General features: G+C 44.6%; 2 protein-coding genes and 1 pseudogene across 2 annotated transcripts; all 3 read left to right on the top strand.

The window, feature by feature from the left end:
- The first annotated feature begins 3874 nt into the window (after positions 1-3874).
- Positions 3875-12786, top strand: LOC109763153 (wall-associated receptor kinase 3). The gene is made up of 5 exons (XM_020322011.4): positions 3875-4990; positions 7280-7426; positions 10323-11195; positions 11308-11331; positions 11419-12786. Exons 1-5 carry the CDS (start codon positions 3955-3957, stop codon positions 12588-12590), a joined length of 3252 nt encoding a protein of 1083 aa, XP_020177600.2. The 5' UTR covers positions 3875-3954; the 3' UTR covers positions 12591-12786.
- A 26873-nt stretch (positions 12787-39659) lies between these two features.
- LOC141020592 (wall-associated receptor kinase 5-like) lies at positions 39660-44563 on the top strand. The gene is made up of 3 exons (XM_073498144.1): positions 39660-40640; positions 40732-40872; positions 43147-44563. Exons 1-3 carry the CDS (start codon positions 39707-39709, stop codon positions 44358-44360), a joined length of 2289 nt encoding a protein of 762 aa, XP_073354245.1. The 5' UTR covers positions 39660-39706; the 3' UTR covers positions 44361-44563.
- Positions 44564-46793: 2230 nt separating this feature from the next.
- LOC109763234 (wall-associated receptor kinase 3-like) lies at positions 46794-50173 on the top strand (annotated as a pseudogene).
- The last annotated feature ends 21916 nt before the right edge of the window (positions 50174-72089 follow it).

Below are 72089 nucleotides of genomic sequence, written 5' to 3'. Positions count from 1 at the left end.
ATCTAATGATATTGATTTGGTACTGAGAATATTGATATATTTTTCTATGAACTTGGTCGAACTTAAGAAACATTGGCTTAAGACGAACCTAATATGCCAAGTAAAAAAGGACTGGGGGAGCAAGTCTTTGGTTGGTTTGTGAACATGATGGACAAACGCGTGCAATTAATGCAGTTATACTTCCTCAAGAATGGGTATGGCTCCCTCGGGCCTAAGCTTGGATCCAAAGTGGGCTGCAATGTTTTATTTAAATTGTGCCCGATGGATCTTAAGCTTAACACTTCTTTCCTCTAATATATGTGTTAGTTCACCAAAAAGCTCTAATTGGTGGCCCCGCAAAGCCAAAAAATTGTAACTGATGCGTACATTGCACTGGAACATAAGTGGTAAGTAATGTGAAACGAATTGGATAACTTGGAGTTAGAGATCTTTCTGATCTCCCTAGATCTAGGTTATACAAGCTACAGTTGAGCGTCATCCTTGCGGTCAGGAAGCGGGCGCACACTATGTGTAACCAGTACTAGGACAATGATTCCCTGCTGAAAAGGTTGGAGTATGTGACTACGGTTGGCTAGCTGTGCATCATTGGGGAGACGTGGATTTTGGATGGTCTCCCCGTGAGTTTGGCTCCGGACTTGAGCAGCACTGAGGAAATCATGAGTATATATGATCAAAGCCTCAATCATATGTAGATAAAAGTCTTGATCGATGACGAGAACACGGAGATGGACAGAAGGCATTGCAAACACTTGAGCGTTAAAAGACCAATGATGTAGAGCTCTGAGATGACAAGACGCAGAAACTTGGCTGGAGTAGGTCTGTACGTGTGTGTCCTAGTGGGAACCTCGAGGCCCGCCTTGTCTGTTCGGAAGGACGCCCGGCCGGAGTCGCAGTTTGGCAGCCATGCATCACGCGCTCTCTAACCGTAGAGGTCGATAGTTCGTAGTACGTGTCGTTTCAGCAGGGAATCATTTTTATTTTTATTTTGTGAGTAGGGAATCGTTTCAGCAGGGAATCATTGTCCTAGTACTGGTTGCACATTATCTTGAGCCACCCAGCGCTTTCCAGTTTCTGCGAAAGTAAGAAACAGCTTCATGCATGCACCGTACCACACATGTGGATCCTGCCGCGCGCGTGGTCCCTGATGGATGTGCAAGACCGTCCAGTGATCCAGTCGCCGTGCCCACCGAGTCGGCCTGCACTCGGCTTGAAGCAAGTGTAGCGGTGGTCAGACGGGGGAGCTGAGCGAGCTATGGCTTCATGGTGTGAATGAGTCAGGCGGGTACCATGGGGCGTGCTCACCCACAAGAGCCGCGTCTGTAGCTTCGGCGTGCTTCATGAGTGGTTTCCCTGTGGACTCGGGGACTTGGGCGTCTTCTTCTAGCTGACAGCTTCGCTGAACTTGCCATGAGGACCGAGCACAGGTCTTTTGCTCCATGATGATGTCAGGAAATGACTAAGTTCTTCTGCGGGTCGCTGAATGAATTAGTAGAAATTGCTAGTGAGCCCTATACACCGACCGGACCGGAGGGAGTAAGTTCTGAGAAGGGTCATTTAGTACTACAAAAAACTCAGGATTGCAGTTTGGAAGTCGTGCGTCACGCGCTAACCGTGGAGGTCAATGTGTGTGTACTTCCTCGTGACATAATATAAGAGCGTTTTTGACACCGGAAAGGAGGAGGTAGTTGTGTAATGGTAGACTCGTTTCAGCTGGGAATCAAGTAGTCAATACGTGTGGATCCTGCCCCTGATAATCAGGTGTGCTAGCTCGGTCGCTCGTCGTGTCGTACATAAGTAAGCAGGGAAAGCATTTATACGGCTTGGACGAAGTTTAGGTGGTGCACGGGGACGAAGTGTATAGTGGTGCCCGGGGAGAATTGATAAACTTTTTTCAAATATATGATTTTTTGAATTCATGATTTTTTTCCAAATCCGTGAACCTTTTTTCGAATCCATCAACACTTTCATGTTTCTTTTCAAATTTGTCAAGTTTTTTTAAATTCACAAACTTTTTAAAAAATTGTGACTTTTCAAATTCTTTTTTTTTTTGAGATGACTCCCTTTTTGCTCAGTCCCCAAGCCCCGACCGAGCAGAGACTCGCGGTTAAAAAAAATACAATGTCTACATGTATTTAGATAAAGGCTCAACATGTATTAAAAAAATACAATGTCTATCTAATTTTTTATTTGTATAAAAATGTTCAACATGTGTTACTTAAAGTCAACAATTTGAAAAATGAAAAAGAAAATAAAAAGGAAAAACAATTTGAAAAATGAAAAAGAAAATAAAAAAGGATAAATAAAATAAAACGTATCAAAAAATAGAAATCAATAATAAAAACTGAAAAAAGCACCAATGGACAGTGATAGAAAAAAAAACTCAGAAAAAGATTAAACAGCATGGAACCTTCCCAAAACTCGCCAAATCGGGCAGAAGCCCACGCGGAACGGTCCATATAAGCTTACCAATACCACTCGGTACTAGTTATTGGGTCGGCCCACTTTCAACAATCTTTGTAGGCAAGCGCGAGTTCCATCTCATAGTAAGTGATATATAGCGTCCGTGGAAAAGGGAAGTGCATGGATGAACCCGGACACATATGAACCCATTTTGAAAAACACATTTCTAAAAGCTAAAAAAAAATCTGAAAAAGGTTGCACGGGTACGTCTCCATGTTCTATGTGCGTGCATAAAGTTTCAAGGAAAAATAACTTTTTTGTGGCTTGTGCAAAAAAGATAAAAAAAATTGTGTCGTGAAACACTATTTAGAAGCACTAAAATTTGTCTTTTTTGTGGAGGCAAACCAAAAAGACATTTTTTCACAAAACTTTGTGCCGCCCACACACATTTGGCAACATGCATGCATGAAATTTTCTTTTATATTTTTTGACATGTTAAAACATGCTTAAAATGCATTTTTTTTCAAAAGTGGGTGCAGATGCCCCTGCGTTCACGACGTGCCCACTCCGGTGGAAAAGTCCATACCTACACATAAAATTGATGTGTCACGGCGAAATACAATGGTGATTGCCTTGGTACAGCTGGGAGGGGCGATGTCAGGCTGACCCTAAGGACGCGATGAGGAGAGCTCCTGGAGCATCCTTGGCTCCTGTCGCCACGTCCCCAACAACTACTCCCTCCGTTCCTAAATATTTGTCTTTCTAGAGATTTCAAATGGTCACCACATACGGATGTATATAGACATATTTTAGAGTGTAGATTCACTCATTTTACTCCGTATGTAGTCACCATTTAAAACCTCTAGAAAGACAAATATTTAGGAACGGAGGGAGTACATACGAGCGCCAGGGCTCGCTGAATGCAGGAATGTTGACAAGTGGGGAGAGTTACTTACCATTCAAAGTGTACACTAGATAATGTTTGCAATCAGACAAGTTGAAAAATCTTCTACTCTTGTATAATCGAGAATTTCATGAGGAGTACATGATTTACTCAACATTGATGCATGTATCCGGCCAAGCATTAGAAAAGAGAGGTTGGAATCACGGTCCACTTCTTCTCACTCGTCAAAACTCCGTGTTGATCCCAAAGAGACCTGCCAAGTCCAAGTCTTCCTCATAATTAGGAGTGAGAATTTGTATTTGTGAGGCGCAAAAGGCCATACCAATAGGATGTCTTTTTCGCTGCGCTACTCTTCGTGAGAACAACGACGCTCGACTAGGAAGTATTTGTAGTCCGTTCAATTTACTTCTCACCTTTTTTTCTTTTTTGCGGGTGTACTACTTCTCACCTTTACTTCTCACATTTTCGAGAAGTATAAAACGTACTCCCAAAATATCTTGACTTGGTCTCATTTCCATCCATTTCAATAATTTGGATAGCTCTGCCTCCAGTGAAGTGGAGTAGTTTTTGTTTTAAAAAATTTAAATATCTGGACTCGTTCCCATTAACAGCCAATCAAATAATTTGGATATATAGCTCTGCATCTATTTATGTGTGCAGGTCTGCAAAAGCCGTCTACACCACTCAAACAGACGCTAGCTGGCTTTCAACCGATGGCACACCACACGACATTCATATTCTCGGCGGCAGCGGCGCTGCTCCTGATCCTGCCGCCGCTGTCTGCCGGAGCAGCAGCTGCACCGGCGCCGGTGATAGGGATGCCGGGCTGCGAGACCAGGTGCGGAGACATGATCGTGCCGTATCCGTTCGGCATGGGCTCGTCTTACTGCTACCTGCCGGGCTTCAACCTCACTTGCGACTGGTTAAGTGACCCACCGCGGCTCCTCCTCGGCGACGGCACGCTCCAGGTCGCCGAAGACATCGGTTACCCGAGCGATGCCACGCTAGCCGTCGTCTACGCCGGCAACATCCAGACCGACGGCAACGGACATGGCAGGCTCGGCGGTGGCCTCGGCGATGGTGGGCCCTACGCTCTGCCGCCGGCCGGGAACCAGCTCGTCCTCGTGGGCTGCAACGTGCGGGCCACGTTGAGGAGCGGCAATCTTACCCTGAGCAGCTGCTCCTCCTTCTGCCACGACGGGCGCACGTCCTACATGAAGTCTGGTAAGAGCAGCCTGCTCTGCTCCGGCATGGGCTGCTGCCAGGCGCCCATCGTCGTCAACCGCGAGGTGGGCGCCGGAGGAAAGCTCGTCCCCATCACGTCCTACGACGTGGAGCTCGAGTCCTTTGGGCGGAACCGCAGCGACGGCCGGCGGTGGCCAGCACGCGTCTTCGTCGCCAAGAAAGGCTGGTTCACGACATGGAGCGCCTCTAAACAACTGTCGTCGGACCTGCGAGCCGCCGTGGACATGGAAGTTCCCTTTTGGCTCAACTGGGAGGTCGTCGATGGCGACGCGACGGGCGACACGGATCAGCTGCAGAGGTCGAAGGAGTGTCCTAGAGACGCGGCAGGCGGAATCTGCAAGAGCAACCACACGCGCTGCACTAGAGGTGACAGAGGCGGCTACTTGTGCTTCTGCAAGCAAGGTTACCAGGGCAATGCCTACATCACCAACGGATGCCAAGGTTAATTCGATCCTTCCTTTATTTCCGGCTAACGTATACTAGTACTACTATACTAATAGGATAATCCTATACACACGGATGAATACGGGCATCTCAACGCTAAATAATCTCCATCCCTGATTTTCATGAGGTGGGCCCCGCCTCACTCCTAATCTTCAATTAAAAACTGCCACCTAATTACATTTTGTTGAATCCGTAACCCCAAGTCCCTGCGTGTAGCATTATCTTAGATTTCTCTCGATACGGACGTACCTAACACTAAACACGTATATATCTAAACAAATTTAACTAATTCGGGATGAAGGTACAATACTACAGATTGTTGGTTTAGAAAATGTGTCCATGTCATGTGCTACATTCCAACCACACGGGCATCTAGCCGGAAACACACACTGATGCATGCACACACACATACACACGTATGCATAAAAAAGCGCGCACACACAAAAACCCGCATGCACAACAGACGCATGTATACGAATACACACCAACAAAGATAAAATATATTGTTCGGCATAAATGGTGGGTTGTCTAAAAAACAAAGAAAAAACGACTAGGAAATGAAAAACAAAAACAAATAAGCAAACAAGACACTAAAAAGATAAAAAAAAAAAGGTTGATTTAAAAGACAAAATGCATCGCCTGAATAATAGCAAAAGTGAGGAATATACTCTCTCCGATCCATATTACTTGTCACTCAAATGGATGTATCAAGGATCGAAATACGTCTAGATATATCCGTATCTGATTTTTGTAGCTAGAACTTGCAACTTTTCTATTGGTTGCAATTGCGTTTACATAGCATTACATCTCGTCCAACTCAACATGAACTCGTGTCCAACACGATGCTACCCGGACTTGGTACAAACACCTAGTATACTAGTTTACTAGACTCTCTCTTATTTTGGGGCGAAATTTGACCATTGATTAAACTAATAAAATATAAATTATATGTCATAAAAATTATACCATATGGAACTTCCTTTGAATGCAAATACAGCAACATATTTTTGTAGAATATATTTTATATGTATTAGTTATATTAATGGTCAGGGCTTGACCCAAAATACGAGGGGGCCAGTAAACCCAGACAAAAGGAGTACTCCTTTAGGGATTCAATCTACCGCGATTAATCTGACTCGACTAGAATTTACATATCACAGTTCGGTGGCACATGGTGCAGCTCATAAGACCAATTATTATTTTGTCAGCTGTTTGGCGTAATCACATCTGGACAATGAGAGTTTATGTCGTTACATTGTCAATTTATGTTTGTATATAATTAGTTACATTCATGTTGAACATAATGTCCCCGGAAAAATAATAATGGAAAACCGCCATAAGAAACACAGGATATAACAATGTAAACAAAAAAACTACATCAATTAGATATTTTTGGTTGTGTTTTACTTTTAGGGTCCCATATTATGTTAAGAATTTTTTTTACATCTGGTTTACATTTTCCTTGCACTCTTTCTTAAAATTTACGTGACATATAAAATTGGATGCACTAAAGTACAAATAGGGAAAATACATCCCACTACCAAGTGCAATAAGTTGCACGTCTTATATACTATCATGTGGCGAGATATACTACACTATAACATTAAATATATCCATATACTGTTCAAATAAAATTCACATCAAACTACATTTAAAAATTATGAGTGAGTTGATAGTTTCAAGTAGAATTTAAAATAGATTCATATTTATACATATACAAATCACTCGACCAAGTAAGAACGTCCATGCTCAATGCAGGACACTATGATTGCCTGTAATGAACATGAAGATATGCATATGCTCACTGTTGGACGCACAGACGATATATTTTCCTTGGGGGGGGGGGGGGGGGGGAGGGGGGGGGAGGGGGGGTTATTCCTTTGTTCCTATAATTTATATACATGTATTTGTTTTCTGATTTTCTGGTGTGTACAATTTCCCTCCAGTTATAATAAAGTTTGGTGCTTGCATGCTTCTTCCCACCGTAATAGTCCTGGTTAAAAAATTGTGCATGTGAACGAATGCCCAAAAATATGGTACATACTACCTAAAAATTATTAAATGTATTATCCAACTATTTTCATATACCATATACTATTCATACTTACTTTCTGGTAAGTTAAGTACTATCAATATAATTCTAAAGTAAATAAGATTTGCAGGGACATTTGTGTGCTTATTATTATTAAAAAAATACTCAAATAAATGTCAGGTACTTATGTACGTGAATCTAGATTTTGGACATGGGCTTCACACTAACTAGCTTAATATATGTACACTGTGTAGACATCGACGAGTGCAAGCATGCAGAATTCCAAATCAATAGGTGCTATGGTCAATGTACCAACACGGATGGTGCATTTCAGTGTCGGTGTCCACAAGGAACCCATGGTGACCCCTACATGCCCGGTGGTTGCTTTAGTCTCCTCACAGGTAAGCACCTTTTCTTTCTTCCACATTTACCTTTTGAGATGACAACTCAAGTAGTATATTAGAGATCTCAGATCCTTGGTCAACTATAAATGAAATTAGTTATAATATATGTTGCACACGATCAATTGTAAAACTGCATAAGTTGCACATTAGAGACATAAATAATACTTAAATTTAGAAACGAATGTGCCACTACCAAGTAGTCGTTAAATCAACATACAAAGCTAAAGTAGATTTAATAAAATGTCAACCAACTTCGCCAAGGTAGAGCTTTTGGACTAATAAACCCATATCAATAACTATAATGTGCTTGGCAATGACTTTGTAATCTCCCATCAATCAAATTCACATGTAGTTGGTAAGTATGAAAATATAATTCTAAATATACCTAAACAGAAGAAAAAAACAAATCAAGATAAAAAAAACTAGCTCTGCTTAACCAAGATAAAACAATCTTACTATGATTGCAAATATATTATGGTAATAAAGTGGTATAATTTTAGTATATGAAACAATGATACATAAATTATATAGCTCGTAAGTGTACGTTTATAATCTTATTCTTGTTTTGTAAAGAAAAATAATTATAAGGGCAATAAATAATACAAATTCTAAAGATATGTAGATTCTTAATGATAAGTTTTAGGAAATGTGCAAACTCAAAATTACAAGCTATATAAATAAAACGTTTAGCATGCTGGATGGGTACAAAAACAAAATAATTAATAAAACAATAGTACGTATCACTTTAGTTGCAAAAGATTTAGATACACAAAGTTATATATATGATATGTAGTTGGAAGGATCTAGAATTGTAAACTTATAACCTCATTTTTAGCATAGCATGGAAACCACTCAAAAACAAAATAAGAGAAAATCAAAGCATCTATGATTGTTTGCTAAACTTAGTGTGCATATAGAATTAAAAAGGATCAATGAAACCATTCAGGATAAACTAAAAAACATTGACAAGAATAATTCCTAAAAAAGTCGCGGATTTTGGATTGGACCATCTAAGCTACTGGACTAGAATATATCGATTTTTTAGCTGGCCAAGCAATTTCAAATATATTTATCAATTGATCATGGCATAATTTATATTGAACATATTTACACTATGATACACCCGCATCACAAATGTGAGTCATTTAGGATACCGAGACATGTAGTCTCCACTATCCATGGTTAGAATTTTACAGCCAAGTTCTATTGGAATATATGTCGACAAAAAATCAGTAATGCAATACAAAAGTATATATGCACTGGTAAAGAACACACCAATAGTACAGAGAAAAAAAACACGTCACCACTCATGAAAAGCCAACTTCAACACTATACAAAATTAATTTTTGAAAAATAAATAAAATTTGGCCATTTAAAGGTTTTTTTGGGGGGCTTCCGGGCTAGATTTGGGCAGAAAAGTCGAGCCTGAGCCTAGCTCGGATGCCAGGCTGCCCGTGATCAGGTTTAGGTCAAAAGCCCATAACATTGTCGGTGGAGACCCGTCAATAAGTTTTTGTCAATGGTGACTAATGGGTCAGGAGTCTTGTCTGTGCGATGGTATTAGCACTGGCAGGTCATGCATCAGTAATGACACTTGTAAGGCAGTTGATGTAATTACCACTATTGACATGTTGTCGTGATGTGTTACCCATCGGTGGTGACTCGTGTCCTAGTTCCATAGTCCATAATTTTACGCCCCAACCCCTATGTACAACGTGCTCTGCCTCCAGATTGATATGGACAAATTACCCCAATGTGATAGTATGTTCCATTTGATGTGTGACCTAGTTGTCAAACTTGTGTTACAATTTCTCGTTCCCCTTGTCCTTACATCTGATCCCTTGTACAGAAGTTGAAGTATACATCAACTAAAGCATGTTTTTTATCATTGTAGTGTCGTATAGTATCTGATATTTTGGAATAAAAATGGTAACTGATATTTGGGAATCCAAAAAATATGTAGACGTATCACTCAAAATGACCCTAATGAGTATCCATGGTTGATGTGCAAATGAGATCAAAAAAGTGAGCACACATAGCTAGTTCCATTAAGAAATGCAAAACTGGTATACTACTAAGTAGAGAAGGAATTACATGGGAATGTAGGGCATATGTATGTAGTCCTTGTCCTTATAATGTTTAAAGAATTTCACGATATAGCTTTTTAAGCTCTCGCTATCGCCATGTTGGTCTCGGGCAGTCACCTGATTCAAGAAATAATTGTCCATGTTGTGTGAATGTTACTAAAATTATCAAGCTTCAGGATGAGACAACTTGCATCCAACAATAAAGAGGGACTATATAAATAAAATAGAAGTTCAGTCGGCAAACAATAATCACTGTTGGCCCATCATGTTGTATATATCTCCGGTTTTCTTTCTCTTCGTTATGGTATTGATCTACATGTGTGCATGCATTATTCTTCCTATAAAATAATTTGTATAGATATACGTGCCCACTACATAAAAGGAAAATATTGATCTGATTTAAGTATAGGATGTACTTTTATTTAATATCTGTACCTTTGTTTTCTTATTGTTTTTGGTAGCTAGAGTACATGCATATAGTCTGATTAATTGAGATGCTTGCATGCTACTTATATATGTTAGATCAAATTAATAACTATGGTTAATTAATGTTTGCATAGAAATTTAGGGATGAAATTGTGATGTAGAGTGAAGAGAAAATCCCACCTCGGAGTTCAATCATGGGCTGAAGCCTTTATTTAATTTGTTTTCTTTCCACATGGGATTAATGCTTTTGTATTAGCCTTGTCCTTAATTTTTTCCACTCTGTACATGTAGAATACTTTTGAAATTTTAAAATACATAGAGTAGGGAAACATATTGTCATTCCTCAAAAACTAATGCAGGCAAAGCATATGCACCTGCAGATAGCTGTAGCAGGTTATGTGGCAACGTGAGTGTGCCATACCCATTCGGCATTGGCTCGCACAAGTGCTATCTGCCAGGGTTCAACCTCACCTGTGACACAAGCTACAACGCCGCACGGCTGATGCTCGGCACTCTTCAAGTTGTTGACATCTCCCTCCACAACAGTACCGTGCGAGTCATCAACAACAACCGAGTGCATGGCATCTATGGTGGGGTAGCCAGTGTTAATGTTATCGATTTTGGGATTAGCCATGCAGACAGTGTGCCCTACTCGTTATCAACTCGCAATGAGCTTATCGTCATTGGTTGCGGGGTGCAGGCAGGGTTGTCCAGTGCTGGCAATAACCGGGCCATCCTTAGTAGTTGCTCCTCCTTCTGCTCCTCAAACAAGAGTAGAGCCTATGATGCAAGGTCATCTCCCAATATCGATGACAACGGTGAGTACTGCTACGGCAATGGATGCTGCCAGGCCCGGATCACCATGTCTAGGGACGGCATGCCTAGTGAATTCTGGATTGATTGGATGGACTCCAATAGTGTATGGGATGAGGCATTGCCACATTCATACGCACTCATTGCAGAGGGAGGGTGGTTCAACAAGCATTGGGTATACTCCCAGCTGTCACGGTCACTGTCAACAAAATATCTCGCTCCTAGGTTGGAGGTTCAAATTGTTCTAGACTGGGAAATATTGCAGTTGCAACCTATTAACTCACATGCGCCAGCCAATGTGAGTTGGCATCACCAGTATGCCATGTGTCCCGGCATCTGTAGGAGCAAGAATAGCCTATGCAAACCAAGGATCAGAGGTTATTCATGCCATTGTAGTGACGGTTACGACGGCAACCCTTACACCGTGGATGGATGCAAAGGTTAGCATGGAAGCATCTCGCGCACATACGCGAGCTTAATTTGCATTATTGCTTATCTCTACGATTATATATTCTAATTTTATACTCCCTCCCTTTTTCTTGTCTCCTCTAGGCAGCCGCCGCAAACAGTTTAAAGGTGAGCAACACCGCAACAACGTTTCTGCTATATGTACTACGGTCAATGTAGAACAATAACATGTAACTATATTGTGTATACTTTCAGGTACGAGCGCCGTTGTAGGAGCTGTTGTTGCTGCAGCTGGAGTCGTACTTCTGTTTTTGCTTGGGTTGTTGATTATGAAGAAACTAAAATACGAGAGGGCTAAAATGTTAAAGCGCAAGTTCTTCCAACAAAATCACGGACAATTATTGCAACAGTTTGTATCCCAAAGTGCTGGTATTGCAGAAAGGATGATCATGACCTTGGAAGAGCTAGAGAAGGCAACACATTGTTTTGATAATGATCTCATCGTTGGAGGTGGGGGACATGGTATTGTTTACAAAGGGATTTTATCGAACCAACATATTGTAGCCATCAAGAAACCCAAAAACGTGGTGCGGATGGAGATCAATGAGTTTATCAATGAGGTAGCTATCCTATCACAAATCAACCATAGAAATGTTGTTAAACTATATGGTTGTTGCCTTGAAACTGAAGTCCCAATGTTAGTCTATGAGTTCATATCTAATGGAACCCTTTACGAGCATCTTCATGTAGAAGGACCAAAATCATTGTCTTGGGAGAACAGGTTGCGGATAGCCATTGAGGCAGCAAAATCCCTAGCATATCTTCACTCGGCTGCTTCAACCCCTATAATCCATAGGGATGTCAAGAGTGCTAACATATTGTTGGATGATACTCTGACGGCAAAGGTAGCAGATTTTGGAGCTTCAAAGTGCATTCCGATGGATATATCTGGGGTTACCACAAGGGCGCAAGGTACGAGAGGATATTGGGATCCTATGTACTTTTACACAGGCCGATTAACTGAGAAAAGTGATGTTTACAGCTTTGGAGTCGTCCTTGTGGAACTGTTAACCAGGAAGAAACCATTTTCATATTTGTCCTCAAATGACGAGAGCCTGGTTGCACATTTTGTTACCTTGTTTGAAGGAGCGGCACTATTCCAGATCTTAGATCCGCAAGTTATGGAGGAAGGTGGCAAAGAGGTCGAAAAAGTTGCTAGTATCGCGGTTGCATGTGTAAAGTTAACTAGAGAGGATCGTCCGACTATGAGGCAAGTGGAGTTAACACTAGAAGGCACACGTGTGTCTAGGGAGGACACTTCAGATAATGCATCTCCATCCACAAAAGTTGAAAGCAACACTGGGGGATCGACCAGACGACACAGCATGGAACTTGAGTTCAGATTATCTGCAGAGCACCCTCGATAGTTTTGCATACTTGAAGATGAGTGATTTCATTGCATTTAGGTGACTTCGCCAAGATTTGCTCCGGTGACAGATTTAGTTTGTTGTTATTTAACATAGTTAGTGCAAACTAGCTCTTATTCTGAAACACCCACTGCAGAAGAAATAAAGAAAAAAAATATGTAGCCCTCACTTCTTCTCATTCGCTTCAATGTTTGTTTATACCATGTTTTGTCCTGGAAAATACTCCCTCTGTCCCAAAATATAAGAACGTTTTTAACACCACACTAGTGTTAAAAACGTTCTTATATTATGGGACGGAGGGAATAGTTATCAAAGCCCCTCTCTCTCTTATGCTTCCAAGACATGTGCCAGTCATCAACTATCGATCCAGGTCAGCGAGCTCTCCTCTGATCCGGCAGGCATCAACATCAGTCGTCTGTTTGCTTTGATCGAGGACGCGTTGCCGGTCCACATTTTGATGTAACATAGAAAGTCAATCGGAATTTGAAACTACTGCTAAACCCAACAGGGGTCTCCAATTTGGTCTGGTTAAATCAGGCACGGAAGTCCATACTTATATGTAAAAATTGCTTGTAGAAAAGAGGCATATAGGCCCCATAAAAACAGGACATTTCCCTCTCAATATCTGAAACGTAGACCATGTAGAGAAGTATCCCGCTCGACTAATCAGTCACCGTTGAACCACATGGCGAGAATGTGGCTCTCGAGTATGCGGTGGACTCGAAGCCAATGGTGTTGCCGGGGGTGGCGACGCCGGGCTGACTCGAAGGACGCGGTGAGGAGGACTCCCGTAGCGGCATGACATCCTACCGTTTTGTCTTTTGGAACTAGCGGAGTGGATATGTGTGCCAGTGCAGTAATGCTACATATACGGGCTTTTTTTAGAAAAGATTACGGAGAAGGTGATTTGGAGACGTGCTATTAGTTGGGGGACGGGCCCCCACATCAGGGGGGCGAAGAGATTATTGACGAATCACAAACTGTCTCGTCCGTAACAACCCCGTAAAGCCCTGTATGTCTAGAATTATTGGTGCCGGTGCTAAACAGGCAACCCTTGCGGCGACGGCGTCTGGCTGATATTATCACCTCATCAGACCAGAACTAAAAATTTACGAGTAGGAAAAAAAACTACAAGTACAGATTCACCAAATGTTTCAAACTCGGGTTGATGTTAGCCAACAGTATGAACCCACGTGCTTTCAGTTATTAACTCAGCAACCATATGCATATGCTGTTGGGAATAAGCCGTGACCCATACACGATGGCGACCGGCGTGTGTGCGTCAGGTCGAGTCCGACACAGTGCAGACCGGCATAGTGGCGTTAGGTCAAATCCGTGGAGTCGGGTCAGGTCGTAGGTGTGCGTGCGTTGTGTGTGTGCGTCGTGTGTGTTGATCGTGTGGCGATCCGAGTTGTGGGGCATGCGTGCATTGGAGTCAGTCTGCAGCTTGCCGCATATGTAGCATGGACGAGCTGCATGCAGTAGGGGCTGTTGCGATTCGTTGGAGCCCGGCCGTGCCGCACGTGTACGAGCGTATCGGGTGTGCGGATCGGGCAAGCCCGCCAGAGTGGAGGGTGTGGCGTTGCGTATGCATGCACGCATAAATCCTTTCGAAAAAAGTCTAAAATAAACCTTAAACTCATAGATGAAAACTAAATCAAATCTTGAACTTTCAATCTTTGAAATCAGCACACCAAACTCTTCGATCCCGGTGTATTTTAAACCTTGAGAGTATTTCGCTGGTATTCGCTGACGTGGCAAGTTAGATTGGGCCGGCCCATTAGAGCAGTAGCTTGCGCGCCCGCTCTACTATGGGTTTTCATTTTTTTTTTCATTTTCTTTTTTTTTCTTCGCGTTTTCTTTATATTCATTGGTTTTCTTCGGCTTTTTACCCTTGTTATATTTCGTTTTTCAAATACATTATGTACATTGTCACGCTCTGCCATTGTTAAGCTTTCGACATTTTTCAAATATATTGTATACATTAACATGCACATGAAACATTTTTTGACGCACTTTTGACATTTTTTAAATACATTATGTAAAAATTTTAAAATACATGTTTACAACACTTTTTGAGTATATAGTAACATTTTGCCAAATGTTTAACATTTTTGAAATGACAATAAACATTTTATCAAACTATACAAACAGTTTTTACATTGTTTAAAAAGCTGCTCCCATTTAAAAAAAATCAAATGTTCAGACTTTTTTTCAGGTTTTAAAATTACTTCCACTTTTTTCAAAACATGATTGTGTTTCAAAAAGTGTTCCCATTTTTTAAGAAGTACTCCCTCTGTAAAGAATTATAAAGGTGCTTAGATCACTATATTTATTTACGGAGGGAGTATTCAACATTTTTCTCAGAAATTTGCTCAAGTTTCAAAAGTTGCTGCCATTTTTAATTTTTCAGAAAGTGTTTGCATTTTAAATTTTGTTCTGGTTTCAAAATTTGTTCCCATCTTTTCAAGAAGCATTATGTTTAAAAAACTGTTCACTTTTTTGAAATTGATTTTGTTTTCAAAAGTTATTCGTTTTCACAAATTGTTTACGTTTTCGATATTTATTTGTCCTTGAAAATGTTTCTTGCTAATCTGGACTTTGCGGTGTGATTAAATACCTCGGGCCTCTCAATAAATCAATAGCAGTCATTTATTCTGGTGGCTTGCGCGACGAGTTCAGCATCGCAAGTTCGACTCTCTCCCGGTTGTCTTTTTCTTTGTATTTTTATACGTCGCGCGATAGTTGTCTTTTAATTTGTATTTTCATACGTCGCGCGATATGATAAACGAAAAAAAACTCGCTTCATCACGTAGTGGGCCGTCCCTGTGCAATCAACTGTTGACTATTTTTTGGCTATTTTTATTATCGAGAAAGCTAAGTTCCTGTTGACTGGTCGTTAGGGATAGGCACGTACGATTCCCGCACGCGTACATTCTAAATCCCGCGACATTGACTCATTTTTTTCAAAAAAGTAGCAGCAACAGGATTCAAACCCCGCAACTGCAGCCTCGCTACTGACTTTGACTATAGTTGGTGACCATCTCAGCCAACCAGATGTTTTGTTTAGAAGTGGGCTAATTCTGTAGATATTTGATGACCGCGAGTAGGCCACGGCTATGGTGCAGCCCTCCATTTGATTTTTTTTTTCTGTTAGGAATTGGTAATACTTGGATTTTGTTGTATTTCTATAGAGAATGCATTTTCGGTTTTTCTTCCACTCATGAATCATTTGTGGTTCACTTCTTGATGGAAGTAGGCATCCCTGCGAGCACTCTGATGACGCCGAGAACGACATTGGTGGTGGGATCAAAGAGGATTCTACATGAGATGCCCTTGGACAGGTGGGACATGTTGGCAAAGGGAAGGTGGTGCGTCGTGTCATGGTAGAATCCAAGCAAATCTTCGTAGTAATTTGGTGAGAGAGGGGTCATCGTAGGAGGGAAGACTATATGTAGTTCCAACATAACAATTATGTAGTCACCGGGTTGTAGTTATCAACATGGTTATTTTTACAGTTACCAAGTTGTATATGTTATAGAAACATGATTATTGTACACCGACTTACCCATTATTTGGTTTACAAAAAATCGTTGAAAACATTCCTCAGCAACTATTGTGTAAATAACATGATAGTATAGGCTGCCGGACCTGATAATTTAGATGCAAACACCATGATAATTTTGACCCGTGAGAAAAAGTTGTTGAAAACACATCACCGATAACTTCGAAGTAATAGCATGGTAAGATACGCCCCTAAACTGATAATTTAGGTACGAACACCATGATAACTTTGACCCGTGGAAAAAAGTTGTTGAAATTAATACATACCGCTGATAACATCTAAGTAATAGCATGGTAATATACGCCCTCGGACCTGATAACTCAGGTATAAACACTACGATAATTTTGACCCGGAGAAAAAGATATTAAAAACATACAACCAATAGCTTTTTGTGTAAATAGCATGATAATATAGGCTTCCGGACCTGATAACTTAGATACAAACACCACAATAACTTTGACTCGTGGAAAAAAGTTGTCGAAAACACACCACCGATAACTTTTGTGTAAAAGCGTGATAATATATGCTTCCGGACCTGATAACTCAGGTACAAACACCACGATAACTTATGACCTGTGAAAAAAGTTATTGAAAACATACTCTATAAATAACATGGTAACACAGGCTACCGGACCTGATAACTTATGTACAAACACCACGGTAACTTTTGACTCGTGGAAAAAAGTTATTGAAAAACATACTCTGTAAATAACATTGGTAACACTGGCTCCCGGACCTGATAACTTATGTACAAACACGACGATATTTTTGACCCATGAAAAAAGTTATTGAAAATATACGCACAACTAAGTTGATAACTTACTTAATCCAGGTGTGATAACTTTTGACCGGGAGGGGGAGGGACTTGTTGAAAAACACCCTTCGGTAATTTGTGTGTGAATAGCATATGGTAATATACACACAACAGAGTTGATAACTTAGTTAGTCTACGCCTGATGACCTTTTGACCGAAAGAAGTTGTCAAAACACATTAACTTGAGATCTAGTTTCGAAGACCTTGTCGCAATGATTTTTTATGTGAGAATGGTTTTTTTATCAAAGCGGCTATTTGAGTTACAAAATATTTTAATTTTTTAAAATTTTGGTGGAATCCTCCATGCCATTAGCATTTTTCGTTCTCTAGGGCGCGTGCATGTGCATGTGGGGAGAAGGTCGAAGAAACCATTTTTTATACCTCGGTAATTTCTATGTAAACAACACGATAATTTACGCTCAACTAGCATGATAACTTGCGTAGCACATGCGTGGTAATTTTTTATCTGAAAAAGTCGTCGGAACATACCAACATGGGATCTGATTTCTAAGATCTCGTCCTGACGAATCTTTTATGTGAAAACAGTTTTTCGATCAAAGCCACGGTTTGAGCTACAATACATTTTGAAGTTTCGAAATAGGGAGAATCTAGGATGACATCATAGTTTTGTCATCTAGTGCATATACACATGAGAAGAAAAGTTGGAAGGCCATCTTTTTATGCCCGGTTTTTCTTATGAAAAATAGCTTGGTAACTATGTGTCACAGTCGTGATAACTTACCTAGCACATGCGTGGTAACATTTTACCGGAAAAAAAGTCGTCGAAACATACCAACATGGGATCTAGTTTCGAAGGTCTCGTCGCGACGAATCTTTTATGAAGATAGTTTTTCAATTCGGCCGATGGTTTGAGCTACAAAACATTTTGAATTTTGAGTCTTGAAAAAGAATCTGCTGACATCATTAGTTTTGTTTTTTACTGCATACATGTAATTAGGTTCTAATTAAACAAGGATTGATGGAAACACACATAAAAGGATGCACGCATGCATGAAAGGTCACGGGAGGGAGATAAGAAGGATCGTTCGGATATCTCCCTTAAATTCCGTACGTTAGGACGTTAGTCACGTCCTTTTATTATTACACGTCGTGTATTACAGAAAAGAAATAAAAAAGACTAAACAAAAAAGAAAAACTCGCTTCGCGCCTATTGGACCGGCCCAGTCGTGTGCACAGTCAACAATCCCGGGATCCAACCCGTCACGTCAACAATCCCTGTTTGGAAACGCTCTCAAGGTTCAAAATAGACCGGGATTGAAGAGTTCGGTGTGCTGATTTCAGGGATTGAAAGTTCAGGTTTCGATTTAGATTTCATCTACGAGTTCGAGGTTTATTTTGGACCTTTTCCAATCTTTTCCGTTGTGAACTGATCGAGTGCGTGGTCTGTCCACCTTTATAAAAGACAAGGCGTTTGAGCGCTGGGGCGTTTGTCGCCAGATAAAAACAACTAGCCTATTGCTTCGTCTACCTTGGTCCAGCAACGAGAGTAGGGTTCGACCCCAACATATGCTTGCTTCAGAAAAATCGGTATAATTTCTTTTTAGAAAGGAGATCTAAAGAATATTAGGACTGATAATAAGGTTTGTTGAGTACTGCTACACCGGACGGCATACCAACCTCATCGATGTTTCTCACCAGAAAGTAACCACGTTTTCTTATCCTTACGAGGATGGTATGGGAAAAAAGTATCCACGTTTTCTATCGGTCACTTGAGGAGACGACACACGACACTGTCAGACATTTCACTGCCCCTAGTGCATCTATAGTCGGACTTGCTAAATCCGGTTTCCTATATGTCCACCGGCGCCCGGCTGATTCCGTGGACACTAACCAGGCAATGCTCAAATCGCCGCGTCTACAACCATGTACCTTATATCCATATGATACCATATATCCATACTAAAGCATGCAACATAAAAATAAATTAGGTAGACTATCAAACAGAGATTACTAATAACAAAAATAAACACGGAGAGAGAATTGAGCTTCACCACCTCCTCATAGACCATTTGCCCTTTCGGTCTCTGGCGCTGCTGTAGGTGTTCGGGTAAGCGTCGGCGACACGAGGTGGGTTGTCAGAGCCGTCGGTGATGTCGGACAAGGAGGAGGAGTCAATGTAGCCCGTTCTTCTCTGGACGGTGCGGTCCTGCTGCCTTTTTAGCTTCGCCGCTCTCGCCGCCTCCGGAGCCTCGCGCGCGGACTGCTCCAGCCCTCGTCGAAGCGCCTTCACGCTTTTTCGACGTAGCCGGCGGGTGTCCTTCTTCGCCATCGTAAGTGAGCGGCGGTAGACCAACGCGAGGAGCCGCTCCTTCTCATTGGGCACCGTCGGCATCTCGTGGCAATGACGGGAGAACTGTGCGGCCGCTTCCACCGTCGCCGCCCTCGCCCTTGCCCGCTGCATTTCGCGACGGGCGACGCACTCCTCGGATTAGAGAGTGCGCGTTCGCGGCGCAGGTGGAGCAGGCACTAACAGGAGCAGCGGCGGGCCAGCAGCGCCGAGTGGGTGCACAGCGCGGTGCGGGACGGGCTTGCTCCAGCTTCGGCATTGCGGCAGCGGGCGACATGGGATGTAGCAGAAACGGAGCTGCCGCTCGTGTAAGCCCGCGAGCGTTGTTGCGCAATGTTGAAGCCCAGCTCGTCCTCGTCGCCCACCGCATCGCGGAGGAAGGCATCCCAATTGTCGCCGGATCCGTCACCTCCACCTCTGTCGGAGTTGGACATCATGGACGGGGAGGAGGAAGGGGTCAGATTGGGAAAAGGGAGGAGAAGAGACGAAGATCAGAGTGAAGTGAAGTGATCTAGGGTTTGCTCTCGGGTGGGGTTTTTGTGGGGACGGAGTGGGGTTGTGATGGGCTAGCGTGGGTCGGGCTGGCGTGGCGGATGTGCCCGGGCCTTTCAATATTCGTCTTAGATTTGGGCTGGATATGAGGGTTGGCGGACAGCCCAGGCATTTGGGGGCGATTTGAGACACCCGCTGGGTTGGTATTTTTTTTACTGGTCAATGACTGGAACATTTGCCCGGACGTTTGAGACCGATTTGAGACACCCAACTGTAGATATTCTTACCCATGACTAGCAACCTAACCAGTGTAGGTTATAAGTAAAAAAACAATTGAGTCGATTTCACACAATATAGTGCATATTTTGTTTTTCAAAACTCGAACATGTCTATGTCTGACCAAGTTTCTAAAAAATTATCAACTTCTAAATACTAAATAAATAAAATAAAAAAATACACTTCCCAATGAATCAAATGAAACAATTTTGTATTGTGGATGTTGATATTTTTAAACTTGGTCGAAGATAGACATATTTGTTTTTAGAACGCAAAATATGCACAACATTGTGGAACGTAGATTTTTTTTAGCACAACATGACCTGTCCCTTGTGTCTTGGCAACTGTGCTTGCAAAGAATTCAGCGAATTCATAAGTGGGCTGTCTGCTTGTTGGGCTTCTCCTAGGTTTCTCTAAAAAAAGGTGTTTGACAGAGAGGGCAAGCAAATTAGGATCTCCCAGTCCACGAAATCACTACTTAAGGGTTACCCCTTGCAAAGTTCACCCTCACCTTCTCAGGCGCTGACAAGTGATGAACTGCATGTGCGCCACTTATCGCAACCTGAGTGTTTTCCCTTTTTTTGTTGGATTCGTTTATTCAAAATGTTTTATCTCTTGAATCATGCGTCCAAATCCTGAGTCGTCTTCACTATTGAATTTTTTGCCTCAAGATCTTTGAAACTAGATACCATGTTAATAGGTTTTGATGAAAAAAGTGCACAAAAAACCACAATAAATTATTGAAAAAGGAAAATGAATACCTAAAAAACAAAATCCAAAAAATGAAAACCCAAAAACACAGTTCGCACAAAACAAACTACATAAAGAATGAAAACAAAAGAGCCCAAACCACGGTTGTGATTTTATTTTTCAATTCTCTTTTCGAGCACGGACTGTGATTTTTCTCTTTTTTTGGAGAAGCACGACTGTTCTTATTGTGGAAAGAAAATTGTGCTTCCACGTGAAACAAATCTTTGGTTCTAATGGAAGCATAATGTTTTTAGGAGAAGCACAACTGTGCTTCCACAAGTAGAAAATATATTCTTCTCGTGGAAGCACATTTTTTTATTTGAGAACTACTTCTCACGGAAGCAAATCAGTGTTTCCCAGGGAAGCATAATTTTTGTTCCCGAGAAGCACATTTATGCTTCCACGAGAAGCAAATATTTTCTTCTCGTGAAAGAACAAATTATTTTCAGCACAGATGTGCTTTTAACAGAAGCAAATATGTGCTTCTCGTGGAAGGACATTTTTTCCGAGCAAATTATTTTTCTGCCATTTCTTTTTGTCAAAAACCCAGGGAAAAAACAAGCGAAAAAAGAAAAACCAAAACAACTCGAGAAAATAGATCTAAAACCGGAAACGTGTAAAAAATAAGAAAAATGAAATCCAAAGGAATCACCCAACACGCGACATGTGATGTCGGCTGGACGCACCATTTGGTGTGCTTCTAAGGCACCAAAATGACCCCTCGAGATGCCGGCAAGGGATAACCTTCTGTTAGTTGCTCTCCCTAGTCCACTCATAGGGCGCTGGATATGGCGCAAATACCCACGAGGGGTGTGTACAGTGCAAAACAGGACGGGCCAATTAGGGGTCACAGTTGATATTGCATGGTTTTTAATATTTTTATTTAGTTTTGGATTTTAAACAGTTAAATTATTAAAAAGTGTTCCAAATTTTAAAATATTCACATTTATTTAAATATCATGTAATTAGAAATGTTCATGATTTTGATATCACTAATTTGAAAAGTATTCAAAATTTAAAAAATGTTTGTGAACTAAAACAATTCCCAAATAAAAAATTCCTGAATTGAAAAAACATTCCTTAATTCAAATAATGTGCATGAATATAAGAAAGATCCTGAATATCAGAAAATGTCCTGTATTTTGAAATATGTTTGTGAATTTGAAATATGTTCGTAGATTTCAAAATAAAATTTGAGAATTCCAAAAGTATTTCCACATTTCAAAAAAGGTTCCGAACTTGAAATGAAATGTCGCCCAAAATCTTAAAAAAATTGAGAATTCAGAAATGGAAAAAACATCCAGAAAAAGGTGAAACCTGGCTAAAAGAGACATAGAAAAAAAGGTCTAGGGATGGTTCGCGAGAAAATACACAAAAGAACACCCGAGTGGAATGGCCATTAACGTGCGGGGCTATGGGTTTGGTTGTTACTCCCTCCGTTCGGAATTACTTGTCGCAGAAATGGATGTATCTAGACGTATTTTAGTTCTAGATACATCCATTTCCAAGACAAGTAACTCCGAACAGAGGGAGTACCCAACAACGCACACACGGAATAGGATTCCGAAGCAAATCCTTCTAGTTGCTTCTGTTCGTGTGAAGAAAAGATTAAATCTCGTATGTACGGGCCGATCCAAAAAGAGCAGCTAGTTTTCCTTCTCGTTCTCTTTTCCTAGTTTGTATGAGGCTCCCACTTATTTTTTTTCTTTTTCATTTTCCTCTTAGTTTTCCTGTAGTTTTTCTTTCTTTTTTTTGTTTTCCTGCCACTTTTGTCTTTATTTTTCTCCTATTGTTTTGGGGAAATTATAACTAGTACATGTCTGCTAGTTAGTCTTACGGCAATATGGGCAATCTAACAGAATTGTTTCTTTATGGATTGGGTTGATACTATCAATAGTTCGATGCGGTCTGGAGTGGAGAACTCGTATATGGAGTGAATTAGTACGTAGGTTGGAACTTTTAACAAATTGTATGCCTCTTGGATTTGGTTCAGTCTGGATATTGGACCATTCCCCAGTGTCCCAGGCCTTATGTTATTGTAGAGTTTGTTAGAGTTGTGTCGAATATAGTGTACAAGGTAGGTTACAATTGGACTTGTAGTTGTATTGTGTTTAGATAGGATACGGAGTCGTGTCCAAGTAGGACACTTGTATCATAGGCATCTCATATATAGTGGGGCTACACACACGATGTAACCTATGCCAACATAATAGCACAGGCGCGCAAGGGGGAGCCGGCGGCGTGTGCCAGCGCCCGGGTGGCTGGTGTGCGGTATTGTGATGGTGTCACAGGAGGAGCGCCCGTAGTCAGGCCCCGGGGATGTAGCCATATCGGTGAACCTCATTAATAAATATCAGTGTCGTGCTCGTGTGATTGCTTGGTCCTGGATAATCGACGGAGTGCCTCGGATTTATTCTAACAAGTGGTATCAGAGCAAAGGTTACGAGGAGGCTGCAGATTGTTGATCTGGAGGAAGAATCGAGTTTGAGATGCAGCCGGGTGCGGCGTCGTTCTCAGCGAGATCGGAAAAAGCAGACAAGACGAGGGACTGGATGGATGAGCGACAAGCAGTGGCGTGCGGAGATCGATCGGTGCATCGACCGGGCAAGCGTACAGGCGATACACATGCACGCATGGCAGCGAAGGCGACAACCAGGCAGCGTGTGCGGCTCGATCACGCAAGATGGTGCAGTACGGAGACGCGCTGTGTGGGCTGGCCCAGCGGGGCTAGCTGGTGTGTGCGTCGTGCTTGCGGACCAGGCGTGGAAGGAGCTGACTAGACGCTACATGGAAGGGCTGTACTGCAGATCCCATTGATACTCGACGAGATTTTGTTTTGACCAAAAAAGAAGGACCGAATCCTTGTGTGGACGCGGCGAGAGGCGGATCGATTCGGCGAGGAAAAACAAATCCATCACGTTGGCATCCATTGGAAATAGCAGAAGGCGAAGCAAAGCTTAGCATTGGAATTTTGTGCCAGGGAGCACTACACACGTGAAGACCAGAAAGATTTTTGGTTGGAATTTGCTAGTAGTACAACCTCGTGTACTTGGGCATTGTGTGAGAAGAGAGCTCGGATAATTTTTCGCAGGTCAGCCGAACATAGAACCATGGCGCCAATGGGTATCAGGTTTAAGGTAGAGAATTTCACGCAACTGAAAACCTTGGGTTATGGCAGACATGGGTGAAAGATTTGTTGGCACAATGGGGATGCTTGAAGGCATTGCAGGAAGTCATGTCAGCTAAGATGGAATTATCAAGTGATGGATAGAAATTCTTGGAAGACGATTTGGGAGCCTCGAGCGTGTCGTGTCATGTAGCCGGACAAGTTCGGCTGGGTCGGACTAAATAGTCTGACGGGATCAACATAAGTCGGTTGGTACAGAAGTTGGTGGTGGAATCGGCGACGACGACATAGGTGCGTGATGCTGATGGTGACCGACTTCTGGGCGTGGAAACACACGGCACGGGCCTGAGTGCTTGTGTGGCTTCGACAAGACTATGGCGCGGGGTTGATTCAAGACGGTGCACATGAGAGCTTGAAGTCGACGGGGTGCGAGGGTGGACTGATCATCTACCATGGAGTCATGTTGAAGGTGGAGCTGGATTGAGGGGCTACGGTGTAAAGATATAGAGAACCGAAGCCTATTCAGCGGGGAAAAAAAGCGAGTGACACGTAGTTCGTACTGGAGCCCAGTGGTTTGATGGAAGCGTGAAACTTGTCATCGGTCAGCGATGATCGATGGTACTCTACAGTGGGGTTGAGTGGTGTGGTTCGCGACCCTTGAGACTCGACCAGGACAGCGGAGGCTCGACGCGGTAATAGCGGCGAGGCGTGCGGTATGCACGGGGCATGGAGACGGGCCAGGGCTCTGGTGGTCATACATGTGGTGAGACAACTGGGAATTTGACTCGGAATGACTACAAGCAACAGTGAAATTCCTTCAAGTTTCAGACAGGCGGTTAAGAAAGGAGCTGTGATGTTGAGCTCAGGTAACTCTTATGTGTGACATCCGATATGTGAGTTGTTCACTTTCACGCAAGTCAGTGATCAGTGTGTGATGGCACTGGACGAATACTCTGGAAGTTGGGGGCACAAACTAGAGTAACAAGGAACTTAATTTTGCTCGAGCATGACTGTGGTAAAAAAAAAGGGACTACAAATTGCAGGTGGAGTCACATGGAGTCTTTGGAGTAGCAGCCGTACTCATGGGATAAGCTCAAGTCCAATGTACATGGAAGTTTGACGCATTAACGAATTCAAGGTGGTGGAGAATATTCGCCAAGGTGGAGTTTGTTAGAGTTGTGTCGAATATAGTGTACAAGGTAGGTTACAGTTGGACTTGTAGTTGTATTTTGTTTAGATAGGATACGGAGTCGTGTTCAAGTAGGACACTTGTATCCTAGGCCTCTCATATATAGTAGGGGTAGACACACGATGTAAACATAATAGCACAGGCGCGTAAGGGGGAGCCGGCGGCTTGTGCCGGCGCCCGGGTGGCCGGTGTGCGGTATTGTGATGGTGTCACGGGGAGGAGCGCCCGTAGTCAGGCCCCGGGGATGTAGACATATCGGTGAACCTCGTTAACAAATTTCGGTGTAGTGCTCGTGTGATTGCTTGGTCCTTGGATAATCGACGGAGTGCCTCGGATTTATTCTAACAGAGTGCACATGATTTCTTGAAATTCAACTGATGTTAATTTAACTACTACTCCCTCCGTTTCAAAATATAAGTCTTTATAGAGATTCCAACAAATAACTACATACGAAGCAAAATGGATGAATCTACACTCTAAAATATGTCTATGTTGGGGAACGTAACAATAATTCAAAATTTTCCTACGTGTCACCAAGATCAATCTAGGAGATGCTAGCAACGAGAGAGAGGGAGTGCATCTTCATACCCTTGAAGATCGCTAAGCGGAAGCGTTCAAGAGAACGGGGTTGATGGAGTCGTACTCGTCGTGATCCAAATCACCGATGATCCTAGCGCCGAACGGACGGCACCTCCGCGTTCAACACACGTACGGAGCATCGACGTCTCCTCCTTCTTGATCCAGCAAGGGGGGAGGAGAGGTTGATGGAGATCCAGTAGCACGACGGCGTGGTGGTGGAAGTAGCGGGATTCCAACAGGGCTTCGCAAAGCGCTGCGGGAGGAGGGAGATGTGTCACGGGAGGGAGAGGGAGGCGCCAGGGCTTGGGTGCTGCTCCCATGCGCCTCCCCACTATATATAGGGGTGGAGGGGGCTGGTTTCTTGCCCTCCAAGTCCATTGGGGCGTTGGCAAAGGTGGGGGAAAGAAATCCCATCATTTCCCTTCCCCACCGATTGTTATCCCCCCTTTTTAGGAATCTTGATCTTATCCCTTCGGGATATGATCTTATTGTTTGGGATCGTAGCAGAAATTTAAAATTTTCTACGCATCACCAAGATCCATCTATGGAGTTTACTAGCAACGAGAAGGAAGGAGTGCATCTACATACCCTTGTAGATCGCGAGCGGAAGCGTTCAAGTGAACGGGGTTGATGGAGTCGTACTCGTCGTGATCCAAATCACTGATGACCGAGCGCCGAACGGACGGCACCTCCGCGTTCAACACACGTACGGAGCAGTGACGTCTCCTCCTTCTTGATCCAGCAAGGGGGAAGGAGAGGTTGATGGAGATCCAGCAGCACGACGGCGTGGTGGTGGAAGTAGCGGGGATCCCGGCAGGGCTTCGCCAAGCGCAAGCGGGAGGGAGAGGTGTCACGGGAGGGAGAGGGAGGCGCCAGGGGCTAGGGTACTGCTGCCCTCCCTCCCCCCACTATATATAGGGGTCCTGGGGGGGGGGAACCGGCCCCCTGGAGATCCCATCTGAGGGGGGGGGGCGGCGGCCAAGGGGGTGGCTTCCCCCCCAAGCCAAGTGGGGCGCCCCCCCCACCCCCAGGGTTTCCAACCCTAGGCGCAGGGGAGGCCCAAGGGGGGCGCACTAGCCCATCAGTGGCTGGTTCCCCTCCCCACTTCAGCCCATGGGGCCCTCCGGGACAGGTGGCCCCACCCGGTGGACCCCCGGGAACCTTCCGGTGGTCCCGGTACAATACCGGTAACCCCCGAAACATTCCCGGTGACCGAAACTGGACTTCCTATATATAATTCTTCACCTCCGGACCATTCCGGAACTCCTCGTGACGTCCGGGATCTCATCCGGGACTCCGAACAACTTTTGAGTTTCCGCATACTAATATCTCTACAACCCTAGCGTCACCGAACCTTAAGTGTGTAGACCCTACGGGTTCGGGAGACATGCAGACATGACCGAGACGACTCTCCGGTCAATAACCAACAGCGGGATCTGGATACCCATGTTGGCTCCCACATGTTCCACGATGATCTCATCGGATGAACCACGATGTTGAGGATTCAATCAATCCCGTATACAATTCCCTTTGTCAATCGGTACGTTACTTGCCCGAGATTCGATCGTCGGTATCCCAATACCTCGTTCAATCTCGTTACCGGCAAGTCACTTTACTCGTACCGTAATGCATGATCCCGTTACCAACCACTTGGTCACTTTGAGCTCATTATGATGATGCATTACCGAGTGGGCCCAGAGATACCTCTCCGTCATACGGAGTGACAAATCCCAGTCTCGATCCGTGTCAACCCAACAGACACTTTCAGAGATACTTGTAGCGACCTTTATAGTCACCCAGTTACGTTGTGACGTTTGGTACACCCAAAGCACTCCTACGGCATCCGGGAGTTACACGATCTCATGGTCTAAGGAAAAGATACTTGACATTGGAAAAGCTCTAGCAAACGAACTACACGATCTTTGCGCTATGCTTAGGATTGGGTCTTGTCCATCACATCATTCTCCTAATGATGTGATCCCGTTATCAATGACATCCAATGTCCATAGTCAGGAAATCATGACTATCTGTTGATCAACAAGCTAGTCAACTAGAGGCTCACTAGGGACATGTTGTGGTCTATGTATTCACACATGTATTACGATTTCTGGATAACACAATTATAGCATGAACAATAGACAATTATCATGAACAAGGAAATATAATAATAAACATTTTATTATTGCCTCTAGGGCATATTTCCAACAGTCTCCCACTTGCACTAGAGTCAAAAATCTAGTTACATTGTGATGAATCGAACACCCATAGAGTTCTGGTGTTGATCATGTTTTGCTCTAGGGAGAGGTTTAGTCAACGGATCTGCTACATTCAGGTCCGTATGTACTTTACAAATATCTATGTCTCCATTTTGAACAGTTTCACGAATGGAGTTGAAGCGACGCTTGATATGCCTGGTCTTCCTGTGAAACCTGGGCTCCTTGGCAAGGGCAATAGCTCCAGTGTTGTCACAGAAGAGAATCATCGGGCCCGACGCATTGGGAATCACCCCTAGGTCGGTAATGAACTCCTTCATCCAGATTGCTTCTTGCGCTGCCTCTGAGGCCGCCATGTACTCCGCTTCATAAGTAGATCCCGCCACGACGCTTTGCTTGCAACTGCACCAGCTTACTGCCCCTCCATTCAAAATATACACGTATCCGGTTTGTGACTTAGAGTCATCCAGATCTGTGTCGAAGCTAGCGTCGACGTAACCCTTTACGACGAGCTCTTCGTCACCTCCATATACGAGAAACATATCATTAGTCCTTTTCAGGTACTTCAGGATATTCTTGACCGCTGTCCAGTGTTCCATGCCGGGATTACTTTGGTACCTTCCTACCAAACTTACGGCAAGGTTTACATCAGGTCTGGTACACAGCATGGCATACATAATAGACCCTATGGCCGAGGCATAGGGGATGACACTCATCTTTTCTCTATCTTCTGCCGTGGTCGGGCATTGAGCCGTGCTCAATTGCACACCTTGCAATACAGGCAAGAACCCCTTCTTGGACTGATCCATATTGAACTTCTTCAATATCTTGTCAAGGTACGTACTCTGTGAAAGACCAATGAGGCGTCTTGATCTATCTCTATAGATCTTGATGCCTAATATATAAGCAGCTTCTCCAAGGTCCTTCATTGAAAAACACTTATTCAAGTAGGCCTTTATACTTTCCAAGAATTCTATATCATTTCCCATCAATAGTATGTCATCCACATATAATAAGAGAAATGCTACAGAGCTCCCACTCACTTTCTTGTAAACACAGGCTTCTCCATAAGTCTGTGTAAACCCAAACGCTTTGATCATCTCATCAAATCGAATGTTCCAACTCCGAGATCCTTGCACCAGCCCATAGATGGAGCGCTGGAGCTTGCATACCTTGTTAGCATTCTTAGGATCGACAAAACCTTCCGGCTGCATCATATACAATTCTTCCTTAAGAAAGCCGTTAAGGAATGCCGTTTTGACGTCCATTTGCCATATCTCATAATCATAGAATGCGGCAATTGCTAACATGATTCGGACGGACTTCAGCTTCGCTACGGGTGAGAAAGTCTCATCGTAGTCAACCCCTTGAACTTGTCGATAACCCTTAGCGACAAGTCGAGCCTTATAGATGGTCACGTTACCATCCGCGTCTGTCTTCTTCTTAAAGATCCATTTATTTTCTATGGCTCGCCGATCATCGGGCAAGTCAGTCAAAGTCCATACTTCGTTTTCATACATGGATCCTATCTCGGATTTCATGGCTTCTAGCCATTTGTCGGAATCCGGGCCCGCCATCGCTTCTTCATAGTTCGAAGGTTCACCGTTGTCTAACAACATGATTTCCAGGACAGGGTTGCCGTACCACTCTGGTGCGGAACGTGTCCTTGTGGACCTACGAAGTTCAGCAGTAACTTGATCTGAAGCTTCATGATCATCATCATTAACTTCCTCCCCAGTCGGTGTAGGCACCACAGGAACATCTTCCCGCGCTACGCTACTTTCCGGTTCGGAAGGGGTGACTATCACCTCATCAAGTTCCACTTTCCTCCCACTCACTTCTTTCGAGAGAAACTCTTTCTCCAGAAAGGACCCGTTCTTGGCAACAAAGATTTTGCCTTCGGATCTGAGGTAGAAGGTATACCCAATGGTTTCCTTAGGGTATCCTATGAAGACGCATTTCTCCGACTTGGGTTCGAGATTTTCAGGTTGAAGTTTCTTGACATAAGCATCGCATCCCCAAAATTTTAGAAACGACAGCTTAGGTTTCTTCCCAAACCATAATTCATACGGTGTCATCTCAACGGATTTCGGCGGAGCCCTATTTAAAGTGAATGTGGCAGTCTCTAAAGCATAGCCCCAAAATGATCATAGATCGCACCATATCCAATAGAGTGCGATTACGATGTTCGGACACACCATTTCGCTGAGGTGTTCCAGGCGGCGTCAGTTGTGAAATGATTCCACATTTCCTTAAGTGCGTACCAAATTCGTGACTTAAATATTCTCCCCCATGATCTGATCGTAAGAACTTTATTTTCCTGTCACGTTGATTCTCAACCTCACTCTGAAATTCCTTGAACTTTTCAAAGGTTTCAGACTTGTGTTTCATTAGGTAGACATACCCATATCTACTTAAGTCATCAGTGAGAGTGAGGACATAACGATAGCCACCGCGAGCCTCAACACTCATTGGACCGCACACATCAGTATGTATGATTTCCAATAAGTTGGTTGCTCGCTCCATTGTTCCGGAGAACGGAGTCTTGGTCATCTTACCCATGAGGCATGGTTCGCACGTGTCAAATGATTCGTAATCAAGAGACTCCAAAAGTCCATCTGCATGGAGCTTCTTCATGCGTTTGACACCAATGTGACCAAGGCGGCAGTGCCACAAGTATGTGGGACTATCGTTATCAACTTTACATCTTTTGGTATTCACACTATGAATATGTGTAACATCACGTTCGAGATTCATTAAGAATAAACCATTGACCAGCGGGGCATGACCATAAAACATATCTCTCATATAAATAGAACAACCATTATTCTCGGATTTAAATGAGTAGCCATCTCGAATTAAACGAGATCCTGATACAATGTTCATGCTCAAAGCTGGCACTAAATAACGATTATTGAGGTTTAAAACTAATCCCGTAGGTAAATGTAGAGGCAGCGTGCCGATGGCGATTACATCGACCTTGGAACCATTCCCGACGCGCATCGTCACCTCGTCCTTCGCCAGTCTCCGCTTATTCCGCAGCTCCTGTTTTGAGTTACAAATATGAGCAACCGCACTGGTATCAAATACCCAGGAGCTACTACGAGTACTGATAAGGTACACATCAATTACATGTATATCACATATACCTTTGGTGTTGTCGGCCTTCTTGTCTGCTAAGTATTTGGGGCAGTTCCGCTTCCAATGACCACTTCCCTTGCAATAAAAGCACTCAGTCTCAGGCTTGGGTCCATTCCTTGGCTTCTTCCCGGCAACTGGCTTACCGGGCGCGGCAACTCCCTTGCCGTCTTTCTTGAAGTTCTTCTTACCCTTGCCTTTCTTGAACTTAGTGGTTTTATTCACCATCAACACTTGATGTTCCTTTTTGATCTCCACCTCCGCTGATTTCAGCATTGAATATACCTCAGGAATGGTCTTTTCCATCCCCTGCATACTGAAGTTCATCACAAAGCTCTTGTAGCTCGGTGGAAGCGACTGAAGGATTCTGTCAATGACCGCGTCATCCGGGAGATTAACTCCCAGCTGAGACAAGCGGTTGTGTAACCCAGACATTTTGAGTATGTGCTCACTGACAGAACTATTTTCTTCCATTTTACAGCTGAAGAACTTGTCGGAGACTTCATATCTCTCGACTCGGGCATGAGCTTGGAAAACCATTTTCAGCTCTTCGAACATCTCATATGCTCCGTGTTTCTCAAAATGCTTTTGGAGCCCCGGTTCTAAGCTGTAAAGCATGCCGCACTGAACGAGGGAGTAATCATCAGCACGTGACTGCCAAGCGTTCATAACGTCTTGGTTCTCTGGGATGGGTGCTTCACCTAGCGGTGCTTCTAGGACATAATCTTTCTTGGCAGCTATGAGGATGATCCTCAGGTTCCGGACCCAGTCCGTATAGTTGCTGCCATCATCTTTCAACCTGGTTTTCTCTAGGAACGCGTTGAAGTTGAGGGCAACGTGGGCCATTTGATCTACAAGACATATTGTAAAGATTTTAGACTAAGTTCATGATAATTAAGTTCATCTAATCAAATTATTCAATGAACTCCCACTCAGATAGACATCCCTCTAGTCATCTAAGTGAAACATGATCCGAGTCAACTAGGCCGTGTCCGATCATCACGTGAGACGGACTAGTCAAGATCGGTGAACATCTTCATGTTGATCGTATCTTCTATACGACTCATGCTCGACCTTTCGGTCTTCCGTGTTCCGAGGCCATGTCTGTACATGCTAGGCTCGTCAAGTCAACCTAAGTGTATTGCGTGTGTTTCGAGGCCATGTCTGTACATGCTAGGCTCGTCAACACCCGTTGTATGCGAACGTTAGAATCTATCACACCCGATCATCACGTGGTGCTTCGAAACAACGAACCTTCAGAACGGTGCACAGTTAGGGGGAACACTTTCTTGAAATTATTATAAGGGATCATCTTACTTACTACCATCGTACTAAGCAAATAAGATGGAAAACCTGATAAACATCACATGCAATCAAATAGTGACACGATATGGCCAATATCATTTTGCTCCTTTGATCTCCATCTTCGGGGCACCATGATTATCTTCGTCACCGGCATGACACCATGATCTCCATCATCATGATCTCCATCATCGTGTCTTCATGAAGTTGTCACGCCAACGATTACTTCTACTTCTATGGCTAACGTGTTTAGCAATAAAGTAAAGTAATTTACATGGCGTTATTCAATGACACGCAGGTCATACAAAAAATAAAGACAACTCCTATGGCTCCTGCCGGTTGCCATACTCATCGACATGCAAGTCGTGATTCCTATTACAAGAACATGATCAATCTCATACATCACATATATCATTCATCACATCTTCTGGCCATATCACATCACAAGGCACATGCTGCAAAAACAAGTTAGACGTCTTCTAATTGTTGTTGCAAGTTTTTACGTGGCTTCTATAGGTTTCTAGCAAGAACGTTTCTTACCTACGTAAAACCACAACGTGATATGCCAATTTCTATTTACCCTTCATAAGGACCCTTTTCATCGAATCCGTTCCGACTAAAGTGGGAGAGACAGACACCCGCTAGCCACCTTATGCAACTAGTGCATGTCAGTCGGTGGAACCTGTCTCACGTAAGCATACGTGTAAGGTCGGTCCGGGCCGCTTCATCCCACAATACCGCCGAAACAAGATAAGACTAGTAGTGGCAAGAAAAATTGACAACATCTACGCCCACAACTGCTTTGTGTTCTACTCATGCATAGAAACTACGCATAGGCCTGGCTCATGATGCCACTGTTGAGGTTCGTAGCAGAAATTTAAAATTTTCTACGCATCACCAAGATCCATCTATGGAGTTTACTAGCAACGAGAAGGAGGGAGTGCATCTACATACCCTTGTAGATAGCGAGCCGAAGCGTTCAAGTGAACGGGGTTGATGGAGTCGTACTCGTCGTGATCCAAATCACCGATGACCGAGCACTGAACGGACGGCACCTCCGTGTTCAACACACGTACGGAGCAGCGACGTCTCCTCCTTCTTGATCCAGCAAGGGGGAAGGAGAGGTTGATCGAGATCCAGCAGCACGACGGCGTGGTGGTGGAAGTAGCGGGGATCCCGGCAGGGCTTCGCCAAGCACAAGCGGGAGGGAGAGGTGTCACGGGAGGGAGAGGGAGGCGCCAGGGGCTAGGGTACTGCTGCCCTCCCTCCCCCCACTATATATAGGGGTCCTGGGGGGCGCCAGCCCCCTGGAGATCCCATCTCAGGGGGGGCGGCGGCCAAGGGGGTGGCTTCCCCCCCAAGCCAAGTGGGGCGCCCCCCCACCCCCAGGGTTTCCAACCATAGGCGCAGGAGAGGCCCAAGGGGGGCGCACCAGCCCACCAGTGGCTGGTTCCCCTCCCCACTTCAGCCCATGGGGCCCTCCGGGACAGGTGGCCCCACCCGGTGGACCCCCGGGACCCTTCCGGTGGTCCCGGTACAATACCGATAATCCCCGAAACTTTCCCGGTGGCCGAAACTGGACTTCCTATATATAATTCTTCACCTCCGGACCATTCCGGAACTCCTCGTGACGTCCGGGATCTCATCCGGGACTCCGAACAACTTTCGGGTTTCCACATACTAATATCTCTACAACCCTAGCGTCACCGAACCTTAAGTGTGTAGACCCTACGGGTTCGGGAGACATGCAGACATGCCCGAGACGACTCTCCGGTCAATAACCAACAGCAGGATCTGGATACCCATGTTGGCTCCCACATGTTCCACGATGATCTCCTCGGATGAACCACGATGCCGAGGATTCAATCAATCCCGTATACAATTCCCTTTGTCAATCGGTACGTTACTTGCCCGAGATTTGATCGTCGGTATCCCAATACCTCGTTCAATCTCGTTACCGGCAAGTCACTTTACTCGTACCGTAATGCATGATCCCGTTACCAACCACTTGGTCACTTTGAGCTCATTATGATGATGCATTACCGAGTGGGCCCAGAGATACCTCTCCGTCATACGGAGTGACAAATCCCAGTCTCGATCCGTGTCAACCCAACAGACACTTTCAGAGATACCTGTAGTGTACCTTTATAGTCACCCAGTTACGTTGTGCGTTTGGTACACCCAAAGCACTCCTACGGCATCCGGGAGTTACACGATCTCATGGTCTAAGGAAAAGATACTTGACATTGGAAAAGCTCTAGCAAACGAACTACACGATCTTTGCGCTATGCTTAGGATTGGGTCTTGTCCATCACATCATTCTCCTAATGATGTGATCCCGTTATCAATGACATCCAATGTCAATAGTCAGGAAATCATGACTATCTGTTGATCAACGAGCTAGTCAACTAGAGGCTCACTAGGGACATGTTGTGGTCTATGTATTCACACATGTATTACGATTTCCGGATAACACAATTATAGCATGAACAATAGACAATTATCATGAACAAGGAAATATAATAATAACCATTTTATTATTGCCTCTAGGGCATATTTCCAACACTTATTCCTTCTAAGGTGGGATCTTGGTGCGCCTTGACCAGGGGTGTGGGGCCTTGCCCCCACTACCCACGTTCATGTGGGTCCCCCCATGCAGGTGGGCCCCACTTTGGAACCTTCTAGAACCTTCCCGGTACAATACCGAAAAATCCCGAACATTTTCCGGTGGCCAAAATAGGACTTCCCATATATAAATCTTTACCTCCGGACCATTCCGGAACTCCTCGTGACGTCCGGAATCTCATCTGGGACTCCGAACAACTTTCAGTTAACCGCATACTAATATCTCTACAACTCTAGCGTCACCGAACCTTAAGTGTGTAGACCCTACGGGTTCGGGAGACATGCAGACATGACCGAGATGACTCTCCGGTCAATAACCAACAGCGGGATCTGGATACCCATGTTGGCTCCCACATGTTCCACGATGATCTCCTCGGATGAACCACGATATCGAGGATTCAATCAATCCCGTATACAATTCCCTTTGTCAATCGGTACGTTACTTGCCCGAGATTCGACCGTCGGTATCCCAATACCTCGTTCAATCTCGTTACCGGCAAGTCACTTTACTCGTACCGTAATGCATGATCCCGTTACCAACCACTTGGTCACTTTGAGCTCATTATGATGATGCATTACCGAGTGGGCCCAGAGATACCTCTCCGTCATACGGAGTGACAAATCCCAGTCTCGATTCGTGCCAACCCAACAGACACTTTCGGAGATACCCGTAGTGCACCTTTATAGCCACCCAGTTACGTTGTGACGTTTGGCATACCCAAAGCACTCCTATGGTATCCGGGAGTTGCATAATCTCATGGTTTAAGGAAATGATACTTAACATTTGGAAAAGCTCTAGCAAACGAACTACACAATCTTGTGCTATGCTTAGGATTGGGTCTTGTCCATCACATCATTCTCCTAATGATGTGATCCCGTTATCAATGACATCCAATGTCCATAGTCAGGAAACCATGACTATCTGTTGATCAACGAGCTAGTCAACTAGAGGCTCACTAGGGACATGTTGTGGTCTATGTATTCACACATGTATTACGATTTCCGGATAACACAATTATAGCATGAACAATAGACAATTATCATGAACAAGAAAATACAATAATAACCATTTTATTATTGCCTCTAGGGCATATTTCCAACAGACTACATACATTCGTATGTTGTAGTTCATTTGAAATGTCTAAAAACACTTATATTTAGGAACGGAGGGAGTATTACATTTAATAATGGTTGGTTGTTCATTAAGAGTACATTCTCAAACAAGTTTGCCACATCAAAATAGTATGTATATATGTGGCCGTACATGTGCATATTAACATTATGATTACTATATATTGAGATTGAACTTGTTTTGGATACAAGCAAATCATAGCTACTTCCTGAGATGTTGGCTTTTAGTCCAAGTAAAGCCCGGCAGTATGATTTACCGAGCACAGTAGATATGTTGCCTTGATGATATTAAAGGTTATCAAGATGTGGATAGGGAATAAACAACAAGTCATGGTTTTGTCCCAGGACTTAGGATAGTTGCCCAGTAAACTCCCCGTGCTGTGTATTGAAATATAAAATCATACAGAGGGTATGTGTACGCGTAGGGAGCAGTAACTAGCTAGCTGGCTATACTCTCTCGCAGTAAGCAAGTTTTTTTTTTGTTTGTGGGTTACGCCGTAAGCAAGTTTTGACAGTCTTATTACTAATATAGGCTCCTGTAAGTATTCTCACCTGAATGGTGTGTAGATTATGAGAGCCCTGGCATAATCATGGACGTTCATTTTTATTCAGCAATGACTAAATAGCTGTATACTCCGAATAGATTCTCCAACTACTTAGAAGTAGCAAACATCTTTTCTGTAAGCAAGTCTATATTTTTGGTCAACAAGTATATCCGCATTTACTTTATTCTCCTGCTTACCAACACCATGGACACGCACGCAGTTTTACTTAGTCTCGGGTCTCAAGTGAAGATCACTCGTTCTTCCTGCATTAATCAAATAGTGTCTCCTGCTCTTATCTCTTCACCGGTCAAAATGACCAAGTTAGATGTTGATGAGCATTGAATCTACTTTCTAAGAGCATCAATTATTTGGCTTGGTACATGCTAATCTCTTTGCCGGGTTTGGTGTGTGGGCGATTTGATGACTCGGTGTATCATTATTTGTGTGCATGTTACAAGTTATAACTTAGTGTAAGAAATATACGCTTGCTATAAATATTTATTTGAGGGACGCTTGCCATAAATTTAAGCAAACATGTGTTCATAGAATGCTAATTTAAATGTATTTATTACTAACTGGAGGTACCTTTCGAGCATCTACTCTAATCCTCGGAAGAACAACTGTAAGAACCGTCGGATCACAATTATATGGCTAGGATTAAATAATAGATTTACAAGTGCATTTAAGAGACCCAGGACATACGATTGAACTGAACACATCACATACACCTTTTGTTAAAAAGAAACACGCTTACCGTTTTTCCACCAAAGAAAGGAAGAAAGTGTACCAGCCTATGTAGGGTGCACGGATTGATGACTAATACTCCCACCAAAGAAAGGAGTATTGTATTTCACCCGCTTAACATTTTCCCACCAAAGAAAGGAGTATTGTATTTCCTTGTCCACTAAGATGTACTACACCCTTCTTCCGAGTTTATTAGACCTTCTCATTTTGGATCGAACTTTGATCTTAGATGTAACTAGCAGAAGTTATATGCTACCATAAAAAAATATCACTGAAATGTTTTTTCGAATATAAATTCAACAACATATAATTTTTATGAGATACAACTTAGATTTTGTTAGTTTCAATTTGACATAAAATATGAGTGTGGCCTATAAACCAGGATGAATGGTGTACCAAGGAAGAAGTGAACACAAGGATAATTGATTTATTGACTGTTGACGTCATCAATAACATCACTGCTTGCTTGCAAACAAAGGTTAGGACTGCAATGGATTGCTCCTTTTCTTGACAACGGAACAGCGGACCTTTTTTTTGGAACGAAGGCTCCAGAGGAGCCCGGCTTTGAATTAACGAAGCCATCAACCGGCCAGGGATTACACAAGGCCACCAATACAACCAACACGGAACAGAAAGGAAAAGCTACAGCGGATACAGAGTGTTGCCTAGCAGCTTACAAGCACCAAAGACTACAAGCCCTACACAAAAACCAAAATAAGCTCTAGCTTGTAGTCGACGGAGTCCTCCAAGTGCACTTGACCCAGAAGAGCGAACAGAGAGGAACATCAAACGGCGCCAGTGCCCAACGACAAAGGACCGCGCCCTCATCAACCCAGGACGGTGGACACCGAAAACATGTCGCAGTTCTCCAAATCCGGAGGGGACCCCTGCCCCTCGCCTTGGCTCGAAAGGCGCCGGACCGCCGGAACATGGAATTGCTCACCCTAGAGCAAAGAACGGACACGGTTCCGGCCACCAAGGGGGATACTCAGCCCGACCTGTCGCTGCACGAAGGAAACCGAGGATATCCACACCGAGGCTCACTGATACAAGCATGAAGAGGAAAAACTGCACAAAGGAGCTGTCACTGAACAAACATACAGCGAAAAGAGATGGAGCACCACAATTGGAATTAGCTCAGGCCCACAGAAATCAGCTATGTTCGTGTCATTGCGTCGAGCAGTTACTAGTGAGGACCCCTATCCCCTCCCTGCCCAAGGCAATGACGCCAGTCAAGCAGAAGCTGACCTGCAACTGAACAAAACAAGGAATGTCGAGCTGCACTAATTCAGAAACAAAGCACCATGTTCCATCTCCCTCGCCGAAGACGCAGCCACCACGATGCCCCACTGCACGCTCCCACCTTGCCCAAGACGGCACCTTCAAGAAGGAGGCGACGCACCGCGCCGTTGCCGTCCAGTCTAAGCAAGACAAGGGATTTCTCCCGGGAAAGAGGCGGAAGGGAGAGGAACCGAACCTCGACGACGCCTCCGTGGAGGGGAACGGCACCGACCGGTGTCGCCGCCGCCGTGGCCAGAGAACCAGCCAAGGATTTCTCCCGGTCCAGGTTCGCGACTCCTGGCAGTCCACCATCACCGACACCCTCGACCTGAGGCCTCACGACCAGATCCGGCGTGCAGCAGCGCTGCAGGGGGGGGGGGGGGAGGGAGTCCACCTTCAGATCCGGACGCGAGCCAAGAGGACGACCACCCGCTACGCCCGGCGACAGCTCCCGCCGTCCCTCGCCGCCCACGCGGCCGAGGAGACACAGGGGCAACACCTGCGACGCCGCTCGCTGTAGAAGACGACGCCGCCTCACCACCCGAGGCCGCCGCCTCGGTGCCGAAGCCCTCCGCGCGGGAGCAGCCAGATCCTCGCCGCCGCCGTCCTTGGTGGCCACGCGGAGATCGCCGGAGGCCTCCTCAGGCGGCGGCGAGGGGGGAAGGAGGAGGGGAGGGAGGGCTGGCGGCTAGGGTTTCGTCGCCTCCCGAGTCGCCCCAAGCGGAGCGATGCGGGGGCGGGGGGATCTTTTCCGGAACAGCGGACCTAGTTGCCCAGGATTTGCACATACAAATTAAATCTGAAACTTATAACTAGGATCATGATATAATCAATGATGAAGATAATTTAGTCTATGCGGAGGAGAACTTGCGGATGAAGATAATATAGTTGACTGAGAAATTGCCCGCGCACACGGCACATCACTTTGCTGCATACTCTAGTATTTAATCATCCGTTTTTTACAACAGTTGTACTAAGTTGTAACTCACCTCAACTAAGCGCAAGCAAGAAGAATCTCTCAAACTTTGTGGCAACTAATGGCGCCGCAAGGTAGCATCTCGGTAGCAGCTGCAGCGCTGGTCCTGTTACTAGCGTTGGCGTTGCAGATCTCGGTCTCGTCACTGTCAGCAGCGGCTGTGGTGGTTCCTCCTCCGCCGCCGGACAACTGCACCCGCAGCTGTGGCAAGGTGGCCGTGCCCTACCCCTTCGGCATCGGTCCCGGCTGCTACTGGCCGGGCTTCAACCTCACCTGCGTCGACAACACGCTACTGATCGGCGACGGCACCCTCCGCGTCGACCACATCTGGGCACACAATTCCACGGTGCGCGTCCTACGCGGCGGCGACATCAAAGTGGAGGAGGAGGCCAACGGCACCGGCGCCTTCGGCGGCGGGCTCAGGGACGACGGGCCCTTCACACTGTCCGCCTACACCAACGAGCTCGTGGTGACCGGCTGCAACGTGGTGGCGACGCTGGTGGAGCAGCACACGAACCTGACCCGGAGCGGCTGCGCCTCCATCTGCACTAACTCCGCGGACAGCATGCAGTATCCCATCAGCCACAAGGCGTGCAGCTTCGGCAAGGGCTGCTGCCAGGAGGAGATAATCTCGCCCTTCGAGCGCATGAACTTCGACGCGCGGCTCAAATGGTTCGGGCAGAACCGCACGGTGGACGAGATGTGGAAGACGACGCGCGTGTTTGTGGCGGAGAAGGGGTGGTACGATAAGCAGCGGCTGGTCCTGGAAGAAGCGACGGAGGTTCCGGTTCAACTGGACTGGGTGGTCGAGGTTGCCGGGGAGCCGGCGGGTCGTCGCCCCGTTCCCGGTGATGACTGCCCCTCGTATGTCAACCGCGACGTCTGCAAGAGCAGGAACAGCAACTGCATGCCGGGACGAGAGAGAGGCTACTCTTGCTCCTGTTACACAGGTCACGACGGCAACCCCTACGTCGCCGGCGACGGTGGATGCAACGGTACGTGCTGCATTCGATTTGATACAATCTTGCCGAGGTACAAGGTCGTCGACCGCAGTTTATCTTAATTTAGAGTTAAATTTGTGTCTAGATGTGGACGAGTGCAAGCGGCCAGAAGAATACGGCTGTTTCGGCGAGTGCACCAACCTGCCGGGAACGTTCCGCTGCTGGTGCCCTCGGGGAACTCATGGCAACCACACTGTACCAGGTGGTTGCATCAAGTCCGCCACAGGTACGGGGTGATATTCTTACGCTATACTAGTTTTCCACGTTTTGTTCCAGGTAGTAAAAGTTTTGTAGAGGTAAATAGTACGCGGAAATAGGATTTTTGCATATGTGTATATGCTACTTTGAAGGATGTAAATTCTCCTTCCTGTTGATAAATGTACTCCCTCCGGTCCTTTTTACTCCGCATATAAGATTTGTGTCAAGTCAAATTTTTGTAAAGTTTGAGCAAATTTATATTAAAAAATATCAACATCCACACTACTAAATATATATAATATGAAACTATATTTTTTTCCCAGTGTACTAAATCTAATGATATTGATTTAGTACTTCCAGTGTAGATATTTTTTTCTAGAAGTTTGGTCAAATAAGAGATATTTTGACTTCAGATAAAACTTATATGGAAACTAAAAATGACCAGAGGGAGTGCTGCATACACGGTTTGCCGAAGTCAAACATTGTAAAATTTGACCGACCTTGCATGAAAAAATATGAGCATTTACAATACCAATTATATACCATATGAGGAGGCATAAAAAAAAGTGCCCCTTTTGGCCCCTGCGCCACTCGCGCCAAGTGACTCATACGGCATCCCAATCGCCGCCACCACCACCCCTCCGCCACTCCTTACCCTCTCATCACCGCCAAGGCGAAGCCTCGTGCAGCGGATGGTGGTGCAGGTGCTTCTTCCTCCCTCTCGTGCCTTGGCACGCCTCAAAGGTGGATCCTGTGCCCTCCCCGTACCTGCGTTCACCATCGGTTGAAGGGCGTCACCCTTCTCTAGGCTTTGGTTGTGCTTGGACATGGACCTCGGGGGTCGCAGTCATTGTGGTTGCGACGTCTTCACCCCTGGTGGTCCGTAGACAGCCCCATCGCCGGAAGCCCGGAATCCTAGTCCTCCCAGAGTCTAGGTGTGCCGCCGTCGGCAGGCCCTTGGTCCTTCAGTCGCTGGAAGCCCTAACCAGGGTCGTTGCCAGCAGCGCTATGGTTTTCCTAGTACTAGGTGTTGGCTGCTGGCAGCTCCTGTTGTGTGTCCCCGGCTAGATCTGCCTGGGATGGTCATAGGTCACTAACGTGGTCGGATCATCTTCTTTGCCTGCATGGGTTGTGTGGCTGGATGACATGGGATGCGGAAGGATATGCCTTCTCGTCCCTTCTCTGGTGTTTGGTGTGTACCTCGATCCGGTTGGATATATAGGGCGAGGTACGTCGGTTTAGCTGGTTCTCTTATAGAGCCAGCCATAGTTGTTATTCATAGGTGGCTTAGTTGAGGAAGGTGGCACCTTCCCGCCCTTTCTCCGGTGGACTGTGCAAGGACAACGAGAAGCGGTGGGCAATAGGTCTTGGGTGTCGAGGCGGCAGCCCTGGAAGCTTCCCTACGTGGGAGGCTCTCTGGAGAGGCATGTGGCAGTGGTGTTTGGGTGGCCCCTTGGCTATGTGGATGCAGAGGGATGCAGCGGCGGGTAGTTCCAGCGAGGCTACTGCCAGCGATGGTGGCTTAACTCGGATCTAGATTTGGAAAGTCATAGTCGTCATAGCAGGCCACTCTTCAGGATATAGGCTTTGCCTGGGTCTACGACAAGGTATGAGGGAGGTAGTGAGTGGAAACTTCGGGCTTCGGTGCTAGCGACGACGATGCCTGCGATATCGCTTCCCCCCTTAGGTTCGTCATCCTGGTTCATCTACCAAGGTCGTATGCCTCTTGGGGGCGTCATTGGTGAGTACATGTCTCCTCCAGTCACGGTGACGTTCTTGAGTGGGCTTGGAGAGTCTCGAGAAACTTCCGCTGTTTCGGCAGTGCGTGATCATTTTTAACTCTTCTCAGATACATGCGACCGCGTCGGAAAATTCCCAGGCCCTTTTTATCGCACGCATGATTGGCGCTCCATGATCCAGAGGTCCACTCCGTTGAAAGTTTGGTAGGGGACGGTGCGATGAAGTCCAGTGTTTTCTTACAGGAGTCACAAGCTCAAGTGCCTAGGTAGCTTCTTGGGTGTTCTGCCACTTGTGCTTTCTCTCAGCTTCAAGCGTGTGAGGTGCATCAATGCACTCCTGGTGCAGTGTTGGCGGACCTCGCCTTGTATAGTCTAGCTTTTCTTTGATAAACTTTGTAAGAGGGTTTCCTAGAACCTAGCTTGTATCATTCGGGCTGTGTGACCTTATCTATAAAGTGGGGCAATGCATGTTTTGAGAAAGTATATACCATATGAAAACATATTTCATGATGAATCTGATAGCCTCAAACTTTGTCATAAACAAAAACCATGTGTGTGTGTAGTTTCAGGTGTTACCATCGGAATAGGAGTTGCTAGTGGCGTAGGAGCTATTCTTTTGATCCTCATTGTATTCGCCTTCACACAAAAGCTTAAGCACCAAAGAAAACAAATGTTGAAGAAGAAGTTCTTTGAGCAGAATCGTGGGCGACTATTGCAACAATTGGTATCTCAAAGAGCTGATATTGCAGAAAGAATGATTATATCCTTGGAGGAGCTAGAGAAGGCAACAAACAATTTTGACAAAACTCGCGAGCTTGGTGGTGGTGGACATGGTACCGTCTACAAAGGGATTTTATCAGACCTCCATGTTGTAGCTATCAAGAAACCAAAGATGGTGATTCAGAAGGAGATTGACGAGTTCATCAATGAGGTTGCTATCCTATCACAAATAAACCATAGAAATGTTGTAAAACTTTATGGTTGCTGCCTTGAAACAGAAGTACCAATGTTGGTCTATGAGTTCATATCCAATGGAACTCTTTACAGTCATTTGCACACACATGAAGCAAAATCATTGTCATGGGATGATAGGTTGCGAATAGCATCTGAGACAGCCAAGTCACTAGCCTATCTACACATGACAGTATCAATGCCTATTATACATCGAGATATCAAGTCTGCTAACATACTTCTGGATGATACTCTAGCAGCAAAGGTAGCAGATTTTGGAGCATCAAGATATGTTCCGGTGGATAAAACAGGTGTAACAACCGTAGTACAAGGCACAAGAGGATATTTGGACCCTATGTATCTTAGCACAGGGAGGCTCACAGAGAAAAGTGATGTTTACAGCTTTGGTGTCATGCTTCTAGAGTTGTTAACTACAAAGAAGCCATTCTCATATTTGTCTTCTGAAGGAGATAGCCTTGTTGGACATTTTACCACCTTGTTTGCAGAAGGCAATTTGCCACAGATACTAGATCCTCAAGTCATGGATGGAGGAGGCCAAGAAGTAGAAGAAGTAGCTAAGCTTGCGTTAGCATGCCTAAAATTAACAGCAGAGGGTCGTCCAACAATGAGACATGTGGAATTGACACTGGAATGTATTCAAGCATCCAGGAGGAATGTTTCAGATAGTGGGTTGGCTGAGATATCTGAGGAGGATGGTACTGCAATGAGTGGCCCAATTCCAGCAAGTTTTTCAAATATAAAAGAATCAAGCAGACAATATAGCATGGAAGAAGAGTTCTTGCTATCCTCAAGATATCCTCGGTAGTTTTATTTAAAAATGATTAAATAATAATGTAGCCCTTTCTTTGTTTCTATGGATTTATTTGTATCATCTGTCCTTGTGAATAACATGTACCACGTATTGACTAATCACTTTCACATTGTTCACTTGACCTGCACGTCGATTCAGTATGGAATTCCCTGCAAATTCATTAGGAGTTGGGATGCAGAATATAATATATATGCATTACTTTCACATGCCATGGGTGCACATGTAGCATTTTACAGTGAAAGTGGAAGAGTCTTCGTTGTAGTTAACGAGGAAAATGTTACACTTATAAATGGCGGCTGGATATAATCAAGTGTATAATGGCAGGGTGTTTGTGGTCGTCACACAGAATCACAACCTGTGTCAGATCTTTCGCTTGTTCTGAAAAAGTAAAGATATGTTGAATTGTTCATTGGCACAAAAATAGTACTCCCTCCTATCCAAATTAATCATCGCTGTTTTAGTATAACTTTATAACAAAGTTGTACTAAACCAGTGACAATTAATATGGATAGGTGGAAGTAAAGAAAATCTCTAAAATAAATCTATATTGACCTTGGGCAACTAAATTGAACTCCTGCTTTTGCAACTTTTTCAAAATAAAGTTCAAATATGTTCTTATTATTTTCTCCACACTCGCAGTTCCAAACTAAAGCCAGATAATAAGTATTTGGCTTATATTTTTTTGGAAAGGAGGATTGTCCCCGGCCTTTTTATCAAGCGATGCACACAGGTATTTGATATCAAACTTGAAAAGGTTTTTCTATTCAAACTCAACCTTTATTCATTGCTTACAGAATTTGATTGTTTGAAACATGGATAGAAAAGGGGCAGCTGGACTGGACCACGATTAAACTTGCAGGAAGGGACTAAAAGCTGGTCTCGAGATCCCAAGTCAAACGATTGCGTGTTAAATAGCATAAAATCTTAGAGGTACTTCATTTAATTTGATATCTTTGGGTAATCCACACTGATGTAATGAGACTAGCCACAATGGGTAGTAACATACACTAGTAACATGCCCATGTTATTAGTCTATGTTACTACCTCTATAGTGGGGAATAACATATGTATGGTAACATGGAGCACTTCATTTATTAGGCTATAGACGCATCTTGCCTTGATATGTGTGATGTTATTCATACTAGTAGTAACTAGCTATGTTATCACTTTCATCTTTTTCTTCATTTATTGCATGCCACATCATCTATTTAACCTAGATATATATGATGTTACTACCTATGTTACTTTCACTGTGGGTAGTCTGAAAGCGAAGGACTATAAAAATGACAGAACGCCCCGAGTAATCAACTGCCATTTGGCAAACTCAACAGTTGACTTTGACTGAAGTATAGTAGAGTTCTTGTTCACTCTCACGCGCCAACGATGCTTTGACGTTGTCAAGTGATAGTACCACGCCGTGTACTACAATATATAGCAAAACTGAAATCAGCTAACTCTGGCGACAAGGTAATACATGTCCGTCATGCCGTACCTGATGCTAACCAGTTGTGTATCCGTTGCATTAGCCAGCGCTCGCTGCAGGTGGTACAACTAGATAGGTAAACTCAGTTGCTGACTTTGACTGAAGTATAGTACAACTAGATAGATAGATAGATTATCGTTCATTGAAACATTGCTTGGATCACTTACAATATGGATGGAGTATTTTATTTCAAAGAAGGCCTCGCGCGGCTTGAAGTTTCCACGCTAGCACGTAGTACTACCAGTACTAGTACTACTCCCCCTGTCCGAAAAAACTTGCCCCAAGCCGAAAGTCATCTTTTGAGCCCGAGCTCATATGCTCCCGCATGAACAGTAAAATCGAAAAAAATTCAAAAAATTCCAATTTTTTTTTGAGAGAAACATTGAGAAAGTTCTAAGTGCCTGCAAAAATTCATCATGAAATCACATTCTTGTAAGGCGTGGCAAAAAAAACAAATTCAGTGCTTCAAAATGCGTTTGAAAGTAGCTTTTTCAGAGTACTGTTTTTGTTTTTTTTGCCACGCCTTCTAGGAATGTGATTTCATGACGAATTTTTGCAGGCACTTAGAACTTTTGTCAATGTTTTTCTCAAAAAAAAATTGAAATTTTTGGAATTTTTTTTATTTAGTTTTGATTTTACTGTTCACCCGAGAGCATATGAGCCCGGGTGCAGATTAGCCACGTCCGCCCCAAGCTTGTATCTCAAATGGATGTATCTAGCACTAACTTGATGCTATATACATCCATTTGAGGGACAAGTTTTTTCGGACAGATGGAGTACTATATAGCAAACGTATAATCAGTTTAGCAATTAATAGGCGGTGGCGACAAGACAATCTACCGCACGTTCAGCCGTAACCGATGCTAACCTGCTGTGTAAACATTGCAACAGCGGCCCTGGTGCTGCTGATCTCGGCGCCAGCGGTGGCCGCAGGGGATCCGCCGATGAAGATAGGGCAGCCGGGCTGCGAGACCAGCTGCGGCAACGTGAGCGTGCCGTACCCGTTCGGCATCGGTCCGGCCAGCTGCTACTTGCCGGGGTTCAGGCTCACCTGCGACCACGGAAGCAAGCCCCCGCGGCTGCTCCTGGGCGATGGAGGAACCAGCACGTTCGAGGTCGTCGACATCTCCCTGAAGAACACCACGATGCGGATCATCAGCCACGGGCTCCAAGCCATCAACATGAGCGGCGGCTCCGGCCGGTGGAGCCTGGGTGACCCCGCCGGTAGGATGTTGTATTTCCTGAAGCCGTGGTACAGCGAGTTCATCCTGGTGGGCTGTAACGTGCAGGCGACACTGCTGCGAAACGGTAGCGTTGTCAGCAGCTGCGCCTCTTTCTGCCCCACCGATGATGGCGGTGGGTTTACCTCGTATGTCGGGGGGACCAACTCCAACACCTGCTCAAGGGGAAGATATCCTGTGATACCAAGCATCACATGATACCATGATACCACATCTAAAAACTCAAAATTTGTGCTTCAAAAAATTTCAAAAAAAAATTATGGATGTTCAAAAGACATCTGTCTACCATCCCTAAAAAAATCAAATTCAAATTCGAAATATACATGGAGAAACAAAAAAGACAAATCTTCATGTGAATAGTGCCAACTTTGCTTTTGTCTTTTGTGGCACTATTCATGCAGAATTTGTTTTTTTTTTATTTCTCAGTGTGTGTTTTGATTTTGGATCTGAATTCTTTAGGGTTGGTAGACATGTGTCTTATGAATACTCGTGATTTTTTTCGAAATTTTTTGAACCACAAAAATTAGAGTTTTCAAACTTGGTATCATGGTATCATGTGATACTTGGTATCACAGGATATTTCCCCCCTGCTCAAGTATAGGCTGCTGCCAGTCGTCTATTTTCACTTACAGCGTGTCCATCGGCGTGGAGCTCAACCGGCTCAACTACAGCCTGCCCAAGAACAGGAAGGTGAATAATGTACTGCTTATCGCCGAGGTGGGTTGGTTAGAGCACAACCTGGGCGTGGTTCTAGAATTTACCTACGGCCACGACAGTGATGTCTGGCGGCGGAAGGCTGCTCAGCTCAGGGTCCCAGTGATTGTCGACTGGGCAGTGGCGCACGACGCAGCTGTGCATCATTCTTTGGGATCAGCATGCCCGGACGACCCAGCGCAGAGCATCTGCAAGAGCACCGACAGCAAATGCACAGATGCATGGCCGATATTTGGGACACAGAGGCACCTATTCGTGCAAGTGCGCAACGAGGGCTACGAGGGCAACCCTTACCTCACCGATGGATGCCAAGGTGAGTTTTCAACTTTATATCACATGTACACATGTCGTTGTTCTGTAAACATGATTCTACTTTTACGTAACTTATTAGTCTTAAACAAGAGATGATGAATTAGATTGTGTACATGCAGATATCAAGGAGTGCGATCAGAAAGAAAAACATGGCTGCTTCAGCGACTGTGAGGAACTGCCGGGATCGTTTCGGTGCCGGTGCCCAAAAGGAACCCATGGCAATTCTATGATACCCGGTGGCTGCGTCCAGTCCGCAGATACAAACAAAGGTATGACGATCCTCAGCCTATGGATTACAACTAGCTAGTGCATGCAAACGATGTAATAATTATTTTTTGGGGCCCTGCCATTCCATCTAAATGCTTGGCCAAAGATAGTGACAGTATATGTGTTTGTTTATTGCTTAATTTTCAGGTTTAATCATTGGTCTCTCGGTTGCCAGTGGCCTATTTTTTCTACTTTTGGTTCTTGGTGTGCTGCTAGTAACCCGTGGTTTTAAGCGACGCAAGGCAAAGGCGTTGAGACAAAAGTTCTTTAGTCAAAACCGAGGACAACTATTGAAGCAGTTGGTATCTCATAGGGCAGACATCGCAGAGAGGATGCTCGTCTCTTTAGAGGATCTAGAGAAGGCTACCAACAATTTCGATCAAGCTCGTAGGCTCGGCGGTGGAGGGCATGGCACTGTCTACAAAGGGATCTTGTCGGACCTGCATGTGGTGGCCATCAAAAAGTCAAATATTGTTGTCAGGAGAGAAATCGACGGGTTCATAAATGAGGTTGCTATACTCTCACAGATCAACCATAGAAATATTGTAAAGCTTCGTGGTTGTTGCCTCGAGACGGAAGTCCCTTTATTGGCCTATGAGTTCATTTCCAATGGAACACTCAGTGACCATCTTCACACGGAAGAACCAAGATCACTACCTTGGAAAGAGAGATTAAGGATCACAAGTGAAATAGGCAAAGCTCTGGCTTACCTTCACTCGGCTGTTTCAATCCCTGTAATACACAGAGATATTAAGCCTTCCAACATACTACTTGACGATGCATTGACAGTGACAGTGTCAGATTTTGGAGCGTCAAGGTACGTTCCCGTGGATCAAACTGGAACAACAACCGCGGTGCAAGGAACTATAGGGTACTTAGACCCTATGTATTATTATACTGGAAACCTAACGGAAAGTAGTGATGTTTATAGTTTTGGTGTCCTTCTTGTTGAATTGCTTACTAGGAGGAAGCCATGTTTGTATAGATCCATCGAAGGAAATGGGCTTGTCATGGAATTTTGTAGACTACTTGCAGAAGGCAATCTCTCCAAAGTACTAGATCCACAGGTTGTAGAGGAGGGAGGTATTAAAGTTGAAGAAGTAGCTACTCTAGCAGTGTCATGTGTGAAACTGAGAGCAGAGGAGTGACCAACCATGAGGCAAGTGGAGATGGCGTTGGAAGCTCTCCAAGCGCCATGGGTGATTCGATAGAAGAAAGAGATGAGAAGAAACACACGGCGACAAATTATCCATCAACTAGAAAACGACTAAAGGGAAGCGAAGCAAGCAGATGTTATAGCCAAGAAGAAGAGGTGTTGTTATCCGCGACATACCCTCGATAGTTTTGGTTCTTGTAAGTGATTTTTTAGCCATGGGGTATTCTTTATTTTATTGTGAACCAGTGTGTGTTATTGTACGAATATATGTGCCCACCAGAACACTCGGTTGCATGTTGTCGCACGCTCAGTCTTGAACTCTTGATGATGATATATTCATCCTGCATAAATTCCACTCCCACTCATGAGATTGACCAAGACATTATTCTTCATTTTGTTGGACATGTAGCTCCGATCAGGCTAAAATTTGAAGGGATTATTATTATTATTATTATTATTATTATTATTATTATTATAGTTTTCTTGAGCTCAAGTAGAGCCCCAACCGGCTTACGAAGGCCCTACGCGCCCCCGTGTGAGCCTGCCGCGTGGCCATCTGGTGGCCCTCCTGGCCACCATCTACGGGAGTCTTTTCGTTCTAAAATTTTTCACCTAAAAAACCAAAAACACTAGAAAACAGGAACTGACATTTGTCACTTGCTTAATTGTTTAGTACAAAGAAAAATGATATAATCGATGCCAAAACTTTGTACAAATGATATAAATATAGCATAAAATAATTAAAAATTATAGATATGTCGAAGACATATCACTACCCCAGAAAATTATTTAAATATAGCATGAAACAATCAAAAATTATAGATACGTCGTGTCAGCAGCATCATATTTTGCAGATGATTCTGAAAAAAGGCTCCAACAAATGGTTGATCTACCGTTTGGGTTGCATTTCTTGATAATGCCCTTTGGAAATAATTCTAAAAACGAATTTGTTGTACGTGTCACCCATAGCTTGCTTAGCTTCCTAGCTGTAGTTCATGTTTGCGACAATGGCACAACAGTTCATCTAGTATATATGAACCAACAAGCACATAGCCATTGGTCCATCTGAGCAACTATTGACACAGACACAAATTAAGAAGTTTACAGCAACAAGTCACGTAGACAAGCAAGCATCACCACCGCCAGCAAACAAGCATCGCCAAGTTCAGAAGTTAATGACATAGGAGCACCATAGACACTCCAACGACACAATAAGCTCCATCGTCGGCGGCGTCCATGATGCAAACCGACAAGTTCATTAGCACAAGAAAAAGCTTTCAAGTTCATTAGCACGAGCATAAGTTCATTAGCAAAACAAAATGACACAAGCATGGGTTTACAAGGCCACAAGAATCGACAATGGGCAGTGGCAGCAACAGCCGTCAACCTCAAGGCAGCATGAAGAAGAATCTAGTCGATGAGTTCCTTGCTATTAGAGAAACCCACTGAAAAATCACCACGAAAAAGTAACAAAAGGAACTTGGTGAGACTAAGTATCAGGATGTAAGGATAAGGTTACATATAAATTTGACCGATGCACAATAATTTATGGCATCCACTGGTGAAAGCAGTACCACACGAGGTTTTTTTTTTTGGAAAATAGAGGCATGCCCCCGGCCTTCGCATCATGATGATGCATGCGTTCATCTTATTAAAAATCCAGAAAGTAACGTCATAAAGGTCTTACAGCTCGCAAACGGAGCGAAACAAAGTAAAAAAACGAAAGAGTACAGGCGGACAATGACAACCGATACGGTAATAAGAAGAATAAGCTCCCTAGACTTCTATCCTGTTATGCGAGCGCCATCCGAACCGGTTGAATATAACCCGAGTCACCATCTCTCATTGGTTGCACCCAGTAACCAAAGGCTCCCTGGAGTCCATAGGAGTGAGTAAGGACCGCGTACGGATCCAAGCTGTAGCTCTGAAGATAACCTGCAAAAAAGTTAAGTTGTGTTGTCTGTTAAAAATCATATCATTCCTGCAGTTCCATATAGCCCATAACAGCGCACATATTCCAATCCGAATACGAGCTGCAGTAATCTGTTCAACCTCAGCTAACCAAGTCCCAAACAGAGACGCAATATCTACTGGAGGATTAATATTGAAAGCTATATGAATCGTTCTCCAAAGTAATTTGGCAAGTGGGCATTCAAGAAATAAGTGTTGTATTGTTTCATCCTGAGCACAAAAACAACACCGTGAATTGCCTACCCATCGCCTCTTAAGTAAGTTGTCCTTTGTGAGTATTACTTGCTTGTGGACAAACCACATGAACATTTTAATATGCAAAGGAACCTTAACCTTCCAAATATGTAGTGACCTTGAGAGGGGGCCAGAATTAATCAAATCCATATAAAAAGATTTCACCGTAAATATCCCATTCTTAGTTAACTTCCACTGTGCTGAGTCCGGCAGGTCGAAGAGTTGAACTTCAATCAATCTCCGAACCAAGTGCAGCCATGCTATCCATTTCTCACCCACTAACACACGTCTGAACTAGATGTTTAAGGGAATAGTTTGAAGGACGGTGCCTACGTAATCCTCCTTACGTTGCACAATATTATAGAGGATAGGATATTGTATGGCTAGAGGCGTCTCTCCTTACCACGTGTCCTCCCAAAATCTTGTTGACATACCGTTGCCAACCAGGAATTTGACCCTACGAAAGAACATGTCCTTCGTTCTCATAAGTCCCTTCCAGAACGGCGAGTCTGTCGGTCTCATAGTAACATGCGCTAGTGTTTTCGAGTGCAAATACTTATTGCGCAGGATTTGAGACCACATGCCCTCCGGTTCTGTCACTAACCTGTACAACCATTTGCTCATAAGGCATTTATTCTTAATTTCTAAGTTCTCAATATCGAGACCACCTTGGTCTTTAGGTCGGCAAAGGATATCCCATCGCGCGAGACGGTATTTCCTCTTGGCCTCATCAGAGTACCAAAAGAAACGAGATCTAAAGAAATCAAGTCGCCTTCGGACCCCTTTCGGAATTTCGAAAAACGAAAGTAGAAACATCGGCATACTAGTCAGTACTGAGTTAATCAGAACTAGCTGACCTCCATATGACATCAGCTTGCCCTTCCAGCAGCTGAGTTTTTTTTCAATTCGTTCTTCAATATATTTCCATTCTTTATTGGATAGCTTACGGTGATGAATCGGGATACCCAAGTAACTGAATGGTAAGGCACCTAATTCGCATCCAAACAATTGTCTGTAAGTTTGTTCCTCGTCTTTGGCCTTCCCAAAACAGAACACCTCACTCTTATGAAAATTAATTTTTAAGCCAGACAGTTGTTCAAATAGACACAAGATAAGTTTCATGTTACGGTCCTTAGCCATGTCATGTTCCATGAATAAAATAGTGTCATCCGCATATTGTAGAATGGACACCCCTCCATCAACTAGATGAGGAACTAGACCCTCTACATGGCCATGCTGCTTGGCTCTACCAATAATGACGACCAGCATATCTGCCACAATATTGAACAGCAGAGGTGACATGGAATCCCCTTGTCGCAACCCCTTATGCGTCTGGAAGTAGTGACCGATGTCATCGTTCACCTTAATTAATTCCAACACTACCTTTCTGGACTTGAGTATCCACTTGGTTCCTCCAGGTATCACTAAAACCCTTCATGCGCATTGCCTGCTGAAGAAAAGGCCATTTTACTTTATCATAAGCCTTCTCAAAATCCACTTTGAAGATAACCCCGTCTAGTTTCGAGTGAATATCATGAAGCGTTTCATGTAGGACGACCACCCCTTCTAGTATGTGTCGTCCCGGCATGAACGTTGTCTGACTGGGTTGAACCACTGAGTGAGCAATTTGTGTCAATCTATTGGTTCCAACCTTTGTGAAAATTTTGGAACTCACGTTCAGCAGGCAAATGAGCCGGAATTGTTCGATCCGAACAGCCTCCTCTTTCTTAGGTAACAATGTTATCGTGCCAAAGTTGAGGTGAAACAACTCCAAATGGCCATCGAAAAAATCATGAAACATAGGCATAAGATCATCTTTGATAATATTCCAACATTTCTTATAAAATTCAGCTAGGAACCCATCTGGTCCTGGTGCTTTATTCGGCTTCATTTGGGTTATGGCCTGATGAACCTCTTTTTCCGTAAATGGTGCAGATAGAACATCGTTCTCCGCTACCTGTAATTGAGGTATATCATCAATCACCATTTCATCAAGAGACACCGTGGTTGTATTCGGGAGACCAAAAAGTTTTTTATAATAATTAGAAATATACGCTTTCAGATTTTCATGTCCCACTATTGTCCCCTCGTCCTGTTCAAGTTGTATGATCTTCTTCTTCCTATGTTTACCATTTGCAACCATATGGAAGAATTGTGTATTGTCGTCCCCTTGGACAACCTTAAGCGTTTTGGCACGCAATGCCCACTTGAGCTCCTCCTCTCTCAGGAGAACACATAGGCCTTGCTCAGCTTCAGACTTGGTTCGGTGCTCATTAACAGAAAGGAGAGTGGTTTCAGCCTTTAAGTCTAATGCCTCAATCAGTTGAGTAAGACGCTCTTTTTCATGTTTATAAATCCCACTCTCATTTCTGGCCCAGCCTCCCAGAAATTGTCGGAGATGTCTAATTTTATTTTGCCATCTCTCGACATGTGTCCTACCCATAACCGGCTTAGCCCATTCGCGTGCAATCATCTCCATAAATCCTTCTCGCTCAAACCAGCTTTGCTCGAAGGAGAAGATGTTCTTATTTGCCACATGGGTAGCCTCACCCGAGTCTAAAAGGAGTGGTGTATGATCCGAGATTTCTCTCTGCATCGCATGAACCGACACCAACGGATATTTTTGTTCCCACTCCACACTAGCAAGTACCCTATCCAGCTTTTCATAAGTCGGAATAGGTAACGAGTTGGCCCATGTAAACTGTCTACTGGTGAGCTCTATTTCTCTCAAATTGAGACTCTCGATAATCATGTTAAACATCATAGACCAACGCCCATCAAAATTGTCATTATTCTTTTCTTCTCTCCTCCTAATGATATTAAAATCCCCCCGGACAAGTATTGGCAGACTTTCATCTCCACAAATCCGCACCAGATCGGCCAAAAAGTCAGGTTTAAATTCAGGTTGTGCTGCCCCATATACAGCAACTAGTGACCATCGGAACCCATCCAATTTTGATCTTACCCTGAATTTAACCGAGAAGTCTCCCTGAACCACATTAAGCACCTCAAACATCTCACACCGTACTCCTAGTAAAATCCCGCCGGATCTTCCTCTAGGAGGTAAAATGTGCCAGTCAAAATCGATACCACTGGAGAGGGTTTGAAGGAACTGTGATGTGAAATTATCTCATCCAGTTTCCAAAAGTGCAATAAAGTCTAAGTGTTGTTCTAACGTTGTCTCTGCTAAGAATCTTTGTTTAGCCAAGTCAGCTAGACCTCTGCTATTCCAAAAGAGTCCTTTCATAAATCATCATGAAATAAAGAAACACATCAAAGTACATGGCCGAACGATGAAATGTGATCATAACCCATCGAGCCCTAACTGATCATGATGTCGATCCTAGGGGCTAGACCGGAATGACGATAATGGCTACTCATTGGTGCAGATTGACAGGTACCTGCTCGCGCTCCTGCTCATGGAAGGTCATACTATTGTATTCTAGTCCCTGGTCTCTCTCGAACTAAGCTCTCGCCCCGCTTTACAAATAAAGAAACACATCAAAGTACATGGCCGAACGATAAAATGTGATGAGAAGACCCTCTTACAAAGTAGATCAAAAGATAAAATGAGAAGCCTAGAATAGGCTAACATCTCACCGAAGCATGACTCACGGCACCTGAGCTGCACAACAACGCCCTCATGAGGGAAATGACACAGAACGCCAACGCTACTGAGTCTGCGCAAACAGATGGAGGTTTTCACCCTAACCCAGACATAGGCTTGAGATCCACGACGACGTCTTTAGGAAGCAAGCAGTACCCACGGGCCTCGTTGTCGCCTGTGCGGCTGTGCCAAATAGCGTGAAGCTTTCACTCGAAAACTCGACTAATCCACCAAGAGGAGCCGTGATCACCGCCACAAACAGGGCCAGCCCATCCACACCAGATCTAGGCACTACCACAGGCCAGAGCAGACCAAAGCCTACACCCCTTGCCGCTCACAAGACCAAGAGGTAGAGCCATCACCGACATCACGGAGCCTCTCGAAAAGCCAAACGTGAAGCCACCATTCGGGACAGCTGCCTCGACATCCATTCCCATAGATATCGCCAACCATCCACGCCACCGCGGCCGACAACAATAAGAGGAGTGAAAGTCACCTCCTTTCACTCCTAGCTCGCCATCAACATCGGGTTTGGGTTCGGCGCCTCCACGATAGGTAGCGTCCACACTTGCGCCCCCATCCACTCTCGGTGAACCGGGGGGATAGAACCCAGACGGCCCAGTGACTGCCGACAGCCGCCGCCGAGCTAGCTCGAACGCCGCCATGTCCGTAGTCATCGACATCAATCCGTCAGACGAAACAACAGCACTCGAGAGCCCCACTCGGACGGACGACATGGACAGGCAGCAAGCAATAAGAACACAACACGAAGGCAACGGACACGGACCAAGTCAGACCCCATACGGGTCGTACCTGCGCGCCACCGCCCATTGCCGACAACCACGAACTAGATCCGTGCCGCCCACCGAAATTGACCTTGGGTGACTAAATTGAACACCTGCTTTTGTCAACTTTTTCAAAATGAAGTTCAAATATATATTCTTATCATTTTCTCCATACTTGCTGTTCCAAACTAATGATAGATACTCCCTCCTTCCCTAAATATAAGGCACGCATTGAACTTTGACTTTTCTGGTCTTCATCGCACAATTTTGACTATGATTTTCACTTACTATATGCCTACAAAATTATTATAAAGACATATGAAATAGAATTGTTTTGCAAGACAAATACGATGATGCCAATCATACATGTTCAATCCATGCATGTACTTTGGTATATATTAATGGTAAAAATCATGCATCAAAGACCGTGTAAAGTAAGCGCGCCTTATATTTTGGAAAAGAGGGAGTAGTAAGTATTTGGGTTATTAATCCATATAATCTACTTACGCCACCACCTAATTTCATTCTGGACACCTCGAGGAAAAGAATTGGGTTTGTTACGAAAAATGGAAAGATTTTCCTCTTCAAACGCAACTCTTTATTCATTGCTTACTGAATTTCATTGTTAGAAACTTGGATAGAAAAGGGGCTGCAGGACTGGACCACGATTAAACTTGCAGGAAGGGACTAAAAGCTGGTCTGGAGATCCCAAGTCAAACGACTGCGTATTATATAGCATAAAATCTTTAGAGAAAGTTAATTTAATCTTAATTTAGGTAATCCACACTGATGTAATGAAAGTGAAGGACTACAACAATGACAGAACGCCCCAGGAAATCGACGGCCATTTGACAAGATTGTAACTCTATAATTATGGAATAAAATCCTTTCCTCCTCGCAATAAAATAAAATAAATAGATCGACCGCCATTTCTCAAGATTGAGGTTAGGTAAACTCAACAATTGACTTTGAATGGAGTATAGTAGAGTTTTTGTTCACTCTCACGCGCCAACGACGCTTTGACGTTGTCAACTGATAACACCAGATACTACAATATAGCAAAACTGAAATCAGCTAACTCTAGTGACAAGACAATCAATCTCCGTGCTGCTGTAGCTGATGTTAATAACTAGTTGTGTATCCGTTGCATTACAGCGTTGGTCTTATTCGCTCCCGTATAACAGTACACCAATTTCGTTGATGTTATTTATTTCTTTTTCTTTCCAATTTTGTTATGCGATACATGAGTTTTTTTAACTTGTGATATGCCATTTAAAAATTATTTTTCTGAATTCATACAGATGTTCATCCAGAATTACAAAAAGCATTGTGTATTAACTATGTACTTCAAAAAGTTGGTCGTCGTGTATTAAAAAATGTCCATCATGTAATTAAAATATGTTTGATATGTGCCTCAACAAAGTTCACTGTGTACTAAAAAATGTTTGACACAGATTTGAACAATATTTGACGTGTGTTTAAAACATGTTAAGCATGTAAGTAAAAAATATTAACCGTGTATTTACAAAAATGTTTGACATGTATTTGAAAAACGTTTGACGTGAAAAAATGTGCACCATCTGTTTATGAAATGTTCAACCTATTTTTAAAAAAATCATCTTTTACTTAGAAAAAATGTTTAACATGTATTTGAAACACGTTTGACGTGTTTTCAAAGATGTTCATTGTGCATTTACAAAATATTCAACATGTATCTTAAGAAAATGTTCAACATGTATTTGAAAATTTTGTGAAGTGTGTTGAAAAAATGTTCACCGTGTATTTAATAATTGTTCAACAAGTATATGAAAAATGTTCGAGGTGTATTTATAAAACACTTACCACATATGTTGAAGGGAAAAGGAACTAAGAAAAAAAATTAAAAAAGAAAAATCAAATCAAATTTGAAAACATGTAGGATGGAATGCACATATGTTGAAGGCGAAATTAGTGTGCAAGCCCGACGCATGCCCGAAAGCTTGTAGGATGGAGCGCACCGCCGTCAGCTCGGCCCTGTCCGGATGGCAGAAGATAACGACGTCGTCAGCGTATAGGGACACGCTTGGGGCGACGTGGCGGGGGGTGAGGCGCCGGAGGATGCCCATGCCCGTGGCGGCGCTGCAGGAGGGAGTTGAGGATGTCGATCACCAAGGTGAAGAGCATGGGGGACACCGGATCGCCCTGACGGAGTCCTTTCGCATGAGGGACTCCGCGATGCCGACACATCTCCTCATGGCCATGGCGATCTGCCAACCAGATCTCAAGCGCGTCAATCGCATCATCAGAGACTTCTTATGGCATGGGCGCCGCGAGGCCAACGGCGGGCACTGCCTGGTTAACCAGCAAAAGGTGTGTCGGCCACTCGAGTTCGGCGGCCTCGGCATCTTGGATCTCCGGCGTTTTGGCATCGCGCTGCGCACGCGATGGTGCTGGCTACAGCGCACAGAGTTGGCACGCCCTTGGAGACACCTCAAGCTGCCCGACGACCCAGAGGCTCGCGCCATCTTCCGCGCCTCGACTATGTGGACGGTGGGCGACGGGCGTTCCTGCCTCTTCTGGGAGGATCATTGGGTGGACGGCCAATCCATCTATGATTTGGCGCCAGCCCTTGCCTCCCTTGTCCCCCAGCGACGCCGTTGTTCCTGCTCTGTAGCGGACGGCCTCCACCACCGCGCCTGGATCCGCGACCTTAGAGGAGCCCTTACTCCGGTGGCCATGGTCCAGTACCTTGAGCTCTGGCGCCGCCTTAATCATACCACCCTCTTCAACGAGCCGGATCACTTGAGTTGGCGCTGGACGAACAGCAGCTGCTATTCCGCTAAGTCCTGCTACAACGCGCTCTTCATTAGTTCCATCCATGCGCCGCACTGGCAGCTGACTTGGAGATCATGAGCCCCCCTTCGGATTAAGTTCTTCACGTGGCTGGCGCTCCAGGACCGGTGCTGGAGCGCTGCGCGCATGGCCCGCCCCGGTCTCCCCCACCATGCCCTCTGCTTGCTCCGTGACCAGGAAATCGAGTCCATGGAACACCTACTGATAGATTGTCCTTTCTCGAGGTATATTTGGCATAGCTGCCTTGCTTGGTGCACCCCTCCAGCTCATGCGCTGTCCGCTAGCTCTCGGTTCCTTGACTGATGGCACACTACCACGTCAAACGCCCCGGTGGCACAAAGGAAGGGCCTCTCCTCACTCATCTGGTTCATCGCCTGGTCTATTTGGAAGCACCGCAACTATTGCGTGTTCGACGGCGGCTCCCCCTTAGCCACGCAGCTATGCCTAGACATCTGCGAAGAAGCGCGCTCCTGGATCAAGGTAGGAGCGACCTGGTTAGCCGCCATAGCACCGTAGGCGCTAGATGAATGTACTCGGGCTGAGTATACCCATCCTCTATCATGCTCGCGCTAGCGTCTACGCCATCCCTGTGTATGTAGCACTCTAGCGCCCCTCCTTGTACGCTCTTTTTCTACCTATAAATGAATGATACACAAGCTTTACGTATTCGTGAAAAAAAAATCTTGGGTGGTAGAAGACAAATCGTTTACAATGATCTTTATAAATACCTAGCCAATCCCTGAGGAAATTAAACATGATCTCTGGTTGCATGAGCAGGCCACCTTTTTTTATAAAGAACTAGTTAAATCTCAGTTTGATATGTTAGTCCCCAAATCCAGGTGGCAAGGTGTTCGCGGCTGTGGCGTTTCTCTTTGGCGGGTACTAGGCGCCGGCGGGCCGGCCGAAACAGAAAAAAAAGCCCTCTTCTGCCATTGACGTCCCTGCAGCAACCTCCCTCGCCATGGATACGAGAGCGTCCCCACCTTGAAGCACCGCCGGCTCGCCGCCGCTCGCCATCCCCGCCGGTTCCAGCAGGACGACGTCGCCCTCGTAGCAGTGTCCAATGTTGTAGAACGCATGATGCCTTCATCCTTGTAGCAACTAGTCGTCGCCATCGTAACACGCCCGTCGCAGCACCACCATGCCGCTGGCCATTGCTCCCGGCGTCGCCGCTCATAGCATCGTCAACAGACGATGCCTTTTTTTAAGTTTTACGGTGGAAGCTTTTTTCACAACGGTTGGAGCTTTTTTACACGCCGGATGAAGCTTTTTCTCATTCCGATCGAAGCTTTTCTCGTCGCCGGTTGAAACATTTTTCCACGTTTGAAGCTTTTCCTCTATGCCAGTTGTAGCTTTTCTCCATGGTTGAAGCTTTTTTCTATGCCGGTAGAAACTTTTTTCAAAGCCGGTTAAAGCACCCTTGAGTAGGTGCCGGTTGCAACAGCTATGTACGTCGTCTCCAGCTCCGGTTGGTGCTGATTGCAACACCGCCGTCAGGTGGCACCGTTGTAGCAGGAGGGTTGGGGGAGAACGCCATGGCTGGTAGAAGGGGAGGCGGCGGTCATGGCTGGTTGGTGAGAGGAGAGAAAAAAGCATGCAGCCAATTCTGAAGAAGAAGACAAGGGAGCGGAAGAGCGAGAGCCTGTTTGGATCACAGCCCTGACGCGCCTGACCAAAAAATTGGTCGTTGACCAGAGCATGGCGTGAGTTTGGTTGGGATAAGGTGGGTCCCGCCAGGGCAAGTGGCCAGTGGTTTCTCCCGAAGAATGCGCTCTAGCGACGCGCCGGCCCAACACTTGACCGGTCAACCGGGTATAAGTGTTTCCCTTTCTCTTTTTTTTCCTTTTTTTTAAGAAAAAACAAGGAATTACCATTAAGGAATCTTACACTCTTAAAAAGTTAATCCCGCTACTAGCAATTCTCTCAACATGCACAACGTCCACATCAGCATGGTGCCACATCAGCGTTCAATTTGCAAAACCAAACCAATCAGTCTGATTCCGGTCTACCATGTCACTGCTAATAATCTCCCATGATTTTTTTCCCATCTCCACGGACCCTTCTCCTGTACGCTTCACTTTGTCTTTCCCCATTATTAGTTTGATACGCTTCGTCCTCATCTTCTCCGATGTCCACTCAAGTACTAAAAGGATTGATGAATTTGCTCTTCCTCTACATATTCTCCAAGCAAGAGTAGCAGACGGATTCGTTATAGTAGCTCCGCTCGCCTTCAAGCAGTGGTACACGGAGCAGCCCCAACCATCGTCCCCGCGGCAACTGCTGGCTGCAACCATTCCCCCTCGATTGAAATCTCAACCCATCATCCCCGGGGAGCCATCCCCTTCTTCTTCTCCACCTTTTCTATTGCATGTGTTTCCACCCCTCCCAGGTCCCTCGGCAAGTGGGATCTGTCTCCACCCCGAGCATAATTTTTGATTCACGGGTTTCTCCTTTGATAAGATGAATTTGCAGCCTCGGTCGTCCGCGCTCATGCCTGTTGGTACTACGCATGCTTGATGGGATGATTCTCGAGGCCTATCCATCGCAGACATCTGGTTTCAATTCCCCTACTGTATCAGGTTTCGTCCAAATCCCCCTCTTCACAGTACTCTTATATGTTGTCTAGTTGCTTTGCCGCCACAGTATCTAGCAGTTAATTAAGCTGCCGATTATTTTATATCTGTCAATGTGTTCTGGGTATAGCTAATTGACAATTCGGCTCTGCATTCTGACACTGTCTTTTTGGATTGTGACGTAAATTCTGTTTTGGCATATCCAGGAAAAAAGTGCATGGTTTAAACCATATTTATCTTCATTGCAGGTTATCCAAAAATTGCAGGTTTAAACCATGTTGAGATATTGCAGGTTGTCCAAAAGACATGGTGGTGCAATAGGGGATCCGACACATGGCTCACATGGGTATCAAACTTTGCCCTTATTTGAGGCCATGTTTTCTTGATCTCTTTTTCGATTCAACAAGAAACATCAAATTATCCGATGTAAGATTGTTTATTCTAAGTGGCTCCTCACCATTTTTTACACTATTGGTTCTCAAGCCATCGTGCCAGGTAATCCTAGGTTATTTTGATTTTTTTCATTAAAATTAATGTTTCAGTTGATGTGAATAAAATGTTCACGATCGCACCAATCTTTTTTTTTGCGGGTAAGACGATCACACAATTTGCATAAAAAACTATTGCATAAAGTCTAATTCCTGTATCTGACAAAAAGTAGTACAGTAGCATATACCTTTAATAAAAATTGCACTTAACCAACTAATAAGTCCTGACTAATCAAGTTGTCATCTTCTCATATGTAACAGTACACATGTTTCTCTCACCACAATTTTTACAGTTGCATAACAATGTGTCAACTACTTTGATAAAGATTGTCGTCAAAACATGCTATTTTCCCTTGACTGCAGATTTTTCAAGATGACATATTTATGGTTTCCTCATGGTATTTGCGTGCGACTTTGCTCAATAACTAAGTTCAAATATTTTTAGTCATTTCATACTTTTTGTTGTTCTGGGGAGTTGACAAGTGGTAGACCTTCTTTACTATATAGCCATTCATAGTAATTGGAAGGCACCCTGAAAAGAACTATGAATTTAAAATAGGGTAGGGAATTTGTTTGCACGCTCAACAGAAAAGTTAATTGTATGGACAATTTCGGAAGCTTACACAATGTATCCCTATTTCATGCTTTCATCTCCTTGCATCCGCTCACATTTGTAATATATTGTCTCTTGAAGTAGTTTGGCATAATAATGTACCGCGATATTGTTCATATTTTTTCTATCTACTGCTAAGAAAAATCACAATAAGTTCCCGCAGCAACGCGCGGGGTATCATCTAGTTTTCTGAGTGCATCTGGCACATCGGCCAAGCGGTAGGAATTACCAGTATTCTCGCATAGGCAGCGAGCTTATGAGACAGTTTGTTCCTGATACGTTTTACCGCGTTAACTGGTATTTCTTTGAAGCTACTCATCAGAACTTTGGCATAAGCGATGAGAGGAAATATGGCCGATTGTTTTTTGGCGTTTGAGCACAGAAGTGAGGCCACGTTGGCACAGTCCGTCTCGATACAAAGAGGTCTGCGGTACATCTTCCTTAATTCGGACAAACCCCATAGGATAGCAGACACCTCGGCCTCTTCAGGCGTGCTACAAGGGGACAGCCGCTGACTGATGGAAAGGGAAACAATCCCATTGCAATCTCTGGCATGCTAGGTGAGTACTCATGAGTGCTTGCAAGAGTGAGTGAATTAGTGCAGATCTTTGATGCATTTAGTTCTTGGAGGCACAACTTTTACATGTCACTCACGTACTAATTTAAAAGTAGTCTGTACTATTAATTTATTTCTCATGTGCTTCCTGAAGTTTTTGGTACTTCACTGTAGCATGAGCACATAGTATTTGACATGCGTTGTGGATCATCTCACCCCTAAAGCAGTGAACGAGTCAGAGGTATTTGAGGAAATCACCTCGAGTTGTTTGATAATTTAGCATCCAATTCTCATTTTGTTTCCATCTAAATCCCGAGGCCTACACTCTCAGAACTCAGCAGTACTATTTCATTGGTGACAAATTGAACTCTGCAGTACTGTTCAGAGAGTACTGCTCCTTTATGAATCTAGCTGCAGCAAGTAGCAATTTGAATTGACGCAAGAAAGTAGTAACCATGAACAAGATGCTCCTGATTCTCTAGTATGTGTGTGGTATAGTACACTTCTTTTTTGCTGCAGTATCACAATATTGCCTTCTTATTTTTTTTATGTTAATGTGTCATAGATACTTTGATCAGACTTAGCTTGCCGGTTACTTATATACATAGTTTCCTGCCTGTATCTTGCTGGAAGTCCAAAAACCCAGTAGCTTATGCAGCCTATAATTAGCTTTTCAATATTGTTAGATGACTTACACTAATAGAAAACTGGGCTTTGGTCACAGGGCAATATCCACATTAGTCCCGGTTCAGTCACGAACCGGGACTAATGCGAGCATTGGTCCCGGTTCGTGCGGCCAGGGGCCTGCCGGGTCTCGTGGGGGCATTGGTCCCGGTTCGTCCGGCCCCTTTGGTCCCGGTTGGTGGGACAAACCGGGACCAATGGGCCACGCTCCTGGCCCACCACCCTTTACTCCCGGTTCATACCACAAACCGGGACTAAAGGGCTGGTCCTAGTTATGGCCAGTGTTTAGTCCCACCTCGCCAACCGAAGGGCGCTCACACCAGTTTATAAGCCCGTCCCTCTCTGCCTTGTTGAGCTCCTCTCAAAGTGAAAATTGATGCCCTTATACAGGGAATTTGACCTAAATTCATAGTAAATTTCTTTGAATTTCATAGAAATTTATTATGAATTTAGGTTGAATTTTCTCTATAGGCGCATCTATGTTCATTTTTTATAGTAAATAAAATAAATAAACCTTAATAAAATAAATAAACCTTAATAAAATAAAATAAAATAAACTATAGTAACTAAAAAAATAAAATAATTAAAGTAAAATACATAAGTAATTAGAAATAAAATAAATAAGTTTTTTGTTGTAAGTAGAAACAAAACAAAACAAATAAAGCAAAAGAGAAAACAAAAAACAGAGGAAAAAAATTATGCCACCTACTGGGCCACCACGGCCTGAATACGACTTGAAACCCATCCATGGGCCAGGATTCAGGCCCGCAGAAGGCCCAGTAGGCCCCACAGGCAAAGAGAACGGTTAGGCCCGAAAGCCTGCAGTTGAGAGGAGCTCGAGAGGGTGGGCGCAGCAGCGCTTATAAACCACTCTCGAGCCCTCTCAACTAGCGAGGTGAGACTAAACTTTTGACGCGGGGCAGCACAAGGCCATTGGTCCCGGTTGATGCCACCAACCGGGACTAAAGGGGGTCATTGGTCCCGGTTTGTGGCACCAACCGGGACCAAAGGCCTTTAGTCCCGGTTGGTGCCACGAACCGGGACCAATGAGTTCCCTATATATACCCCGTCGCCACAGCATAGCACTCCACAATGCTCTATTTTTTCTGGCCGGCGAGGGGAGGGCATTTGGGTGCTCTAGCTCACCTCCTATGCACATGAGGTGTTCGATGAAATGTCTGAGCCACACTAGTTAATCTTTCTCCTCTCGAAACTCGACCTCCGAGCTCCATTTTCCCCGAGATTTGTCTAGGTTTAGCGGTCCGTCACGTCCCGTCCCCGTCTTCACCGCCGTCGATCGCCCGCGCCGATCTCGTCGCCAGCACCACCGTGGTGAGCCTCTTGTTCTTATCTTCTTTCTGAAAGGAAAAAAAATTCTTACTTTAGATAGATACTTGTCTAATTTGTTACTTTTATTATTCCTTCTTATTACATAGTGCGATGGTTTTGGTATCCGCCCCCGTCGGCCCTCGTCCTGTCTATGATTCGGATGTGGTATATATTATCTTTTTATAACTATTTGGTTCATTTATTGTTTATGACAAATATGCCGACCAACGTGACATAGATTTTATTTATCTAGGAGGTGGTTGAACCGGAAATTCTAACCGACCCTATTGTCAAGAGGTTAAATTTAGTTGAAGAAGAAAACAATTACTTGAAGGAAAAAAAAATTGAGGAGGAGAAGATGATATTGGAGTTGCATGTTGCGGATGTCGTCGATGATCACAAGATCAAGATGGATGCAATGCGCTTGAAGATTAGAAAGATTAGAAAATATGCCATTCATACCGAGGCTTGGTATCATTATGCCGTTGGATCAATTGTTACCTTGGTTGCGATTATGATCGCATTTGTTTTCGCATTGAAATGTTTTACATAGTTTCAATGTATGGTTTAATTCATTAGATGCTCTGGAGAGCTATATATATGTTGTTAGATGAGAACTATGTATGTACTTTGGTTTTAATGTGATGATGAACTTCTATTAATTTGGTCACTTAATTATCTATTCATGATGTTCTGTAATGGTTTTTGACACACTTAATTATATATAATGCACGCAGATGAACCGGCAATGGATGTACGGTGACAGACACACCTCCGAGTACATTAAGGGCGTGCATGATTTTCTCGAAGTGGCTGAGGCAAACAAGCAGAATGGTTTTATGTGTTGTCCATGCCCTATATGTGGGAATACGAAGTCTTACTCTGACGGGAAAATCCTTCACACCCACCTGCTTTACAAGGGTTTCATGCCACACTATAATGTTTGGACGAGGCACGGAGAAATAGGGGTTATGATGGAAGACGGCGAAGAAGAAGAGGACGATGACAACTATGTGCCCCCTGAATACGGTGATGCTGCAACGGGGGAAGCTGCTGAAGATCAAGAGGAACCAGACGATGTGCCCAATGATGCTGCAAGGGGGGAAGCTGCTGAAGATCAAGAGGAACCAGTGCCCGATGATGATGATCTCCGCCGGGTCATTGTCGATGCAAGGACGCAATGCGAAAGTCAAAAGGAGAAGCTGTAGTTCGATCGCATGTTAGAGGATCACAAAAAAGGGTTGTACCCCAATTGCGAAGATGGCAACACAAAGCTCGGTACCGTACTGGAATTGCTGCAGTGGAAGGCAGAGAATGCTGTGCCTGACAAAGGATTTGAGAAGCTATTGAAAATATTGAAGAAGAAGCTTCCAAAGGATAACGAATTGCACGACAGTACATACGCAACAAAGAAGGTCGTATTGCCTCTAGGATTGGAGGTGCAGAAGATACATGCATGCCCTAATGACTGCATCCTCTACCGCGGTGCGTACCAGGATCTGAACGCATGCCTGGTATGCGGTGCATTGCGGTATAAGATCAGACGAGATGACCCTGGTGATGTTGACGGCCAGCCCCCCAGGAAGAGGGTTCCTGCGAAGGTGATGTGGTATGCTCCTATAATACCACAGTTGAAACGTCTGTTCAGAAACGAAGAGCATGCCAAGTTGATGCGATGGCACAGTGAGGACCGTAAGAAAGATGGAAAGTTGAGAGCACCCGCTGACGGGTCGCGGTGCAGAAAAATTGAGAGAAAGTACTGGGCTGAGTTTGCAGCTGACCCAAGGAACGTATGGTTTGGTTTAAGCGCGGATGGCATTAATCCTTTCGGGGAGCAGAGCAGCAATCACAGCACCTGGCCCGTGACTCTATGTATGTATAACCTTCCTCCTTGGATGTGCATGAAGCGGAAGTTCATTATGATGCCAGTTCTCATCCAAGGCCCTAAGCAACCCGGCAACGACATTGATGTGTACCTAAGGCCATTAGTTGAAGAACTTTTACAACTGTGGAATGGAAACGGTGTATGTACGTGGGATGAGCACAAACAGGAGGAATTTAACCTGCACGCGTTGCTGTTTGTAACCATCAACGATTGGCCCGCTCTCAGTAACCTTTCAGGACAGACAAACAAGGGATACCACGCATGCACGCACTGTTTAGATGACACTGATAGTATATACCTGGACAAATGCAGGAAGAATGTGTACCTGGGCCATCGTCGATTTCTTCCGACCAACCATCAATGTCGAAAGAAAGGCAAGCATTTCAAAGGCGAGGCAGATCACCGGAAGAAGCCCGCCATGCGTACCGATGATCACGTACTTGCTATGGTCAATGATTTACATGTAATCTTTGGAAAGGGTCCCGGCGGACCAGCTGTTCCGAATGACGCTGAGGGACACGCACCCATGTGGAAGAAGAAATCTATATTTTGGGACCTACCCTACTGGAAAGAGCTAGATGTCCGCTCTTCAATCACGTGATGCACGTGACGAAGAACCTTTGCGTGAACCTGCTAGGCTTCTTGGGCATGTATGGGAAGACAAAAGATACACCTGAGGCACGGGAGGACCTGCAACGTTTGCACGAAAAAGACGGCATGCCTCCGAAGCAGTATGAAGGTCCTGCTAGCTACGCTCTTACGAAAGAAGAGAAAGAAATCTTCTTTGAATGCCTGCTCAGTATGAAGGTCCCGATTGGCTTCTCGTCGAATATAAAGGGAATAATAAATATGCCAGAGAAAAAGTTCCAGAACCTAAAGTCTCATGACTGCCACGTGATTATGACGCAACTGCTTCCGGTTGCATTGAGGGGGCTTCTACCGGAAAACGTCCGATTAGCCATTGTGAAGCTATGTGCATTCCTCAATGCAATCTCTCATAAGGTGATCGATCCAGAAATCATACCAAGGCTAAGGAGTGATGTGGCGCAATGTCTTGTCAGTTTCGAGCTGGTGTTCCCACCATCCTTCTTCAATATCATGACGCACGTCCTAGTTCATCTAGTCGACGAGATTGTCATTCTGGGGCCCGTATTTCTACACAATATGTTCCCCTTTGAGAGGTTCATGGGAGTCCTAAAGAAATATGTCCGTAACCGCGCTAGGCCAGAAGTAAGCATCTCCATGGGCCATCAAACAGAGGATGTCATTGGGTTTTGTGTTGACTTCATTCCTGGCCTTAAGAAGATAGGTCTCCCTAAATCGCGGTATGAGGGGAGACTGACTGGAAAAGGCACGCTTGGAGGGGACTCAATAATATGCAGGGACGGATATTCTTGGTCTCAAGCACACTACACAGTTCTACAGAACTCTACCTTGGTGACCCCGTATGTCGATGAACACAAGAACAGTCTGCGCTCCAAACACCCGGAGCAGTGTGACGACTGGATTACATGTGAACACATCAGGACTTTCAGCAGTTGGTTGGAAACACGTCTCAGAGGTGACACCACTGTTTGTGATGAGTTGTACTCGTTGTCCGGGGACCATCTTCGACTGTATTGACTTACAAAGGATACGAGATAAATGGGAATACATTTTACACGATCGCCCAAGATCAAAAGAGCACCAACCAAAACAGCGGTGTCCTCTTTGATGCAGCAACCGAGAGGGGAAAGGACACATATTATGGTTACATAATGGACATATGGGAACTTGACTATGGACATGATTTGAAGGTCCCTTTGTTTAAGTGCAAATGGGTCAATCTGTCAGGAGGCGGGGTACAGGTAGACCCACAGTACGGAATGACAACAGTGGATCTGAACAATCTTGGGTACACTGACAAACCGTTCGTCCTAGCCAATGATGTGGCACAGGTTATCTACGTGAAGGACATGTCTACCAGACCGAGAAAAAGAAAAGATAAGGAAGCGAATACATCATACGATGAGCCAAAGCGCCACATAGTTCTTTTAGGAAAAAGGGACATTGTGGGAGTGGAGGGCAAGACAGACATGTCTGAAGATTATGAAAAGTTTCATGAAATTCCTCCCTTCAAAGTCAAGGCTGACCCAAGCATCCTGATAAACGATGAAGATTATCCATGGTTACGGCACAATAAGCAAATGACACAAGCGAAGAAAAAGTGGAGACTTTCTTCCGCAACTATTATGATGATACCATGCCAACTTTGTAACAGACGAGTATGATACCATTGTCCGTTTTGTACACGAAGTGCATCTAGTTTTTTCCGTAACCCTCTCAACTTTCTTGCACATGCTATGTGGATGAAATGATGATACCATGCCAACTTTCAACCTTTTCAGAGTTCATTTGAAATGCTTTTCAATTTTAGGGTCTTATAGATCAAAATAATTAGTAAATGCATAAAAAATAACAGGCCAAAAATTAAAAATTATGCCACCTACTGGGCCACCACGGCCTGAATACGATTAGAAACCCATCCATGGGCCAGGATTCAGGCCCGCAGAAGGCCCAGTAGGCCCACAGGCATGTATAGAGAGGTTAGGCCCGTAAGCCTGCTTTAGAGAGGAGCTCGACAGCTCAGGCGCACCGCACCTTATAAACAGGTGCGGCTCTCTCTCAGCTAGCAAGGTGGGACTAAACTCCCACCACCACGCCGCTGTGCAAGGCCATTGGTCCCGGTTGGTGGCACGAACCGGGACCAATTCCACCCTTTGGTCCCGGTTGGTGCTACGAACCAGTACTAATGAGGCTGTGGCCCCACGAGCACCTTTAGTACCGGTTCGTGGCACGAACCGGTACTAGAGTTTCTTACTAAGCAGTTTTTTAGTCCCACCTCGCGAGCTGAGAGGCACTAGGAGCAGTTTATAAGCCCTGAGTGCAGAGACGATGAAGAAGAGGCGCAATGCTCACGTTGCTTAGCTTCAAGCCTTGAGGAGTAAGGTAGACTGCATGGAGCTATGTGCAGTGCAGTCTACACTATTCCGAAAGGCTTGAAGCAAATCAACGAGCATTGCGCATCTTTTTTATTTTTAATAACTTATTACAACTCCGAACTTCTTGTGTTCCGACAAAATAAAATAAACTTTAATAAAATTTATGAAACTAAAATTAACAAAGTATTTTCTGTTCAAAACATTATAAGAAACCTCTAGTATTATTGAAACTAAAATCATATAAAATTGATGCAACTAAAATTATCGAAGTATTTTCTGTTCAAAATCATTAAAAGCAAAAAGAATTTTCATAAAGAACTTTTTTTGATAGAAACTTTAATAGCAAAAAAGAATTATCATAAACTAAAAAAAATAAGTAATTAGAAACAAAATAAAATAAAACAAATAAGTTTTTTGTTGTAAGTAGAAACAAAACAAAATAAATAAAGCAAAAAAGAAAACAAAAAAACTAAATACAACAAAAAAAATTGTTGGGGCGCTGCCCGATGGGCCCTCCAACCCTCGGGTTTGCAAATACAGGCCCAGAAGGGCTAGAGGGCTCAACGGGCAGCGCGCCAAAGTTAGGCCCAGAAGCCTGCTATAGAGAAGAGTTCGAGACAGCAGCCGCAGCGGGGCTTATAAACCACTCCGAGCCCCTCTCAACTAGCGAGGTGGGACTAAAATTTTGGCCGCGACGCGGGCAGCAAGAGGCCTTTGGTCCCGGTTGGTGCCACCAACCGGGACTAAAGGGGTGCATTGGTACCGGTTCGTGGCACCAACCGGGACCAATGCCCCCCCTTTAGTCCCGGTTGGTGCCACCAACCGGGACCAAAGGCCGCCGCTTCCCGCCCTTTGCATTGCTGAAAAGAGGGCTTTGGTCCCGGTTGGTGGCACCAACCGGGACTAATGCCTACCTTTAGTCCCGGTTGGTGCCACGAAACGGGACTAAAGACTTTGCTATATAAGCAAACACTTAGGAAATTTTTCAGAGTTCATCTGCAGTTTGCCCCGACGACGCCGACGCCGCCAGGCTGCCCCGACGCCGCCCGCCGCCCCCGCCGTCGCCGTCGCCCGCGCCCGTCGTCGCCGTCGCCGTTGCCCGCGCCCTCGCCGTCAGCCGCGCCCCTGCCCCAACACGCGCCGCCCCGGCTCGTCCCCGTCGTCGCCGTCGCCCTGCCCCGCCCTTCGCCGCCGACGCCTCTGCCCCTGCCCCGACCACGCCGCCGTCGCCTCTGCCCCTGCCCCGACGCGCCGCCGTCGCCTTGGTCAGGGCCGGCACTGCCCCCTTCCTCCCTGTCTTTTTATTGCATTTTTATAAAAATGTATATATGTATGTTCATGTATATATGTTCTCTGTGTATATATATGTATGTTCATGTATATATGTTCTATGTGTATATATGTTCTTTGTGTATATGTTCATGTATATATGCAAAAGATAGATTTTTAGAAAAGTTAGAATTTTTTTCTGTTCATAGATTTTTTTGGTGATATTAATTATTGTAGAATATGCAAATGTTTGTATATTCATATGAACAATGCATTAGGCAAAACCTTTACTTTTTTCAAAATTTTCTATTTGAACATTTTTTTATGAATGAGAGGAAAAAGGAAAATAAGAAGAGGAAGAAAGGAGAAGAAGAGGAGAGGAAGAAGAGGAGAAATAAATAAGAAGAGGAAAAAAGAAGAAAAAGAAGAGGAGAAGAAGAAAGGAATAGAAGAGAAGAAGAAAAAATAGAAAAAATTCTATTTTTTCTTCTTCTCTCCTCTATTCCTTTCTTCTTCTCCTCTTTTTTTTTCTTCTTTTTTTTCTTCGATCTTCTCCTCTATTCCTTTTCTTCTTCTCCTCTTTTTATTTCTTCTTCGTTTTCTTATGTTTTATCGGGTCTGTCGTCGTCGATATACCCCTCTCCCGATAACTTCAACACGAGGGGGGGTCGATATACCCTCTCCCCGATATTATTATTTTCCCATGTACGTATGTCGTCGTTGTCGATATAAGCCCCTCCCGA

This window comes from Aegilops tauschii, chromosome 5, assembly GCF_002575655.3.
Source record: "Aegilops tauschii subsp. strangulata cultivar AL8/78 chromosome 5, Aet v6.0, whole genome shotgun sequence".
Lineage (NCBI taxonomy): Eukaryota > Viridiplantae > Streptophyta > Magnoliopsida > Poales > Poaceae > Aegilops > Aegilops tauschii.
This window is presented reverse-complemented; position numbering and strand designations above follow the sequence as displayed.

Coding starts and splice junctions, on each gene's coding strand:
- LOC109763153 (XM_020322011.4), top strand. CDS start 3,955: ATGTGTGCAGGTCTGCAAAAGCCGTCTACACCACTCAAACAGACGCTA. Junction 4,991..7,279: donor CATCACCAACGGATGCCAAG/GTTAATTCGATC, acceptor TACACTGTGTAG/ACATCGACGAGTGCAAGCAT. Junction 7,427..10,322: donor TTGCTTTAGTCTCCTCACAG/GTAAGCACCTTT, acceptor ATGCACCTGCAG/ATAGCTGTAGCAGGTTATGT.
- LOC141020592 (XM_073498144.1), top strand. CDS start 39,707: ATGGCGCCGCAAGGTAGCATCTCGGTAGCAGCTGCAGCGCTGGTCCTG. Junction 40,641..40,731: donor CGGCGACGGTGGATGCAACG/GTACGTGCTGCA, acceptor ATTTGTGTCTAG/ATGTGGACGAGTGCAAGCGG. Junction 40,873..43,146: donor TTGCATCAAGTCCGCCACAG/GTACGGGGTGAT, acceptor GTGTGTGTGTAG/TTTCAGGTGTTACCATCGGA.